Source organism: Sus scrofa, chromosome 11, assembly GCF_000003025.6.
Source record: "Sus scrofa isolate TJ Tabasco breed Duroc chromosome 11, Sscrofa11.1, whole genome shotgun sequence".
NCBI classification, from domain to species: domain Eukaryota; kingdom Metazoa; phylum Chordata; class Mammalia; order Artiodactyla; family Suidae; genus Sus; species Sus scrofa.
Window position 1 is genome coordinate 48,452,526 of NC_010453.5, and position 72,089 is coordinate 48,524,614.

The 72,089-nt window shown below is 38.4% G+C and overlaps 1 long non-coding RNA gene across 2 annotated transcripts; it reads right to left on the bottom strand.

The window, feature by feature from the left end:
* On the bottom strand, positions 1,020-30,523 carry LOC110255829. 2 transcript variants are annotated; one of them, XR_002336698.1, is made up of 3 exons: positions 22,889-30,523; positions 9,931-10,131; positions 1,020-1,270 (listed from the first exon to the last, which is right to left on the bottom strand). It is a non-coding gene; the product is annotated as an uncharacterized LOC110255829 (long non-coding RNA). The 2 variants fall into 2 exon arrangements; XR_002336697.1 differs by lacking the exon at positions 1,020-1,270 and having other exon boundaries at positions 7,791-10,131.

Below are 72,089 nucleotides of genomic sequence, written 5' to 3' on the forward strand. Positions count from 1 at the left end.
CACTGAGCCGCAAGAGGAACTCTGACTTTTTTTTTTAAAAGCAACATTTAAATACAATGCAATGGCTTAATATAGGAATAGGAACAACTCTTATCACTGTTTTCTTAACTACAGTTCACTTTTTATTGTTGATAATGGATTATCTACACAGCAATTTATCAACAGTGAAACTTCCTATCCTCCACAGAAAGATTGTGCTAAGATTTGATTACTTATCAGGGGGATTTTTAATTAAAACGCAAGGAATGATGCTGGTGGAATCTGCAAGGTGAAACTGTTTAAGTTTTTCTCTCTATACTAAACCCAGAAAAGGACATTTAAGACATATTGCAGTTTTTACCCCTACCTCAGCTTCCTAGAGACTTAGAGAAAAAGTCCAGCATCACCTGAAATTATTTAGTAATCGTATCTTGGTGATTAAATATCTTGTGTGTAGGACATGGTCCTCTGGCCCTAGAACAATGGTTGTCAAATTTTGATGTGAATCAGGATCACCTAGAAGATGGGCTCAAGTCCACACACTGGTGGATCCCACTCTGAATTTCTGATCATGTAGATCTGGGATAGGAGCCAAGAATCTGCATTTCTAAATAGTTCCAGGTCATGCTGAGGCTACAGATTTGGGGACAAGTCGAGAACCAATTCTTAGATAGAGGGACAAGAGATGGTATGTGACTTATACTCCACTTATCAGGGTTGGGAAGCCATTGCTGCTCCGGGTAGACCAGTTGTCCTGAGAACACTCTTTTTGCCCATGCGGGGTGCACAAGAGCAGCGTTTACCACACTGACCCATCTTATGCTGACCCACTGCCCCCTAGCGAGACACTTTTTTTTTGTCTTTTTAAGGCTGCACCTGCAGCATATGGAGGTTCCCAGGCTAGGGGTCAAATTGGAGCTACAGCTGCTGGCCTACACCACAGCTACAGCAACACTGGGTCTGAGCCACATCTCTGACCTACACCACAGCCAAGGCAACGCCGGATCCTTAACCCACAGAGACCAGGGATCAAGCCCTTGTCTCATGGTTACTAGCTGGGTTTGTTACCACCAAGCCACGATGGGAACTCTGCGAGACAGTTATTTGTTCTGTCGGTGTCTGCAGGCAGGGAGCAACCTGCTATGACATACCTGAAATGTAGCTCTTAAATGACTTCATTTCTCTTCTTATCAATTGTGTAGTGACTTTCTCCAGTGACATTATCTCATGTTCTCAAGTTCTTGAGGGCGTTTCTCTGTTATCCTCATATGGTTCTTGTAACTTTTTCCTTCTTAAAAATAAATATATTCACATTGTTTACAAGAAAAGACTAACTCCCCTGCCTTCCTTATTGGGCTAATTGAGACCATCAAATGAGAAGAGCGCTGGATGAATGCCTATAAACTGCTGCATAATGGCAGGTAACAGATTCAGAAAAGGTATTTAAAAGTTAGTTATGTGATAGAACAAAACCCAAATGCGTTTGGCTTCTGTCACAGAGCTAATCTATAACAACAAAAAAAGAAATTAAAAAAACAAGTAAGCCCAGGAGGTTGTAGGTAAGAGGGGTGCTGAACCTTAGTATAAGCTACCTAGAGGAGGTTGTGTCTCATTTAGGTAGACGTGTTTTATAACTTCTTGGAGAACACAAGATTGAAAAGAGGACAGTTGATTTTAAATAGATGTGCCTGAATGATCCTTCCTACAAAACAGAAACAGATCATGGACATGGAGAGCACACTTGTGTTTGCCAGGGGGGAGGAGGGAGAGAAGGGGATGGATGGGAGTTTGGGGTTGGTCGATGCAAACTATTACATTTAGAATGGATAAACAATGGGGTCCTACTGTCCAGCACAGGGAACTGTGTCTAGTCTCTTGGGTTAGAACATGATAGAAGATAGTACGGAAAAAAAAAATAATAAGAATGTGTGTGCAGGCACGTGTGTGCGCTGGGTCACTTTGCTGTACAGCAGAAATTGGAGCAACATTGTAAATCAACTATGCTTTAATAAAAAATTTAAAAAAATAGATGTGCCTGTTCTTCTTGGTAATCCAATAACAGACTATTATTTAAGTAAATCTCTTTTGGGTTCAACTACTTCTTATTAGTGTAAATAAGACTCTGATGCCATATCCTGTATGTCACAATATGAGGTCCCCTGCCTGCATTTTCAGTGGTGGTGAAAAATTCAAACGTGCTCATGTGTGGTTACTGGTTGGTTAGCTGGTGTTGGCTTCGCACCCTTCTCTTTTCTCCCTCACTTCTCCTATTGCCAGTCAGAATTTCTGCAGGAAGGATGCTCTTCGCTGGAATGAGGGAAATGTAATGGATACAAAGTAAAAATGGCCCCAGAGAAATGAAAAGGCTGGGAACTTTTCCCCAAGAACTGAGACCCTTCTCCGAACTCAGTAACCACTCACAGAGGGTTAGTCATCCCATTCTCCTCTCCTAATTCTAGTTTCACGAAATTGGGGTAGGAAGGTGAAGCTTTGGTTGGGGAAACAGAAACTGTAAAGCTGAACTATGTGAAAGGGGCATAGCTTGGTGATTTTTTGATACAAGAGACCATTGGTTCACCTTCTCTCTCTCTCTCTTCTCTCATCTTGTGGGAGTGCCAAGAACTGGAGCTGGCTTTGCTTTATGATTCAAAAATATTTTTATTCCTAAAGGACTAAGGGACCAGGAGGACCTGAGAGAAATTTTGGACTAATATTTAAGGGAAAGGAGAATGGATTTTAGAATAGAATTAGTCTTATCCAAGTCTTATCCAGCCTAGTCCACCAAGGGAGAAAAACTAAAAGGGATTCAGGGGGAAACATAAATTCCTGCATCTTGCTGGAGTGGCCCCTCTTGCATCATTCAGGAATTTAAGGAAAATGTTAAATCTATAGATACATTAATATAGTTCCTGGGACTTGTTTTAAAGTAACCCAGTGGAGGGTGGGAGGGACACATGTGTGTAAATATACATAAAACAGCTTTTGTCACATACTTTTTGTTGTGCAAATTGGGGGAGAGTTTCTTTTCTTTCTTTCTTTTTTTTTTTTTGTCTTCTGTCCTTTTAGGGCCACACCCGTGCCACATGCAGGTTCCCAGGCTAGGGATCTAATCAGAGCTGTTGCTGCCGGCCTACACCACAATGCGGGCTCCGAGCCGTGTCTGCCACCTTTACCACAGCTCACGGCAATGCCAGATCCTTAGCCCACTGAGCGAGGCCAGGGGTCAAACCCGAAACTTCATGGTTCCTAGTTGGATTCGTCTCTGCTGCGCCACGACGGGAACTCAGAGAGTTTCATTTTACTCTTCTGTCTACTTTTAAATTCTGTGCTTAACGTTCAGTAATAATAACCTAACCATGAAAGAAAAGAAAAGAAAATTACTAGGTGATTTTGGATCTATAGAATCAATGGGAGAAAATAAAACCCAAAAGTTGGAGTTCCTGCCGTGGCTCAGCAGAAATGAATCTGACTAGTAACCAAGCTCTGATTTAACCCTTAGCCTGTGAACCTCCTTATGCTGCAGGTGTGGCCCTAAAAAGACAAAAAAAAAACAAAACAAAAACTGAAGTTAACATGAAATGTAATTTATTCAAGTAGGTTTTAAAAGCACTTGTTTTATCAAAGTTTCCAAGCATCATGTAAACTGAGCATTCATTCAGATTGTAACGTTGGCATTTTATGATGCCAATAGCAGCTTCTCTTGATTATGGAGATAACTAGCAGTTTGTAGTATTTGATACTAACTTCTCAATCATTGCCACTGTTTAATGTCATAAGGCAATGAAGTTATAAGTACAGGCTATCAGATGTGAAAATCAGTATCTAAAAATATAGCTTATCATTTAGGCATTTCTAAATACTTTGTTATTTGGCAAAATATGTATAAAATCTGTTACTAAACCCAAGTTTGGCTGCTCACCTCTCATAAGCCAGTAATTTGAAGGGCAAGTGTCAGTAGAAAGGAAAAGTGTTTTAATCATAAAAGATGGCAGTCTGGGGAGAAGCTGGACTCTTGTCCAGAAACCAACACCAAAGATTTTGCTCAGCCATGACAGTTTTTAAAAGGAAAAATGAAGGAAGAATCTCAGTGAATCATCAAGGCAGGAGGTTGAGTTCTGCATCTTTCTCTGTTGCATGGAGACTGACTGACTCTCTTTTCAGATATTATCTTGCAGAGGTGATCTGCCTGCTAGATTCTTTAGGAGGTTGTTGGGGGCAGAGATCTAATCATTTTTTAAGGACTTAATTGCTCATTCTTACTTGTGTTTATCTAGGAAAAGAACCAACAGGTTAGATGAGGCATGGAGTGCATGCAGGAGAGCCTAAGTCAGGAGTTAGTTTCAGTTGTTTAGTGATCTCATTTCTATAATTAGGTTTTTAAGGTTAGAGGGGGACAGAAATGGATAAACTGGAAAGGGAGGGGCAAAAGAGCTGCTTTTCAATCTATTCTATCAAACTTATTAAAATCCATGAATTGGGAGTTTGTTGTGGCTCAGCAGTAATGAGCCCAGTGAGTACCCATGAGGATGCCGGTTCAAACCCTTGCTCAGTGGGTTAAGGATCCAGCATTGCTGTCAGCTGTGGTGGTGTAGGCTCTGATTCTGTGTTACTGTGGCTGTGGCATGGGCTGGCAGCTGAAGCCCTGATTTGACCCCCTAGCCAGGAAATTTCCATATGCCACAAGTGGGGCCCTAAAAAGCAAAAATAATAATAATAATAATAAAAATTTTAAAAAATCCATGAATTGTTTGAGAATAGGTAGAACTATGGAATATTCCCACTGGAAATAACTATAAACTGCTTGTTGGATCTGCAGACAAGTGAAGAAGTGACAATTACACATGCAATTTGAGAGATTGAGCTTTTCATGTGAATTACCTAGATTGAATCTTTATGTCAACTGAATTCCATGGATAAACACACTTTCTTTTTTTTTTTTTAACCTTTGTGAACTGTCTTCTTTAATTTTGTGTGATAGAGATCAAGGGAGCCTTTTCTAGCACTAAGCTTCAACTTAAAATAAGCACCAATTTCAAGTGAACGTGGGGAGTAATTTGGGAAAGTTTCTTCTGCTGCTTTAAATGTGCGCAGACTGATTACATGATGACAAAAAGCAGTCAGGTGTCTTAATTGGCTGCAACAGTGCTCACTGGGCAAAACTGGAAGTCTGTTCATGTCTATAACACATTTTTACGTTTTGCAAGACATCCATACATTCTCCTGAATTGAGTTCTTCTCATTCTTCTGCAGGGTTCTTAGTTATAAAGCTAGCCCTTTACATTTGCATTAGTTGAACCAAACATGCATACCACATCCTTGCTGGCTACCGAAATTCAGGAAACAAAGAAATCAGAAGGAACATTATAATCGGATGCTGCTTATGTATCAGATCTCATTCCTGTTCTATGTTAAACCAAAAAATTCTTCCACTTTAGGGTCTTTGCCTTTGCAATTCTCAGTCACATATTTGACCCGTAATGATAGTTCTAAGCTCAGCACTGCCCTTTCAGAGGCAACTTTTTAGGCCATTAAAAAGAAGCACGGGAGTAAAATAGCCCCTTTCCCCCAGTGCTTCTCCAATGAATTAACCTATGTCGTTTTTGTCATTGCGCTTTTTTTGTGTGTGTCTTTTTGCCTTTTCTAGGGCCGCTAGAAACAAAAAGATGTTTGTTAAATGAATAAGTGACTCACCAAAAGGATGAATGAATAAAGTTTATGTAGGACTTTTTTGTTCTAAATCACAGAGTCACATATTTACAAGGAATTGGTCATCAACCAAAAAATCACCATAATTTCATTAGGATGATTTAGTAAATAAGACCCTAGGTTAAATTAGTGAAGCAAGGACAGCGTTGTGTGATTTAACACATATGGTTGAACTAACTGCGATAATAACAGCAAAAGCACAGGGGCTTGGTTACACAGAGTATTTAGAATTTCATGCAGTAGTTTTGAATCTAAATTATTATTATTATTATTATTATTTTGTCTTTTTGCAATTTCTAGGGCCACTCCTGCAGCATATGGAGGTTCCTAGGCTAGGGGTCTAATTGAAGCTACAGCTGCCAGCCTACACTAGAGCCACAGCAACGTGGGATCCAAGCCGCATCTGCAACCTACACCACAGCTCACGGCAACGCCAGACCCTTAACCCACTGAGCAAGGCTGGGGATCGAACCCACAACCTCATGATTCCTAGTCGGATTCATTAACCACTGAGCCACGACAGGAACTCCCTTGAATCTAAATTATTGAGCGTACAGTTTTTCACTCGCCCCAGAGATCAACCTAGCCAGGTGCAGTACAAGCAAAGGGCTGGAGTGAGAACCTACTACAGTAAACTGGGAAAGAGAGCATTCTCAAACTTAACCATGGATTATAGGGAACGAATGAGAGACTAGTGCCTCTAAAGCTCAAAGGCAGTGGACTCAAAAAGCGGGGTTGGGAAGTCCCTGGTGGCTCAGTGGGTTAGGACCCACAGTGTCACAGAGTTTGATCCCTGGCCCAGGGACTTCCACACGCTGCAGGAGTGGCCAAAAGAAAAAAGGTGGGATTGTCCTTGAGGATGTAGAAGGTTAAACAATGCTAGGGAAAACCATTCATTGCTTTCATGGGCTCTCCTCCAATTTGTATTTTCTTTATTGAGCTTGCTCCAAGATAAGTTGTTCTGTCTTTATAGAGAACTCTACCAGATACTTCAGAAATCTCTAAACCCTGGAAGTCTGTGACCCAACATCTCACTGACAGAGATATGCATGTCTCTTTTGGCCACACTCTCCAGTGGTCCCCCAGGCCTCTTTCTCTGCTCCTTTAGATTTGGGCTCCACACAAAACTTCTCTTAGCAGTGGCTCTATCCCTATGCTTTTTCTGACAGTGTTAACTCCTGTCAGAAAGGCTTTACTTGTTCACTATACATACTCCATGTGGTAATTCCTGTATCAATTTTTTCCTGAGTATTTGTTGATGTGGCTACCTAAAAAAAAAAAAAAAAATGAAGAACCTTCCAAGTGGCGGAAAGTTTACTAAATCTAGGGAAAGAGCAAACGAGCTCTCTGTTGTCTCTTTTTATAAGGACAATAATCCTATTGGTTCAGGGCCCTTATAACTTCATTTAATCTTAATTACTTCCATAGAAGCCCCATCTCCAGACACCATCACTTGGGGGTTAAGCCTTCAATGTCTGAGTAATGAGGTGGGGAGGGTCATAGCATTCAGTCCGTAGCAAGAATGGTGCTTTATCAGTGGTATTGAAATCTATTCAGATATTTTATTTAGAATGATTGCAATGCTTATAAGAAATATTAGTATGTAATTTCTTTATTACCCAATATCTTTATCAGGTTATATATCAATATTATTCTTGCTTAATAAAATGAACTTGAAGCTTTTCCATCATTTACATGCTAACTGGTTCCTAAATGTTTGGTAGTGTTCTTTGGTGAAATCATTTGTCCCTGGCACTATTTTTTTTGAATCGGTTCCTTTACCACTTTCTTTCTTTTGTGAAAAATTGTCTATTTAATCCTCCCAGCCTTACCAGGGTTAATTCTGGCAAACTGAATTTCTCTCTAAAATTATCCCTTTTTTTTTTTGTATAGACATATGCCTGAATTTTTGAGTAACCGGGTTACTGGAAGCTGATCTAGATTTAGTCTAATTAAAAAAAAAAGAGACTAAACTCTAATTAAAAAAATAAAGATACATGATTCTTTCTTCTTTTTAGACAGCAGGGAACGTGGGCATCATAATTTTTTTTCATCGTAATAATCATTGTTTCCATTTATTTGCATCTTATTTATCATTTTTCATCTTTTTTTTTTTTTTTTTTTTAAGTAGACTATGCCTTTATTGTTATCCAGCTAGGAGATTGGTGACAGACTCCTCAAGGTCAGGAACTTGTCTTCTCCAGACTATGTACTGCTATAATATATAATATAGTGCAATACTCACAGTAGATGTTTAACAAATATATATTATTTTGAAAAGCAATATAGGCTCTAATAGATGTTTGACATTTCATAATAATCTTCTAGCAGTGTGTTATAATGCAGTACCCCATACTGAGAACAAAAATTGGTTTAAGAAAACTTATCTTTGTATAAAACTTTGAACAGAATAGCAGCTATACCATTTTGCTACACTCTGCAAATAATTCTAAATAATATATTTAGAGGGTAGCAATTGTCAAGAAGTATGAATAAGAAATGATAATTTGACATTTAAAAGAGTGATAGTTCTGCACCATTAACCACAAACAGAGAAATATAGGGGAATGAAAAAAAATCTGTCAAAGGAAATATTTATGAAAGAGTTGGAGTTCAAGGAAAAATACATTTCACATCTAAAAGAAGTTGGCTGTTTTTTGTTCATCTTTGTCAAAGATTGACTCTCACCCACTTTCCTCAGTAAATGAGTGGCAGGTTGGCTATTTACAGGGTCGGATTCTGGGGATCCGTTAAAGCTTACAAAATATCACTAAAGGCATGATCAGACATTTTTGTGGGAGGTAGTCATTTCTTCAGGTGGATCTCGTTAGTGGATTTTCACACACTATATTAGCATCATTATGGAACATGAAAACAAGGTAGATGCATCGCATTGTTTCGCTTAATTGGAGTATTAAGTGAAAACTAGCCTAGTAGTTTCATGAGTCACTGACCTGTTGTCAGCAGTGAGCAGTCTATCAGCGGGAAAGTAACCTTGAGATAAACCTCACTTTATGCGTAATATAGGCTCTTTATAAGTGGAAGGTATAAAATGGAGATCCTTTCACTGAAAACATCATAAATAATTTCACAAAATATCTTTTAACAGCAAAAAAAGTTCATTTGAAAATAATGAAACATGTATTTTAATAAAGATGAAGAATTTAGTCAGACTCTGTTCATTTGTGTTTGATTGGTCTATTTTCATGGCTTTCTTGCCTGCTATATTTAAACAGTAACCAGACAGTTGAAAATAGTGTGGCATTACATTTCGAGTTTTTAGACACATTTGCACAAGAGAATGAAATTGCAAACTAAGATTTAGATTAACCAAGTCTGATGATAGCCAAAGCAACAAATTATGTTGAGAAATCTTTTCAAAAATGTTTCCTGCAACATATTAGATCCCTTGAATCGAATTAGTGTACCCTTTGGGCCAAGAAAGGGAAAGCTTTCTGGGTCAGCATTAATTGTCATATATAGATTCACAGATTCATAAATGTGTGAATGACCATAGTGAGGAGACACGAACATGTGATATTGTTTAGATACACACACAGAACACTTTAATAACCTACATTTCACGTAAGCAGCATAAATATGAAAACAATCAGTTATCTAGATAATTCATAAACACATTCAAGCGGTATTTCAAGAGTGTCATCTATTTACCTGTGTTCTGTGGGAGACACTCAAGAAGAAATATATTTGACTTCTGCTTTTGTCTGAAATATTTTATAATTGAGCCAGAATGTTTGGGATTTCTTTTTCTTAGACTTATCTTTTGTATTTACCATACTTGACTTTGTTGTGCATTTATGGGCTCAGCCTGAGGCTAATAACAGTCTGATAGTAGCTAAGGATTATTAGACTATGTCTGGAGTGTCCTGATTTTATTGAGCCGAAATGTTCCATTGGGGCTTATGTTAGGGTAAGATCCATACATTATAGATAAATCGTTCAGGTGATGTTGTTTTTTGGTTCTTTTACCTTTACATAATATGATTCTTTGTGTATTTTTTTTTTAAAAAACAGCTTAATTGTTCAAATACACAAATAAATTTGGAACCTTTTTGCACTGCTATCTTTAGGAGCCAAATAGTGAAATCATTTCAGGTGAGATAGTGTTGGTATTACAGCAGTGAAATCTTGGCCATTTGTTATGAGTAAAATTGAATTCATCTCTCTACCCTCTCCCTCTCCAGTAGAATATCATTTACTCAGTTCATGAGTTTCAGTCATTACCTGGTCTCTCAGATGGGAAACCTGGTTGTCCTCCTTGACAGCTCTTCCTTTTCAAACTTTATTCTCTCCAGTTTTTGTCAATTCCCTCTATGCGACATCTCCCAGATCACTCATCTCCTTTCCTTCCTCGGTTTCGAAGATACATTCATTTGCAGGTTTCATGTGCAATTTCTGGACCTTCATTTTCATGCCATGAAAGAGCTTCATCAAGCAAGGGTGGGAAGAGGTCGTTAGCATGGGAACAACATTAACTCTGCTGCAATTAATTAAAATGAAATGTTTACTAAAAATACATCTCAAAATGGATCACTGCACATCACCAGGTGTTGGCAGCGTGGCTGAGAAATAAGATGCTCTATTTTTAAATTTTTTAATGTATTTTGTTTTAAATATTCTCCACTCTCTTTCCAGCTATTGAAAACAATATTGATCATCTGAGTCTCTTCAGACACATTTTACAGGTCTGCATTCCCTGTAGGATTAGGTCCAAACTCCTTGACAAGCCACACAAATCTCCCCCACACAATTCTTTGCATATTGTAGGATCTCTCTCTCTCTCTCTGTATTTATCTATCTACCTGTTTATCTGTCCCCTGTGAATATATAAATATGCATGATATACATCATGTATACACATACACATGTGTAAACATACATACATACGTAAAACATTGTAGGATATATATATGTATAGATAGTAGAGTATCAGTGTATTGCAGTTGGTTTCATTGATTGTGAACTAGTAATTATCAGAGGTCAGCATGGAACTGACTGCTGTCTATTTTAGTTAAACCAGCAAGTCTCGGAGAGAGGTCAGAATTGTACCACATCCATTTTGGCTTTGTTGCAATTGCACTGTGGGAAGATGTCTATCCACAGAGTAATTTACGAAACATTTTACTTTCAATCTGATCTATTATAGTCCTTATAAATCCTAGTGTTTCCTGATAGCTTTTGTATTTACTAATGTCGATAAAATGAGAAATTATGGTGTGGAGACTTTAACAGCAAATAATGGAATCAAGGTAAACATTGGGGCAGAGAAGCAGGCAAGAGCATTAGAGAAATATTATCACTGCAGTCCAAGCCATCCTGGCACTGGATCAAATTTGCTATTCTGTTTTATTTTCTTTCTGAATTCTCTTTCCTGCCAAGTACTTTTCTCGATTCTAATAAAATATTTTTAAAATAATTCAGAGTATTCAAAAATTTAAAGGTAAAGTAGACAAAGTTAATTCAACAGTTCAAATTAAACAAATTTATTTGAAATTTGCTTTTTTTTTCCCACTGAGAAATTCTTATTTGTTTATTTTTATTCAAGTTGATATACAGTAATTTTATGTTATGGATATACAATATAATGACTCACAATTTTTAAGGGTTATGCTTTATTTATACCTATAAAATATTGGCTGTAGTCCACATACTGTATAATATACCCTTGACGTTTATTTTATACATAATAGTTTGTAACTTCCACTCCCCCCCATGTTGCCCCAACCTCCTTCCCTCTCCCACTGATGACCATTAGATGGTCTCTATACCTGTGAGTCAGCTTCTTTGTTATATTCACTAGTTTATTGTAATTTTTATTTTTTTTCTTGTCTTTTTAGGGCCACCCCCAAGGCCTATGGAGGTTCCCAGGGTAGAGGTAGACTTGGAGCTACATCTGCCAGCCTACACCACAGCCACAGCAACGTGGGATCCAAGAAGCGTCTGCCACCTACACCACAACTCATAGCAACACTGCATCCTTAACCCACTAAGCGAGGCCAGGGATTGAACCTGTGTCCGCATGGATACTAGTCGGGTTCCTTAACCACTAAGCCAAATGGGAACTCCAGCTTATTGTAATTTTTAGATTCCACACATAAATGATACCATACAGTATTTGTCTGTCTCTGTTTGACTTATTTAATAGTAACATAATGCCCTCTAAGTCCATCCATGTTGTTGCAAATGGCAAAATATCATTCTTCTTATGATTGAGTAGTATTGTATTGTATGTGTGTATTTATTGTGTATATATATATATGTATGTATATTGTATATGTATATATATATATATGTATGTATATTGTATATGTATATATATGCATATATATGTGTACGAATCACATCATCTTTTGTGTGTGTGTGTGTCTTTTTTAGGGCCGCACCTGTGGCATATGGAGATTCCCAGGCTGGGGGTTGAATCAGAGCTGCAGCTGCTGGCCTACATCACAGCCAAAGCAATGCGGGATCTGAGCCATGTCTACAACCTATGCCACAGCTCATGGCTACACTGGATTTTTAATCCACCGAGGGAAGCCCGGGATCAAACCTGTATCATCATGGATACTAGTCAGGTTCCTTACCGCTGAGCCACAACAGGAACTCCTATCACATTATCTTTATCCATTTATTTGTTAATGGGCATTTAGTTTGCTTCCATGTCCTGGCATTGTAAATAATGCTGCTATGAACACTGAGTGCATGTATCTTTTTGAATTAGTGTTTTTGTTTTTGTTTTTGTTTTGGATATATACTCAGGAGAGGAATTGCTGGGTCATGTGGTAGTTTTGTTTTATTTTGAGAACCCTCCATACTGTTTTCCAGAATGGCTGGACCAATTTACATTCCCGTAACAACGAGGGTTCCCTTTTCTCCACATCCTCACCAGTATTTGCCATTTGTGTTCTTTCTGATGTTAGCCATTCTGTCAGGTGTGAGGTGAGGTCTCGTTGTGGTTTTCTTTTGCATTTACTTGATGATTAGTGATGCTGAGCATCCGTCCATGTGCCTGTTGGCCATCTGCATTTCCTCTTTGGAAAAATGTCTGCTCAGTTCTTCTGCCCATTTTTAAATCAGGTTTTTTTCATGTTGAGTTGTATGAGCTATTTATATTATGGTGGCTATTAACCCTTTATCATAACACTTTCTCCCAGTCTGTAGGTTTTTCATTTTGTTTAGTTTCCTTGGCTGTGCAAAAGCTTTTGAGTTTAATTAGGTCTCATTTGTTTATTTTTGCTTCTATTTCCTTTAGTTTGGGAGATGGATCCAAAAAACATTGCTGTGATTTAAGACATTCATTGTTTACAAAACACTGTTCTAGGTGCTAAAAATTATAGCCCTCTCACAACTCATGCAAGAGTTGAAAAGATAAACTCATAGATAGCTCCGTATAAAATGGAAAGATGGTGACTCATCCTCTTCCTATACTCTCAGTTTTAGTGAATGGACCCTCTACCTCTCAGGAACCCAAGATATGAACCTGGAAGATTATTTTACCAACTTCCTCCCATTTTCTACTTCAAAAATAATCACCAAATTCAGTGAACTGTATCTTTCACCATCTACTCCTGCTTTTCCATAGCCTCTTCTATCTGCCTACCTAGCTACCTACTTCTCACATTTGTACATGAATAAATTCTTCTTATTCCTTCATTCTCCATAGCTTCTATCTCCAAAATAATAAATCTAAACATGTCCCACCATGATTGTAGTTATGAACTCTAGGAACACCAGAGTAGGTGTTCTAAAAAGCATATTGAATCATGTCCACCTCCAGCTTAAATGCAAACTTTTCACCATTACCTGTAAGAATCTGCATGACCTAACCTCTTTCATTACTCATCCAATTGACACCTATTTTTGATAACTCACTGTATGCCTGGATAGATGCTAGATATACAATAGTAAGACATACAAGCTTTTGTTCAACAAACAAAATATTCTGGTGGAGGATCCACAAATAAGTATTTTAGTAAATAAATAATGAAATTATAATATACATTGATGAACGACATCAAAGAAACAAAACCGTAGTGGGGTGAAGTAATCTCCATTTAAGACGGGGTAGCCGGATAAGCTAATAAGGGGTCACTCCAGATGCAAAGACAGAGTTCCCTTCATGGCTCAGCAGTTAATGAACCCAACTAGGAACCATGAGAATTCAGGTTCGATCCCTGGCCTCGCTTGGTGGGTTAAGGATCCGGCGTTGCTCTGAGCTGTGGTGTAGGTCCCAGATGTGGCCCAGATCCCACGTTGCTGTGGCTGTGGCTGTGGTGTAGGCCGGCAGCTATAGCTCCGATTTGACCCCTAGCCTGGGAACTTCTATATGCCACGGGTGTGGTTCTAAAAAAGAAAAAAAAAAAAAAAAAAAAAGGAAGATGAAGAGGCAAAGATTGAGATGGAGAGATGGAGCCAGCCATCTGAGTGGGTGGGTGAGAGTGAGAAAAAGCATTGCGAACAGAGGGATCTAAATGCACAATTTCTGAAGTCAGGACCAGAAAGAGGGCCTGAGTGTTCAGGTCAAAGTTATATAAGGGGAGAGGGTCAGGAAAAGCGGTAGAGATTGCATTCATTTTCTATTGCTGCATAACAATTTACTGTAAAATTAGTGACTTAAAACAATATATGTTTATTATCTAATTCACAGTTTCCATGAATTAGGAGTCTGGGCATAGTTTAACTGGGTCCTGGGCTCAGGGTCTTGGTCTTACAGGGCTATACTTGCAGATTTCAATTCTTTGTGTTTATAGGACTGGGGTCCCCATTTTCTTGCTGCCTGGGGCCACTCTTAGCCCCTAGATGTCAGCCAAAGTTCCTTATGGAGATTGTCTTATTATTTTGCCAGATGCTAGTGGTTAGAAGGAGGTCACAGTTTGAACCACAGTATTCAATCAGATAAGTTATGATAAGAAACTGAACTTATTCTAAGTACAATGAGGTTTTGCAGAAGAGAGGGAGGAAGGAAGGAAGAAGGAAGGGAGGAGGAAAAAATAGGAAGGAAGGCCCACATCATGTCCCAAGGAATTAGGACAAAAGAAGGAGTTAATTCCGTTTAGTGGCTCAGAGAAGGTTTCTTGGAGGAGGTAATTTGGAAGATGGGTATGGAGCTGGCAATGGGGAGAATAAATTGGAGGAAATACTCAGAACAGGTAAGGAAATCTCCACTTCTGGTGAATTTTTAAAAACATTTAAAATACGTTTTAAAATCTTTCCACAACATGCAAGTGTTAGAATAATTTTCTTTCTTCCTTTTTTTAAAAAACTGCTTTTTATTGAGGTAGGATTGACACTTGAGAACCGTATCTAAAGAACTATAGATATTTGGTGTATCTAACTTGATGCGTTTGGAGGAAAGTGCACACCTGTGAAACCATTATCACTCTCAATGTCATAAACGTATCCATGTCTCTAAAGGTTTCCTCCCACCATCTCTCCTTTTTCTGAACAATCTTCTTTAAAAAGAGCTGTATCCTAAAAAGCACTGTAACTGGAATAAAACTTTCCTTAGATTGTTTGCAGGGATTCATTTGAAGGACCACGGTTTCAAGGCCATCTCGAAAGAACTAGGTGCCCTCTCTTTAATTGGTAATTTCCAGTTTTAGGTAAAAGGAATTGGGGTAAGGAACTAGGGCTTGTCTTTTATATATCTGCCAGGTAGAAGATTTTGAATTGCTTTGGGACTGGAAGCCTGGCTGCCCTGCTTATCTTTGCATTCCCCGTCATCGACATGCGCTAGCTGCTTCTAAAACATTTAAAAATAGACAAATAAATAAATAAATAGTCGTATCAAATAAATAGTATATTCCATCCACCAGACTTCTTTCCCACTCCGTTCTCTCTCCCCTGCCTTCCCTTTTCTTCCTAATGTCCAAATTCATCATTAAGATTCAAGGCATACCCTAGTCTCAGAATCTCAATGCATTAATTTGTATCTTGTGTTAGAATGAAATTATGTAGATTGCCTTATGCAAGACTCTGCAGCGTGTGAGATCACTCACAATATGTAAGGCAAGCGATGCCAGTTGCTTCAGGACTAATGATGATTATCCACGGATTTGTACGGTCTTGGAAACTAAATTTAGATGATTCTTCATCTTAAGGCTTCACTTTAATGCCAGACTGATTACTACATTCAGGGTTATGAAAGAATATCCCCTAGGATATTATTTCTGAGCTAATAAGTAATGACTATGAGATAAGATAAAAGGAGGAGAAACCAGTGTTTACTGGTACGTGATTAAAGGTACGTTTGATATATTATTTAACACAAATATTTAAATATCCTTCCTGGAATTTCCTCAGTAAATAGCATATTAGCATTTAGAACTGTTTAGAATATGTATATGTACTTTTTCATTCCCTTTCATTAATATTAAAGAAGAATGAGGCTATTTTTTTTTCACTTAATAGAATTATGGCAAATAAGATCTATCTCTTCCCTTAGCTCTGTGCTTGACACCTAGAAATAATTAATAAATATTTGTTAAATAATTGTGATCCTAAAAACTCAGATAAAGCTCTAGTTGTCTGTCACTGTGGATTGGGCAAATTACTCAGAATTAATAACATAGATGTTACAGCAACTACTTTACTCTGGGTAGTTTTAATATTTAAATAAATATTTTAAATATGTAAATTAATACATAGTATTCAGTATTTTGCTTTGATAAGTTATTTCCTTTGTAAAAAAAATGTTAAGATTATTTATTTGTGAGGAAGATGATTTAAATGGAATGCAGTCCAAAAATGGCACATTTGCGATTTGTAAACCCTGGAGAATTTACTAATGTGGTTTGGTGTACTAAGAGGTTTGACACTGTAAATGCTTAACATCTGGGTGAACCACAGAAAGACAGAAACAAACCTGAAGACCATCATGACACAGAGCAGAGCTTTAGAAGATTCTGAACTGTGGACATGTGTGAAGTCTCTTCTACTGAAAATTAACCACAGTGCGTACATTTTTGTGATAATAGGCTGTAATTAATTTTATTAAAAGTAAGGATTTTCCATCACAAAAATAAGATATTCTGGTTAAGAATAGTTTGAGCAATTCAGAAAAAGAATAATTAAGAAATAGGCATCTGTAGCCTCACCATCTGGGAATAAACACTCTAAATTTGCTACCTTTCTTTTCAGTATTTCTGGGCATCATTTTTTACCCAGCTGTGTTTACATATTACATGCATAGGATTATAGGAACTTAAAGGGAGAGCCATCAAATTTGGAAAACACAGACAGGATAAAGAAGAAAGCATCCAGAATTCTATGAACAGATATAGCCTCTTAACACTTTAATGTGTTTTCTTATTTTCTTTTTTTTTCCTGTGTATATTGACATCCTCTTTTATATTCTGACTGTGAAGGGTAGTTCGCGGGATATTTTTGATGGAAGAAGATATACACTACAACTTATTGGGAGAGGATATTTCTTTGCTTAGGTTGATTTATTAGTTTCTCTTGATAAACAGAAGAAAAAGAATCAGATCATTCAACATAAGATTTAAAAAGATGAAATATAATTTCTCATTTTCCTTGGAAACGAAAATGATAATTCGCTACACAATCCGACTTTGTTAAGAGAAATTCTCGTGGCATCCCAACCATTTTAATGAAAACAATATTACATAGAGTTCAGATCAAATCCTCCCTCCACCACTTGGAAGATGAGTGCCCTTGGACAAAAGCTTTACTCTGTGCTTCATGTTTGCCTTGATAAAATGGGGGTAAATGAGTTAGTATGTGTGAACTGCTTAGAATAGTGCCTGTCGATTCATACAGGTTAGTAAGTTCCGGAGAAAAACAGCATCTTCTTTCCTCTTTAAAGGAAATGGCAAGAGATATTTGTGAACTATGCATATGATGGGAACATAGGAAAACTCTTTGCTGGGGACTAGCAAAGAAGTGAAAATAGAAAAGAAAGCTGAACCAGGTTTCGACAGACACTAGGCTGCAATTAATTAATGTAGACTTAGTGTGGCAGTTCAAACATGGGAAGGGAAGGCTTTAGTGTAATGATTAAAATTGTCAGTCTAGATTCAAGCAAGACATTCATAACTTGTAGCAAATGTCTAATGAAATATGAAAAATGTTTAATACCTCTAAGTCTCAGTGTGCTTAATGTAAGTAGAGAGAGATAATAGTGTTTATATCAAAGGTAATTTGCAAAGATGAGATAATTTATGACAAGTACTGGGCACACACTGAGCACCCAGGAAGTGTTAACTGCTATTATTGTGCATAAAAATAATGATATATTTGTTTTTCATCTTTTTGTATTTTTAGGGCTGCAAGCATGGCACATGGAGGATCCCAGGCTAGGGATCAAATCAGAGCTGCAGCTGCTGGCCTACGCCACAGCCACAGCATCGCCAGATCCAAGCCGCGTCTGCGACTTCCCCCACAGCTCATGGCAACACTGGATCCTTAACCCACTGAGCTAGGCCAGGAATCGAACCCACAACCTCATGGTTCCTAGTCAGATTCATTTCCACTGCACCACGATGGGAACTTCAATAACGATAATTATTCTTAATCATTCTAAAACTTTCTGTATCTTTGAGTTCTTAAATTTGTCTTATCTCTAAGTCATCTGGAATGGCTTTATATCTTTGGTTTCACACAGAGGTTTATGGTGATGTTTTTTAAGGTTTTATGTGCTTGAGAATCCGTTTCTGATTCTTTTAGTAATGAAAGACAATTTGAATATGCAAGTATTTCCTTTGTCCCAAGTCATTTTCTCAAAGGATTATGGCCACATTTCCACTCTTTCCTTTCGGATAGAGGAGTCTGAGATTTTGTTTTTGAAAGGAGCCTGGTTGTCTGCCTGGAACTTGTAGGATTTTTTTTTTAATGTGCTTTTTTTTATCCTGGTCAGGCAACGCTTCTTTTTACTGATTTCACCTGGAACATTATGATCCTGCTTTAGATCCCTTAAATTTTTCTAATTTAGATCTTTTTTTCTTCCCCAGCTATATCTTTCAGTATTTCTTCTACTCCAAATGTCCGTATTCCTCAGCCTTCTCAGGCTTCTCAGAAGCATGACCTCATTGCTTTTTCCTTTCCCTGCCCTTATTATTTGCTTTTAGTAACAGCTTTTCAAGTTATTCCTATGATTTATGTATTTAGCTTTTTCTTTGATGCCTTTGCAAATTTAAATGCAATACAGTGTATTATTATTTCTCTTTATGACGCTTCCTTATTTTCCTCCTCTCCCTTTAAATTCAATATTTTCATTTCAGCTTATTTCCATATAACTTTCTATTCATATTGCATTGAAGTCATCATGTCTTCTTGCTTTCTAATGTAGATGTCAAACTCTACAGCTTTTTTTCCCTAAATAATTTCTCAATGAGTAGTTACTAATTTGAACCTTTTATTCCTAAATAAGTAGTTAACACTGATTGCTGATTCTAAAGGAAGGGTCTTCTATTCCTTTGTTATGGCTGGTATTTGTTTTACAGGCCTAATTTTATTCTCTCTGTTCTATATACATCCTTAAATAAGTAGAATTCTATCTACATTTGTCATGGTTGATAGACAGAAAACAAAGATTGCTTTTGGCTCCCATTCTCTAGTTACTTAAAAAACAGTCACATTGAGCCATAAGATAAACCAGTGGTGGGGTTCCAAGCCAGTTCCCACCGTGAGGCAGTCTGGTTTGTGTGTGTGTGTTTTTTCCTTTCCAGTGGAGATCTCCTGTACCTATAGGAGAGCTTCTCCCATCCTCGTGATTTGATTCTCCATCACTGTGAACGTATAATGCCTGTAGAGAAGGTGAATCTTCAACTCTCTTACCTTTTGGCCTCTACTTTCAGCTGTAGCACTCAACTGTACAAAAGTATATCTATCAGGATTCCTTATCTGAGTGCAAGTACTGATGGGAAATATTGATGGGAGATACAGATGAGAGGATCTAAAATGCTGGAATATCAAAAACAGCACAGACAATAGTAGCACAGCTGACCAGCATTGCTGCTCTTTTAAATATTTATTTATTTGCTTTTTAGGGCCACACCAATGGCATATGGAAGTTCCCAGGCTAGGGGTTGAATCTGAGCTGTTGCTGCTGGTCTATGCCACAGCCACAGCAATGCGGGATCTGAGCCACATCTGCTACCTGTACCACAGATATCTGCGTTGTAGGATCCTTAACCCACTGAGCGAGGCCAGGGATTGAACCCACATCCTCATGAGTACTAGTCGGGTTCATTGCTGCTAAGCTGGAACTTGTGACCAGTGTTTTGATTAGCATGGCTCTTGAGTGGTGAAGAATTTACTTGTACATGGATAGTGAATTATCTTGCTGGCCTTGTAGAAGGGGTAATTCACTCTTTGAATGCGTCAATTGTTTTAAATTGATGTTGTCATTAAAGTTTCCTTCCTTATTCTGATGACACATTGCATGAAAATCCTAACAGTCACATAGATGTGTGTGTATCTGTGTTTGTGTTGATGATATTGTTGTCATCGTCTGCATATAGTGTATTTTCAGTAAAAGCTAGGAGAGTTTGTATTGGGGATTGATCACTTAAAACCAGAAATACATACCTTCCTTTTAAGCATGACAAATGGATGTGTGACCTGATACTGCCATAGAAAGTTCTGCTCACCATAAACACTGTTTACTTGATATGCATGAATGAAAGGTTTTGGCACAATGCTTCCTTTGTTTATCCTCTCATTCAACTCCATTTCCCATATATGTTTTTGTACTTTGTCTTCTTTTGGCGCTACCCTGCCTCATGAAGCATATTTACTTATCACTTATGAATCTCTTGTTTCAATATCAGCCGTGTAGAACAAAGGACCATATTAGGTGTCACGACAGAATAAAAGAAGTGCTTGGGAGAAGCTGTGTTTGGTTCTCTTTGACACAATTTCCATGGCTACTGTTCCTCCCCTAGCTTTCCACAACAGGAGGCTCGATAGTTTGGAACAAGTAAGAATGGTGTTCTAGTTATTTTTGGTTTGTATTTAACTTAATTACACTCCTGCTGAAAAGATGAGTATGATTTCTAAAAATCTTCCACATCCAATAAATCTTTTTATTTATTTTATTTTTATTTTTGCTTTTTAGGGCCACACCCACAGCATATGGATATTCCCAGAGCTACAGCTGTTGGCCTACACCACGGCCGCAGCAACACCAGATCTGAGCCGCCTCTGCGACCTACACCACAGCTTGTGGCAATGCCAGATCCTTAACCCACAGAGTGAGGCCAGGGATTGAACCCACAATTTCATGGTTGCTAGTGGGATTCATTTCCATTGAGCCATGCGGGGAACTCCCTGCCATCCTTTTTAAATGTTTTAAAAAATTTTAAATGTAGTTGATTTACAATGCCGTGCCACTTTTCTGCTGTACAGCAAAGTGATTCAGTCATACATATATATATACACATCCTTTTTAAAAGTATTTTTAAAAAATTGTTTTCCATTATGTTCTATCCCAAGAGATTAGATATAGTTACCTGTGCTGTATGGTAGGACCTTGTTGTTTCTCCATTCCAAATGTAATAGTTTGCATCTATTCACCCCAGTCCATCTTCCTCCCTCCCGCCTCCCCCTTGACAGCCAAATATCCAAGCTGTTCTAAACTCTCTCTGCCTCCTTTTCTCTCTCCATTGTTCATCCCACCAACTCAGTTGACACTGTTTATCTCTTCTATCAGTGATAAGGCAAGAAGAAGAAAGTAAAGAAGAAAAATAGAAGGATGAAGAGAATTAGAACTAAATTTTTTGTGGCCTCCCCTTCTTGCTTCCACTTCAAAACTTAAAATGACAGGATAAACTAAAGGGTTTTTCTTTCAGATCCTACAGATCAGTAAATCTTGTGTGTGAATAATCTTCAGTATAACAGAAGGAGGCATCCCATGATAAATTTGAGTAGGAAATGTATTTAAAGTATATATTATAATCTTATAATTTATCTCCGATGCAAAGGAGACACAATTTGCTTTGCATTACTTGATATGTGTAAAGATACTTGTTTTTGTGAGTCCATAATGACCTTTTTTAGGAGAGCTCTGGAACAAAACTTCACTCTTGCCTCATTTCTGTAGAATGGTTGAACTAGTTAGATGTCGGGAGTCCCAGTTATCATATGACCCTTCTTTTTCATCTTTCAGACTAAAAACTGAGTTTCCCAGGTCATAGAAGAGTTTGGGGACAGACTTGGGAATAAAATCTAGATGGTATTGTGCTTTTTTCACAATATGAAAAGTATCCTAATATTTACATTTTCACTTTATGAAGCACTGAAGTAGACATGAATTTTCTGATACACTATTGCATGGAAGTCAGAATTCTAATAGTCTAGTTGTATGTTCTCAACAACCAGCTGCCTCAAATCAGGGATGGAATATTAGGATTTAGCCCAAATCTTAGGCTTCACGGGAATCAAGATGTCAGTAGTAAAATGCTGTCTCCTTCCACTCATGAGTCAATTATCTCAACAGGTTGAATTTAAGTACTGTAAGTATAAATTGACTAAACTTCCTCCTCATGTAGCTGCCAGAGAGATGGCTGGGGGATATTAAGGATCAGTCTTGATATTCGCTTTCTTCAACCTCATTCGAAGATTTAATTAGCAGAATATCTGCTGAATGGATGTGATGGGGCCCACTTGAGTCTAGTTTGTGGAAAGGGTCTCTGGTGGAAGCGGTATCAGAAATAGATGCATTTACTTTAACTGCTCTCTCACAGAGAGATGCCTCACCAAACGGCAATAGAATTCATGCAGTGTGCTGAATAATGGTGAGTGTGTCACCTGCCAAGGAAGACCTTGTAATTAATTAGCAGAAGGGACTGGATTTGTGGAGCTAAAATGGAAGCGATTTCAGTGTAAGCAGTCTTCCAGCCTCAGCACACTGCTTGGATATCTTGCTTCTTGGTCTTTGACCTTGGATGGCAACATAAAAATTACCTCACCATTCCACATGAAAAATCTGATGGACTTCGCTATTTAGGTACACTGACCCCTGCCTTAGAATTAACATGGACCTCCTTCCTAAATGATTTTTGACTGGGCGAGCACCATTACCTCACATTTTTCATACCACATTTAAGTTTTCGTAGTCAAAATGATTCAGAATACATGCATAGCAAATTTTTAAAAGGCTAAACGTTTTCATAGGCCTGTGGTACTTAACTTTCTAAAGGAAAAACAGAAATTAGAGACTCACACTTTCCATCTCTCTCCCAGCTGCTCTGTAGGTTGTAACTGGTCAGGCTCTCTGGTATGAATGGGTTCTGGCTCCACCTTCGGCTAGTCAGTATCAACTGTGGTGGACACCATTAGAGGCAACAGCATCGTCACTGACAGTACCTGTACTTGTCTGCATAGGAGGTATTCTATGTTCCAGCACGGGCAACAGTATCCTGACCTTTGGTTATCAGCACGCATTGTTATTTGATTGAGTGGAGACATGGGCTGGTGAGTTCAATATAGTGGATGGGACATAATCCATGAACATCCTACCATCTCCCAACTGGTTCATCCTGAAACTTTGTTAGCAGCCAATGGTGAAAATACTTTCAATCAAATTCCATAATTTCAGGGGGATCTGCAATTGTTTTCAATTTTTGGTTTCTTTTTGGTAAGGTTAGACTAGCCGTAATTATTAGACCTCCATTTCTTTTCTTGAGTGTTTTGATTTTAGAGACTGAAACCAGATATAAAAGTAGAACTAAATTGATTACTTAGGCTAAGATGAGGTGCACTACAATGTATTCTTTGGCAAAGATCCTTAGGTGTCCTGGGTAATTCATTTATGCAATACCCAGAAACAACTCCTGTGGTAGAACTTCTAGAGGGCTTAAATCCACAAGGAATATTGTGTGGTCAACCTTACTGTTTTCTTCCATATCTAATAATCCAGTTAAATGTGGCTCTAGCATGGCCTCACAGTGCATTTCCTTAGATTGGTACAATGTACAAGAACTAATAAATGTGGTTCTAGCAGTTTTCCTGCTCTGACACCTCAGGGAAACCAAAAGAGGTAAATTCTAATTTCCCCAATATCACATATCCCTCTTTATTAAGGAAGATGATGGAAGGCATGGATATAGTCTTAGAAAGGTTGGGAATTCATAAAAATATAGCATCCTATCTTTCAAACATTTAAGGTTTTTGTATATATGTTTATTTTCCCCCAACTTGTATAGATCATTTAAATTTAGGATTACTAGGAAACAGATTCATTATAGAGCAAATGGGAAACACTAGGTATAGGATAGTATAGGGTAAAGAATGGTGGAGCAGAGAGATCTGAGTCTCTACTAACCAACACTGTGACTCAGGACAAAACCCTTTTTCTAATACCTCAGTCTCTCCATCTGTTAAATATTTTGGCTGGGCAATTACCTATAGTCATTGAAGCCTTCAAAAAATGTAATTCTATGCTTGTGGCTTTGTTTTGCAAACAGCTTATTTTATCATTTCTTTCATAGAGATATTAATGATGGTTTTTAAGGGTTTACATAAATATGTTTATTAAAAAGTGGCTTTAGCAAAAATGTAAGGGAAAAAATAGTATAGTAGTAGATGCTATGATATGCCGCCCAGGATCTCCTTGAGGAATAAAGGATATTCTCCTTCAGCTGTTGGGTGTGCCTCCAACATCCAGCTCACAGTCATCAGCCTTCTGTAGAATTGCCTCAGTTGAGAGGAATTATCTTGCCCACAGTCATGCCCCCCTTGACATGGAGACATAAAGTCTCAGCTTCCTCACTCAAATTCTTAAAAGCTCTCCAGGGCCATGCTCAGTGCAAAGCCCCCCACATGGTTGCTTAAGGCTTTCCTTATGACCGCATCCAAGAGCAACATCTTTCTCTGCCAAAATCTGTTTCCTTTGTATCCCTTTCTCTCTGCAGGTGCTAATCTGAGAAAGTCTCCCTAATAATCATTCTCCAGACTAATATTCAGTGTAGGGTCTGCTTCCCTGATTGCTCAGCCTGCAGTAGACAATGTGTAATGCCTTCCTTGACTTTGTTATTGGGTGACGCATGACTGATCTAAGGTTCTAGGACCATGTTTTTTTCTGATTTCTAATAATAAGATTCCTTTGATTGTGCTTCCAGGTTCTTTTAACAGGACATCGAATGATGTGGAGGGATGGCATTATTTCAATTGCTTGATGTTTTAGCTACCCTTAGAAAGGTTCTCTATTCATGGAAATAGCATAATTTCAAGCACATTATATTTTATCATCTTTAAAAAGCACATAATTAAGTAGAAAACCTTGAAATGCACTATTTTTAGTTAAAAAAAAGCTGAAACTAAAATAGGAAAATAAGGATAGTGATACGTATATTTGAATAAATTTGGCATACACTATTTAACATTAAAAGTATGTGAACAAGAACTGTCAAAGGATTGACTTCACACAACAGGGGATATTTTCTCATTGATCATCTCTGAGGAACACTTCAAAGCAGGTTCAGCTTAATAGTACCTCAATATAGAAAAGGGAACAAAAATGGACCATTGAGACATTCATTGTGGAAAAACATCAAATATTTCTATAAAATTTATTTTAATTTTTATATGATAAAAACTACAAACTGAGAATCAATTGTCTAAATTAGGGGTAGCTTTCTTCTAATGGGGACACTAATATTAAGACCGTTTCCTGCCCTCTACCCCCCAACTTCCTCCACCCAAACTTCAATTGCTGAAAGTTTTTATATGATCTTTTGGTACCAGGTATGTTTATCTACCATGTTTGTCCTACTTAGGAACTGATGAGTTACAGAGTATCATAAGGATCAAGCAAAGAGAAACAAGACCAACTTCATGGCAGAGCACGTACATTATTCTGTTGCATTGAAATTTTACATAGGAAGTATGTGTTCTTCCGCGTCACATTCCTAGGCTTCAGGAGCATATGGGCATTTGTTATGAAGCCACTGAGGAAAGACATTAACTGAACACAAACAGGATGCTGACATGTATTGCCTACCTGTTTCTGGCACAGTTCTAGATGCCTTTATCTCAGTCTCCATAGAAGCCATGAGAAGCTTGAATTATTGTGCACATGCTTCAGAGAAGTAACTCAGCCAGCATCAGAGAGTTAAGAGAGGAAAAGGCAAAGAGTCCACATGGATCTAGCATACATATTACTCACTCTCCAGGTGCTGGTCAGGGAGAAAATCCTGAAATGCTTGAGTGAGAAGAGTGATAATTGTGGAAATTTCTGAAAATTATGCCTCCATTCAGTATTGAACAAATGTTCACTTCCCTACTGTGTGTCAGATGCTTTAGTAGAACTGAGGACACAGTTTTGTTTTTGTTCACAAGAAGCTTATAGCCTAGAATGCGATCAGAGGCTCAATTTTAATATGTGTTAGCTTCTAAGAAGAAAAAAATGCCATGAAACATATATTTATTGCTTGTGCGTTGCCTTTGCAATAAAATCCCCCTCTGAATTAAGCCAGACTCTCAAAGAGAATTCTGTGTGGACTACAAGATACTATCCCGAGGAGAGATGGTTTTTACTCAACTGTGCTTTGTTGTAATGCCATCACCTTATGTAAGGGTATGTTACATAGAGGCAGTGCCATTACACATTCCACTGTGTTTATCTGAAGGATGGTAAAAGGGGCTTTTGTTAATAGATTTGACAGCATCTTTCTATAAAGACACAGTAATTTCTCTCTTGTCTCATTATAAGGGATATTTATGTGTGTCTTAATCAACTGGTTTGCTTTTGACTTTCAAAAACTGTGATTCTGATTTCTAGTTCCTGTCACGTATTAGCAAGCATGGGACGGAGATCAACATCCTGGCCCTTCTCCCATGAGTGGATAGGGTTTCACTGCCTGTGTTATTTGTGGCCATCACGCTGAGACTCATTTTAATTGTCTGCTCATTTCCCCACAATTACGTTTCTTTTACTTTTTAACAAAAGTTTGTCTTCCTAGATTGCCCGCATCTTTTTTTACCTGCCTCAAATCATTCCAAAATAAGATGCGTATAAACAAATCATCTAAAATATAAAATGATTAACATATCACAAAGTCAAATTTACCCAGTTTCATCAGATTAAACTGACACTATTTAGATTATTTATTCCACTTGTAGTTCTTTTTCTCAAGCAATGATTAGAAAATTGATACCTTAAGTAATAAGCCTGGTATGGTTAAATTGGAATAATTTTTAATTTATTTTATGTAAAAAAAGAAACACATTGACATGGTGTGCACAGGATGGAATAAAACAAAAAATAGTAAAGACTTCTATTTGCACACTGAATAGGGTCTTTTCTTATGTCTTTCATGTGTCAACCCGCCTATTTATAAAATTTTCAGGGGTGCTTGTATTTTAGAACTCAAAAAAGTTTCTTGATGGAAATGCTCAGACTGTAATATTTGCAGCTGCAGTACATCTGCATTTACTTTGCAGGGGAAAAAAAAATCATCCAGCAATTGAGAGACTGTAGAGGATAGCCCAGAATTGCAGGGTGTTAGATAAAAACAGAAGAGAGGGATACCTCAGGCTTTTGCGGTCACTAAACAAAGTCCTAGGATTGAAGAGTCTTGGGGATTGGGGGTTTATAAAATCACAAAGCCTCTACTTTTATGGAAAGATGGTCACTCACAGCTTTATGTCTTCTGTTGGCAGACCATTTATGACTGCCAAGGGTGAAATATCAACTTGATATTGTCTAACTCTACGTGATTTAGATTCATCAGATGTGTTCAATAGGTTATTGGCTTTTTTTTTCGTTTGTTTTTAGCTTGGTTTTACTCTAATTAAATTCTCAAAAGGCAATGGCAGAACCGATTGACCTGTTTGTTTCTCCAGAATGAACACAGCAGAGAGTTATTCTCTGAAAATATAAAAAAGGCTCTAGAAAAGACAAAAAGACAAAAAAATAAAAAATAAAAAAGGCTCTAGACAATATCCAAGGTTTTAGGCACTTTAATTTTCCTAAATATTTTATTTGATGTTTCACATGTATATGATTTCCATATGACAGTGTCTCAGAATCATATCAATCTTTTTCCTTGTTTATGCTCTTTTCTGATCAGACTTTTTTTTTTTTTTTAACAAGACCCCATCGAAATTTGAGTTAAACTAACTTCTTTAAAGTGCCATCCTGGTTCTGGGTTATATGACTTTGTGTCCCCTCGCTTCTCTCAGGGTAGAAGAAATAACCTTATACTTAAAAATAATGACAGCAGTAGAAATGTTCTGTCTTTATACAACCCTTCCTATACCACAATTTGAATTGATTGATACTAAAATATGAATGGTACTTGATGTTTAATTACCAAGACAAACTGGGGGGTGGGCAGTGGGTTGGCAGAAGCCATAGCGTGTTGACCGTCCAAGTGTTTATTTCTGGTAAGAAAATGGAGGTTCCTGGGAATTAAGTATTTCGGTGGGCCTTTGTGATAACACGCAAGTCTGGCCTTTTATTCTGTGTTCTAACGTGATGAGGGATTTTATTCTCCAAGGCTGTCATTTCAGTACTTGCCACAGGCAAGTAATTGAATTTCCAAAAGCCTAGCATTGGAAGAGCCAAACTCAACATCCTCTCTTGGCTTCCATTCTATGGCTTTTTTTTTCTGCTGAATAAGGCCCACTGAGAATGACTAGATTGTAGTTTATTATGTTGTCCTGATTATGAATCAGTGCAATTTACAAATGTTTTGCATTTGAAACCTGGAGTTGTTTTAGGCTCATTTGCTGACATATGTGAATTTGCTAGAAAAGGCCAGTATCAAATGACATCCACCATCTGTGGAGGGTATTATGTCTAGAGCTAAGAACTGGAAACATGAAAGAGGTTTGCAAAGTGAATTGAACTTACTTGAGTTCAAAAGCAAAAGCAAATATTTATTTCTGCAAAATATGTTCCAAATCATTCAGTTTAGAAATACAGCTACTCTTGCATTTAAAAGATTATTATAATACATCTGTTAATGTCAACTTTTAAATTATAAAGAATATTAAGAACAATGTTAGGTTTTCAAAGTAGATTTCTATAGAAGAGAAGTTATTAGAAACTGTGAAACACATTTTAAAAAATCCAACTTGTCTTTTGTTTTCAAACTAGAACCTCTCTATTTTCACTTATAAAATGTTTAAGTGCAAGTCTCATATTTCCATCCAAACCTATCTTCATCCTTGGTCTTCTCTTACCCTCATTCTTGTGAATGTGAGTTAAAGGCCAAGACTCTTCCAAGATTAAATCTTATTCCCAATTGTTTTGAATGAAAGCATTGTTCCCTTTGTAGGGTATTTTGTTAGAAGGGGTGTTGGAGATTGGGAGGCTGAGAAGGAGAGGATTTGCATCACGTCTCACAGTGGACATAATCCATTACCTAGATATCAGTTCATTCCTGGATTGTTTTGGTAACTGATTTTAAGGCAATTGTTGTTGGCAGAGCTAGATAGGTACCGTAATGCATGGTGGTGAGTCTCATACTATGAACACCAGTAGAAAATGAAAGAATTGGAGGTTCCAATGCAAGACATTCATAATAATTATGAAGAACATTTCAATTTATAAGGCTCAATTATTATCGCCTATTCTAGGTGTAGAAATGACTTTTCATTTACCTATGTATTTAACAAATATTAAATAAATGTCTCTCATATACCACGCACTGCTACCAAACTTGGGTCTAAACCAATGAATAAGCAATAAAACAGATAAAGCCCTTATTTTAATGAGACCTATGTTCCCACTGGGAAAAAAGAAAATAAACAAATACATCTATATGTCAGATGGTGGGAAGTGCCACAAAGAAAAATCATCCAGGGTAAGGGATTGAATACTAGATGATCAGGGAAAAGCTTTCTGAGGAGGTCACATTTTACCAGGACTTGAAGTAGGGATGAATTAATACAAATAAATCGGGAAAAGCAGAAAAGCCATTGTAAAGGCCCAGGGCAGGAGTGTGCTAGGTGTATCTGAAGACCAATACAGATGCACCGTGGTCCTTAGGGAGCATCCAAGGGATAGACTGGTAAGAAAGGATGTCACACAGGTAGCACTGGGCCTTATAGGCCAAACTAAAGACTTGGGTAATTTTTTTTTTATTGTAGTTAAAAAACACAGCAAAATTTACATCTTAGCTATAAGATGATACAGATGCATATAGTTTAAATGGGCAGTAGTATTCAGTATATTTGCACTGTTGTGAAAAATACCTTCAGAGTTTTCCTCTGGCAAATCTGAAACTCTAGACCCATTAAACAACTTCCCTTTTCACCCTCCCCACCCCCAGCCCCTGGTCACCACCATTCTACTTTTAGTTTCTATGAATTTCACTTCTTTACATACCTCATATAATTGGAATCATACAATCTTTGTCTTTCTGTGACTGAATTATTTAACATAATATCCTCAAGGTTCATCTATGTTGTAGCATCCAATAGGATTTCCTTCCATTTTAAGGATGAATAGTATTTCATTTTATGTATATGCTACATTTTGTTTGTCCATTCATCCGTCTATGGACATAGAATCTCAGAATTATTCACAAACCCTCTTTTTTGTATCACACCTTAAATATTCTTGTGGGCATTTTAAACCTGCACCATTGTGTAAATATTTTTCTCTCTGGCAATTTCCTTTTTCTATTCAAAACTTTATAGTTTTTTCTCTCGTAAAACAATTTCTCTCTGGTCTAATCTTCTATCATGCTTGTTCCCATGGTGTCTTCATTATACTCATTTCTGTAACAGGCATTTATTCAGGTAAAATAAATGCTTATTGGAGTTTTCCTTGTGGCTCAGTGGGTTAAGTATCTAGCATTATCATGAGCTGCGGTGTAGGTGACTCGGATCCAGTGTTGCCATGGCTGTGGAGTAGGCAAGCAGCTGCAGCTCCAATTTGACCCCTGGCCTGGGAATCTCCATATGATGCAGGTGCAGCCATAAAAAAAAAAAAAAAAAAAATTCTAAATATTTCTTTTATTCCTTTTTAGTATAACTAGCATCTAGCACAGACTAGAGCTAAGTATGTTGTGTGTGTGTGTTTAAAATGTGTTGAATGAACACTGAGAATCTGTGTTCTTTGCTTTTAGTTTTTTCTAACTTCTTACTAGCTCTCTGAGTAATGAAATAAACCATACTCATAAAACTTCAATAATGTAAAAAGAAAAAAAAAGGCTTTTTAGGACAATATCATTATCACCGAGAATACCAATTAATATGCAAATAAGCAACAGAGAAGAGAATATACACCACTTTATAAATAAAGTCATATATAAGCATACCGATATGTGGCAAAGCATTGATAGTGCTGTGTACCTTTATGACAGTCAAAAACAAAAAGATAGTATTTAAGCCAGAGGGTTAAAAAAGATCTCATGAGTAAGAGGATATGGAAACATTATGTTAATGTTTGATGAGCAGATGGGAAGGAAGAGAGTTCTAGGGAGAGGAACAGCCTAAGCCAAGGCATGAAGGTGCCAAATAAAAGACAGACATGCGCACCCGACTTGGATGTTTTGTTTTGTTTTGTTTTTTCAATTAAAATACAGTTGATATGATTTTGAATAAAATAGTTTGGGATAAAGCATGAATATTTTAGGTGTTCTATAGAGGAGTAATGGAGTATAAGCCAGAAAAGAAAATATGGCCTTTGCATGTGATGCCCCAGGCAAGGGGTTTGTATCTGATTCAGTAAACCGGCATGGGAGGGTGTGGATGGACCTTGAGAAGATAAATGGTAAAGCCCAACTTTCCCCTAGGAAGGGTGATCTGGTAACCTTTGAACATTAGGGAAAAATGTCTGCTGACTGTAAAACCAGGCAGGTGGTAATTCAATAATCCTGCCAGTAGGTGACAAAATACAGAAAGTGACAAGTAGAAGTGAGGATGAGAGGATGAATGGGGACCCTATTTTAGAAATATACTTAACATTCATCAGGTGACTGGGCGACTGGGAGGAATTAGGGAGATTCTAGGGGCTGGAGAGCATGGCAGAGACACACCATTAAGTTAGGAAGGATAGGGAAGGAGGAACCAGCTGAGAGAAGATATAATGAATTTGATTTTTTTTTTTTTTTTTTTTTGGTCTTTTTAGGGCCACATCTGTGGCATATCAAAGATCCAGGCTAGGAGTCAAGTTGGAGCTGTAGCTGCTGACTACAGCCACACCTACAGCAATGAGGGATCCAAGCCACATCTGCAACCTACACCACAGCTCACAGCAACAACAGATCCTTAACCCACTGAGCAAGGCCAGGGATTGAACCCATGTCCTCATGGATACTAGTTGGATTCCTTACCACTGAGCCATGATGGGAACTCCATGTTGATTTGATTTTGAACTTGTAATGATGACTTATGGGGCCACATGAGTTATGCAGAGCAAGGAAAAACTCTGGGAAGTCATTAGAGTGTGCTGATAGAGATATGACTGCAACTACTGTGTAAATAAGAATATTTGGTATAATCAGGAGTGGTCGCAGGAAATATATATTAATTAAAAAAATATTAAGCATCTGCTAATTAACAGGAACAACATTAAACTTCTCCATCCAATTAAAAAAAACCCCATTCTTCACAATAGTTTCATGATGTGGTCACTATTAGCTTGGTATTCCTGACAAACAGACATAAAAAATAATCTGCTTAAGGCTACATAGCTGGTAGGTGGGAAAACCAGGGTGAGAAGCATGGTGCATCTGACTTCATAGGCCACCTGGATTAGTGGCAAATCTCTTGCTTTCCCCCTGGCACTATGTCTTTCTCTCCTTGTCTTTTTTTGCTAATGCAGTTTTCGCAATTTTATTTATGATACTGAGAAAACAACTTGGGATACACATAGCTTTAAAACACCCAGGACTAATAAAATTACACATCAAAATCACAGGACAAAACACTATCCAAAGTAATTCCAGCTCCTTTCATCAATTTAGCAGTAATTAGATCTAGGGAGGCTCCGGGAGTCCTGTGTTCCAACTATTTCTAGAAGATTATGTTTCTACCGCCATGCACCATACTTCCAATTATATTTTGAGAATTGTTTTTATCACTGTCCCAGGAAGGAGGCTCTTTTACCTTGTTTTCCTCCCATTATTCCAACCAGAATAAATTTAGTTTTATTTAAAGGAAGAAAATAACTACCCCAAATACCTCACACCAAAATATTCCACCTTTGTATAAACAGCACCACTGTGCTACTGACCTATTTATATCCCCTGGCTACTTCTAACTAAATCATGACATTCAAAATATTAAATGTTAAATGTTTCTAATATCACCAAGTAGATAGTCTCTAGCTTTCTTTTTTAAAAAAGCTGTCACTTGGAAAAAGCACTTTGGTGCTACTAACTAGAAACCTCCCATAGGGATGTCTGATGAAGGCAAATGATAAAACTGATCAAAAATCTGATTCTACTTTGGAGATTGGTACATATTGGGTGTAATAATTACTGAGTTACACTTGAAAGCACGTACAGCATCTAGTAACCATGGTTTATTAACATAATAATATTTACTAGCATGGATGTTTGGGAAAAAAATCTTAAGGGGGTCCTCTTGAATACATAGTCGTCCCCTCACCCCGCCCCACTGGGCCCACGCCTCCCCCCCACATGATTAGATCAAATAATTGCTTTGATCAGATTCAAAACATTGGGAAATCAAGGAGTTTGTTCACCATGTCACCAGATCAAGCTTTCCTTCAAAACAAATGAGGAATTATCATTTCATTTTTGGTCAGAGGCAGACTAGTAAAAAACATTTTTATGGGTTTTCAAACTGAAAGTATTATTTATGATTTGCAACCCATTTATGATTTGAATACCCCATTCTTTGCAGTCTGTTCACCAGATAATATGGTCATCACAGAGCTGACCTTGGGGGTAGAGACAATTCTACATTCTTGCTTTTGAATTTCACATACTGCAAATTTAGAAGGAAACACTGTCCATTGCTGACCAGCCAAATTAATTACTCTTGATTGACTGAAAGCAAAACAGATTGATTACTTGCATGGTTGTTTTAAAGATAATCCTGCAAACTGGAAAAACTTCAGATGAGATGAGAATTAAGTTCCAAAAGCACCAAGAATTCCAAAAGAAAATATATTCACAAACAAGTATTAAGATATCAAGCGCTTCAGAGCGAGGGGAAGGAACAATGGCCAGTGTCACACTCTCAGGGACAGAGTGGAAGATACAAATGCTGATCCTCAAGAAATGAACATCATGGAGGATACTTTCATTGGGAACCGCCTAGAAGATGATAGAGACTCTTTCTCTTAAGATTCCAGTTTGCTCAGGAATCTGTAAACACATATATAGAATTTTCTAATAACAATTCACAATATCCTCCCCCAAATAGTCAAATACTACAAATTTTAGGCAAATGTTTATTGTATGAGAAGAGCATGGCTTTGGGGATTAGGGAGATCAGGGCTATTCTGACCTAGCAGAATGTATTCAGTTTTTCAGTTTCATGAGAAAGAATATCATTAATTTGGAATCACAGCTGGTTAGGATATCGTCAGGGTATATTTTCCAGTAAGACAGAAATGTGTGTGGTTGTCTTTTCATGCTGTTTTCTTCTCCATGACCTTCTTCCTCCCATCTCTTCTGCCTAAAGCAGATGCTTGCATGTGAATAGGAAGGAGAGTATGGAGAGAGAACGCCTGATGAATGCTCAGAAGCCAGAGCAATAACAGCCCTATCTCAAGGGGTCTGGAGAGGCAGGATGGTATATGAGATCTAGAACAGGGTGGGAGACACACTGTGGGAGCAGGACAGGTTTCAGCACTGCACCCACTCATCTGGATTCACCTACCTCCTCCATCTTTTATTAGCTATGTGACTTAGGGCAAGTTCCTTTACTTCTCGTAGTGTTGACTTTATTATTTGAAAAATGAAGAGAAGAGACTACTTAGGATAATGCTTGCTTGTAAAGCCCTTAACACAATCTGGCACCTAACAATTGCTTAGTTTCTATTAGTCATCATTATCATTGTTATTATTACTTGCTTCTGTGAAAAGGAACTTCACTAGGAAAAGATGACTCTAGATGCAAATACAAGTGCCGCCCTCTGATAGCTTCCATTTTAACCCTGAGGCAGGAGATAATGCCAGCTACTTTGCTTTGGAGGGGAGACCAGAGCAAAGGCAAAAGGGTGGACCTTTACCAAAGCAGCGAGACTAAAAATCATTTACAAAGACAAAAACAGTGTGGGTGATCTCTGATTTTGTTTACCAATTCCCTTTCCCCAAAATAATGCTTGATGGATGTTTTAATAACTGTTGAGCTACTTTTAAAAAATTTATCTATTTGATGATATAATCAATCATTTCTTTTGCTACTGTAGTTTATGCATGTATGAAAAAAAATCACTTACAAATTAGGATTGGTATACATCTTGAAATATGGAAAAACTCTATGACTACCATAACTAAAGATACTTTTAATCCACAACCAATGTCTAAATTCCAAACCATTCTTGTTTTTAAATCTCTATACATGACATACCGCTAGGGGTTTGTATTTTCCTTTAAAATAACTATTTATTTTCATGAGATTTTCAGGGAGGACTTCAGAAATTACACTGAAGTATTTTCAGAAAGAAAATTGTTAAGACTAAAGATAACAAACTTCCCATTTAACATAAACTTGTTTGTATTTTTTTGTCTTTTTGGGGGGGAGGGAGGCCCCTGCGGTATATGGAAGTTCCCAGGCTAGGGATGGAATCAGAGCTGCAGCTGCTGACCTACGCCATAGCCACAGCAACGAGCTGCATCTACAACCTACACCACAGGTCACAGCAAAGCCAGACTCTTAACCCACTGAGCAAGGCCAGGGATTGAACCCATGTCCTCATGGATACTAGATGGATTCATTTCCTCTGAGCCACGATGGGAACTCCCCATTTAATATAAAGTTAACATAATTACAATTGAATTGTATTTCTCCATATAAGTTTTCTGTGCTTCCATAAAAGTGTTCCTTCAAAGATTTGGGATCCCTATATATTAATTTACTCTGATTTTGTCAGTGGTTTTGGTAATTGATTAAGTGAAATAGTTGGAAAATGACCTATAAAAGACTGTCAAGGCCAATTTAACCTGTAATTCAGATGAACTTTTCACTATGTCAGCTGCTTGCATGGGATAAACAGATTTGAGAGCAGATGGAAAATTTGTTGTAGGAATGTATTGACCACTGTCCCCTTCCCACCCATGCCACTACGGATGCTCAGTCCAAGACAAAAGAGGCCGGGGACAACATTGTGCTCCCCATCATATGCGCTCTACCCTGTGGTACAGAATTTGATGAAATTTCACTGAGGCAAGCATCAATATTTAGGAGGCCCTGAGTATAATTAGAGGATAAGTTCCTTGAGGGCCAGAACTGAGTGATCACTGGATCCCTAGTTTCCAGTACATGACTTGACCCTGCTCGTAGAAGCACGAAATCTGTATGTGTGAATGAATGCATGATTTATAAGGAATTTAGAAATTTAGATATTTCATATATCTACCTCTTCCCTACGTACATCTTATTAGCAGAGCTAATTAAAAGTTGAACCATCTTAGGCTTCTGTCTTCACTGCAGAGACCCATCTGGGCTCATCAATTCACCCTCTTCACCAAACAACTCGAGTCACACAGCATATGTTTAGTAATTTATCACCTTTTAAAAAAAATAAAACTCTGCTAGGGAGTATTTGCAGTCCAGAAAAACCTCATTAGTATCACACAGCAAGTCCAATCCTCCCACCTAACTTTTCATCACTGCCGGAGAACAAATGTGTGCCTGAATTTAGGAAATGATATTATTTGTTTTTAACTCACTGCATTTTAAAATTATTATTAACTTAATTTTTATTTCATATTGAAGTATAGTTGATTTACAATGTTGTCAGTTTCAGGTGTACAGCAAAATGATTCAGAAATACATATAAATATATCCACCGAAATGACATTATTTCTGATGTTGCACTATTTAATACCACATGGCTTTGGAATAGTTCAGTTTACAGATGCATGTATAGTGTTCAATGTATGATGGAATCATTCAGATAAGACTAAACTGCTCCCTGCAGTTACTAAATAAAAGGAAAAAATTGATTGTCAAAAGTAAGAATTTTTTTTAACATGTTCACATCATCGGTAATTCTGCCACATCAAGTGTTGGAGTATGAGGCTATTTCTACTTCATGGCGCCTTGCTTGACCTTTGTATCAATTTGAAAAAAATCTATTTGGGGGCAATACCTTCAATGTTGAACGCCTACCTATTTTTAATATTTTTATGTAAGATCCTCAAGCGTGCATTTGAACATGTCCAACAGAACACAGTTTTTTTCTCCCAGAAGCGATTTGTAGTGGTGACAGCAAAAACACCAGACGGCAGAGCAGAGGGTGCTGGGGGCCAGGGGGAAGCAGGAGGATCACGGGTAAGAAGTATGAGCTCGGGGGTCAGACTGCCCACTTTTGTTTGTTTGTTTCTTTTTTTTTTTTAAGTTTTTTTTTTTAAGGGATGCACCTGTGGGGTCAAATCGGAGCTGCAGCTGCCGGCCACAGCCACAGCCAAATCCGAGCTGTGCCTGCGACCTACACCACAGCTCCAGGCAACGTTAGATCCTTAATCCCCTGGGGGAGGTCAGAGATCGAACTGGTAACCTCATGGATACTAGTTGGGTTCGTTACCGGCTGAGCCACAACAGGAACTCCTGTTTCTTTTTTGCTGTTTCTTGGGCCGCTCCGCGGCATATGGAGGTTCCCAGGCTAGGGGTCGAATCGGGGCTGTAGCCACCAGCCTACACTAGAGCCACAGCAATGTGGGATCCGAGCCGCGTCTGCAAACTACACCACAGCTCACGGCAACGCCGGATCCTTAACCCACTGAGCAAGGCCAGGGAACGAACCCGCAACCCCATAGTTCCTAGTCGGATTCTTTAACCACTGAGCCACAGCAGGAACTCCAGACTGCCCACTTTTGAATCGTACCTTAGCGAACTGTAATTCAACCTCAGTTTTCCTTTCCAGCCACAACGTGATGACAGCAGGTTCCAGCAAGGGTTTCTATGCATTTCATTGACCTAATGTCTGAGAACCACTTATGCAAAGCCAGGCATGTCACGAAAGCACAGTAAATCTCACCTGCTATTACCCTGCCCTATAATTTTGTTTGAGCAAAGAGGAGGAACGTTAACCCTCTGGTAACACTTCCTCATCTGTAAAAAGGGATATTACTCATCCTTGTCTGTATACTTGTGAGGATCCTATAGTACAATACAAAGCTCTCTGTAAACCATGGCTAATATTTCCTAGTTACTCTCAGTATTGCTCAGAAAATGTGTTAATTTATCTTAATATTTGTTCATTCCACAGGTCACCTGTGATATCGTGTGCATGGTGAGACAGGTTCTTTCTAATAGTTTTTTCAATAAGTGACTAAATGATACTCTAATAGTCACTGAACATCTATTTTACATTATATTTTCATGTATGCACTTATTTTTTTATTCAAGTATGGTTGATTTACTATGTTGTACCAACTTCTGCTGTGCACAAAGTGACCCAGCCATACATATATATACTTTCCCTTTTTTATATTATCTTCCATCATGTTCTATCCCAAGGGATTGGATAGAGTTCCCCATGCTATGCAGCAGGGCCTCATTGCTTATCCATTCTAGACATAGTTGTTTGCATCTACTAACCCCAAACTCCCAGTCCATCCCATTCCCTCCTCCTCTCCCCCTCCCTCTTGGGAACGACAAGTCTGTTCTCTATGTCTGTGTGTCTGTTTCTGTGTTGTAGACAGATTCATTTATTTTAGACTTCGCATATAAATGATATCAATATATTCACTTACTGATGGAAACACTGAGTTTCTCTTCGGAGCTAAACATGGTTCTACATTCTGGGAAAATGGCAATGAATAATATAGGTACAGATAGATTTCCTGCTCTCATGGAGTCTTTTGAAGAGAGGTAGACAAGGAAAAAGTTAATGTCAAGTGATGCATAGCTGGGACCAAAAACAGGGTAAGGGGAGTAGAGAGTGGTGGGGGTGTGGTTAGAGAAGTTTCCTTCTGAGAAGGTGACGTTTGACCAAAGATCTGGAGGAAATGAGGATTAAGTCACATTAAACCTCATTAACTGAGGAAAGAGGGAGTGCAAAGTTCCTCAGGTGGGTGCCTGCTTGCAGTATTAAATGGACAATAAAGAAGCATGACTATTTTTTAAATTGTTTAAATGAAAAATAAATGAGTCTGTCGGGAGAGGTGTGAGGGAGGGAGAGAATGGAGGGGATGGTGGAAAAAGAAAAAATATAGACCATTTCATAGACTATGATGAATCTCTGGTCCTACCCTGAGTGAGATGGCAGCCCTTGGAAGGGTGGCATGGAGGACTAAGGGGATGGAACTTAGATTTTTAAAAGCCTCCCTGTCTTAGTCCATTCTGGCTGCTAGAGCAAAAATACCATAGACTGGGTGGCTTATAACAAACAGGAATTTGTATATCATGGTTCTGAAGGCTGGCAAATCCAAGATCAAGGGGCCAGCAGATTCAGTGTCTGGTGGTGTTTTGCTGTGTCCTCACCTGGAGGAAGCGGAAACATTTGATCTCATTCATGAGCAGAGAACATTTGATCTCATTCATGACTAGGTTTTAATATATGCATGTGGGGTGATGCAGACTTTCAGTCCAGAGGACTCACTTTGGATGCTGTGTAGAGATTCCATTGTCAGTGGGGCAGGAGTGGAAAAAGGGGGCAACTGCAATGGTCTAGATGAGAAAGCGTGGTGGGTTAGACTGGAGGTAGCAGTGGAAAAGATGGGACACTTAGGACTTTGTAAAGACTTTATATTTTGAAGGTAAAGGTGGGGACTGTTCTGATGTTTTGGAGGTGGGTGGGGAGAATGATGACAAGAATGACACTAAGACTTCTGGCCAGAACAACTGAGAATGTAGAATGGAGATGCCATTGATTAAAATGGGAACTTCTAGGGGAGAAGATTCAGCTTTGGACCTGTCAAATTTAAGCTACTTGTTGTAAATCCAAATGGTGATGACAAGCAGTAAATAAAAGAATCAAGTTCAGAGTTCACTGGAGAAGTCCAGATGGGAGGTATAAACTTTGGAGTCACCAGCATATAGGTGGTATTTAAAACCATGACACTAGAAGTAAATCATCTAGGGAGTAAAAATTCAAAGAGAACTCCTGGGATGCTCTCACATCTATAAAGAAGCTGCTAAGGGGGGGGGGGGGGAAAGTTTCCCTTTCTCCTGTTAATGGAGACTATTAATCAAAAATGATTTTTAAAGAGGAAGTCCTGGAAGTTCCCCTTGTGGCTCAGTGGTAAGGAGCCCGACTAGTATCCATGAGGATGTGGGTTTGATCCCTGACCTCACACAGTGGATTAAGGATCTGGTGTTATCGTGAGCTGTGGTGTAGATCGAAGATGTGGCTCGGATCTGGCGTTGCCATGGCTGTGGCGTAGGCCGGCAGCTGCAGGTCTGATTCCACCCCTAGCCTGGGAACTTCCATATGCAGGTGTGCCCCCCCCCAAAAAAAATTCAAGTCCTTTATAACATAAGTCCTTTCACTGTGTGCCTCAGAAATATCTGAGGTGCTTTGGGGGAGTTCCTGTTGTGGCGCAGTGGTTAACGAATCCAACTAGGAATCATGACGTTGCAGGTTCGATCCCTGGCCTTGCTCAGTGGGTTAGGGATCCAGCATTGCTGTGAGCTGTGGTGTAGGTTGCAGACGCGGCTTGGATCCCGCGTTGCTGTGGCTCTGGCATAGGCTGGCAGCTACAGCTCCGATTAGACCCCTAGCCTGGGAACCTCCATATGGTGTGGGAGCGGCCCTAGGAAAAAAGGCAAAAAAAAAAAAAAAAAAAAGAAATATCTGAGGTGCTTCCTAGTAATATATATTTCTGGTCTCACCTGCCCATTGACTGAATCAGAAATTCTAGGAATGGAGGCTCTCTTTAAACAAGTTTCTCAGGTGAGCCTTATGCATACTAAAGCTTGGGAATTAGTGTTTCCAAAAAGTTTTTTTCTGACAGCCCATGTAGAATATGACACAATTTACCCAGCATATTGTGTAAATAGCTAAAGTGCTGACATGGGCTCCAGCACTGACCTGGAACCCTGGCTGTCAGGCCCTCCATTCAATCGGAGGATCAATATGCTGGTGAACCTATAATCAATATGTGTTGAAGAGAGTGCCAGGGCACACAGTTGAGGAGCTTTACTTGAGTCTGTCATGCATAAAATTAATATTTTACAAAACTATGATTATGTGTTTACATTTATTCTAATAAATATGAGAGCTCTTGAGATGACTTAGAGATTACCCAATATTTTTAAGATACCTATCTCAGCCAGAAAGGCAATATTATAAAAATACACATAAATATAAAATATGAATAATCCAATATCTAAAGGAATTCTCATAGTTTAGAAATTCATGGTACTATGGAAAACAGTATGGAGGTATGTTAGAAAACTAAATATAGAACTACCATGTGAGCCAGCAATCCCACACTTGGGCATATATCCAGACAAAGCTTTCATTGAAAAAGATACATGCACCTGCATGTTCACTGCAGCACTCTTCACAATAGCCAAGACATGGAAACAACCTAAATGTCCATTGACAGATGAATGGATTAAGAAGATGTGGTATATATACACAGTGGGAAAAAAAATACTTTTTTACTCAGCCATAAAGAAGAACAAAATAATGCCATTTGCAGGAACATGGCTGGAACTAAAGAATCTCACACTAGGTGAAGTAAGTCAGAAAGAGAAAGACTATATGATATCACTTATATCTAGAATCTAATATATGGCACAAAAAAACCTATCTTCAGAAAAGAAACAAACTCATGGACTTGGAGAACAGACTTGTGGTTGCCAAGGGGGAGGTGGAGGGAGTGGAATGGACTGGGTGTTTGGGGTTAGTAGATGCAAACATATGCAACGGAGTGGATGAGCAATGAGAATCCTGTTTAGCACAGGGAACTATATCTAGTCACTTGTGACAGACCATGATGGAGGATAATGTGAGAAGAAGAATATATATATGACTAGGTCATTTAGCTATATAGCAGAAATTGAAAGAACATTGCAAATCAATTATAATAGAGAAAAAATAAAAATCTTAAAAAATTTAAAAGAAAGAAGGATTTCCTGTCGTGGCTCAGTGGTTAATGAATCCGACTAGGAACCATGAGGTTTTGGGTTGGATCCCTGGCCTCACGCAGTGGGTTAAGGATCTGGTGTTGCCGTGACCTGTGGTGTAGGTCGCAGATGCGGCTTGGATCCCGCGTTGCTGTGGCTCTGGTGTCGGCTGAAACAAACAAACAAACCAAGAAATTCATGGTACTGAATTTTAAGGAAAATTAAAAATCTTCTTTAAATACCGTATCACTGAGTTCTCTTTCTTGTTTTTCTCACACAGGCATTAAAGGACTGAAGGTTGTTTTAATAGCTGGTTTTTAATGTATTTAAGCTTAAAGTGATAGAACGGTAACAGTTTCTAAAATCTGTTCAGTAAAATGTTAATGTCCCCATGGCTAATTTGGGACCAGGTACATCTCCTTGGTGGTTAACGAGTCTTATCTTGCTATAAAAAAAGAGTTTAAGATGTAAAAACACAAATACGTTGCTTACTCCAGTATGTCTCAGATGTATTTGATCAAACCACCCTTTTCTTTCTGAACAATTATTAGTGTTTCAAAGGTCAGTACTGTTCCCAGAGCTCAATGGGTCTCAAAAACTGTTACGACACGTAAGCAACTCCAAGGTAGTTTAGTAATCTATATTCTAACCGAGAGAAGCGATGATGGACGTGTGTCTTGGTGATAAGGAAGCATGTGTTGATAGAAAGGAACCTGTTACAGGGCAGAAGGTCGCAGAGAATCAGGTGGCAAAAACTCGTGTCTACAGTCTTGGAGTTAAGGTGTAAGGAAGGACTTTTTAAAAAAAAAGTTACTCATGATGACAAAACTCAAGTTTAAGAGTTGAGATATGTAGCTGAAGAGTATTGAGAAAAATTTTTCAACAGGGTGATAATTAGTTACTGACACTGGAGGTCAGAAACCAGTGAGGGGGCCATCCCAGGAGAATAATGGAGCGAGCACCGCATAACAAATTGCCCTAAATCTTAGTGGTTTAAAACAACACCCATCGAATTAGATCATGATTCTGTGGGTCTTCAGTTTGAACCAGGTTCACCCGAGTGATTCTGTAGGTTTGACTAGACTTACCATGTGTCCATGTTCAGGGACTGGTCAGCTAGATGGCTCTTCTGAACTTTCACCAGTTATCTGCTGGGACAGTGAAGATCATGTAATTATTTCACAGACGATCATTAGCAGCAGGAGAGGAAGGGTCTCTTGAAATGTAGGCTACAAGGAGTTCCCGTCGTGGTGCAGTGGTTAATGAATCCGACTAGGAACCATGAGGTCGCTGGGTTCGATCCCTGCCCTTGCTCAGTGGGTTAACGATCTGGCGTTGCCATGAGCTGTGGTGTAGGTTGAAGACGTGGCTCAGATTTGGCCTTGCTGCGGCTACAGCTCTGATTCGACCCCCAGCCAGGGAACCTCCATATGCCGCGGGAGTGGTCCAAGAAATGGCAAAAAGACAAAAAAAAAAAAAAAAAAAAGAAAAGAAATGTAGGCTACAAATGTGCATAACATCACTGCCATTCAATGCTCTCAGTCAACAAAAGCACAAGGCAGCTCTTAGACACAGGATTCCGAAGTAATCAAACCAACTCTTGATGGGGGTTGGGGGCAAACGAAAAAGTCATGTGTTCTTTTTTGCAATCTACCACAGCAGGTGACACAGACTCCCTTGTGGAGGTACAGTTTCCCTGCTATCAGAAAGTAGAGTGTTCCTATGAAACCTTTCATAAGCCTAAATGGCATAAAGGGAAGAAGCAATTACCTTAGGACAATCTTCCAAAAGGATGCACAAAATAAATGGATATAAAGCACAGATGCTCAGAGACCCAGTTCAAAGCTGTGGCGGCTTGATGCTGAGATGCTGAGTGGAGCTGCAAAACCAATGCTGAATGTGACTTTTGTGTTTCACCTTTTTTTGTAAAAGAGAAAATCTTTTTGGATTTCTTTCTGTTAACGAAAACAGGTACTAATTCGGGTCTTTTGTAAAAGTCAAGAGGTGTAAAATGAATTTTTAAAAGTAGAGGATAACTGTACCTTATGAAACAGGGAGGAAAACAGGAAACCGAGTCTTTAGGAAGGAGCATAGGCAGGAAGGGGGGTTACAGGGTGGGGCTGAAGAACAGGTGCTGTGAAACTTAAGGAAAAAAGTTAACATAAAACAAGACACAGAGATATTTATCTTAAGTAAAGGTGGGAACCGGGGGACTCAAGGTCTCAGGGACCAAGAGCGCCACCTCAAGAAACCACACTGCTTTTATTGTGTTTTTTAGGATTACATCAAGTGAGGAGGGGGTTGTAGGTGCAGGATACAGGTTTTTTTAAGTTATTTTAAAAGTCACAGAGCCATTTGCTGATTAAGCTCTTATTCTGACCTGTACGCATTTAACAATCATTAGCATTTGAGGAAGCGTGGCATCAGCTATCTATGCATGGCATCTAGAGAATCACCATTGTGCTTCTGCAGAAAGCCCGCCTATCTGCAGCAACCCAGCGTGCCTAGGTTTGCAGCCTGGTTCTCCTTGCTAATGCGTATCCTGCTAACAACCCCTCATAAACCCCTTGGGGCCATGAGGCCCCATCTTTCTTTTATTCTTAAGAGGACGTATCATGCTGTGCAAACGGCGTGCCAATCTGCACAGGTCCACACCTAGATCAAGCATTATGTCCTCCTTCAGCTGACCCTATGAATAACTTATGCCTTTAGGTCTTTGTTCTTAAACTTAAGTCATTTACCAGCACTGCGACTGTTTTCCAAGCAGGAAGATGGGGTAAAGTAAAGCAGGACAAGATGGAGTTTTCAGCAAAGAGGCTAAGAAAATATTGTAGAAACGTGTCTCGCGAAAGGGGGGTAAAGTAACATGAGGTCATATAGACTGGCAGGACTTGGTGTATTTACCCTGTAGCTTCCACTCGAGTCCTGCGTTTGTAGACTAAGAAGTAATGATTAATACTTTGGCAAGTTTACTAAGGCTTCCCTGAATCGATATCTCCTTCAACTTTCTCTCTCTCAACCTCTATCTGGAATATTTCTAGATCGTATGCTCCCCAGGTACTTATGTTCAAACAGGGCTACTCTCACACTTATTGGCAACGGCAATCTGGGGTAAAACCAGAATTAATATTTCCACGAATACACACTTCATAATTACAGAACTGACACTTTACAATATTAAAATATGTAGCCTTTATTAATAGGAGGCATGATGGCAAGTATTTTTAATGTAAAGTTAGTAATATTCTAGAGCTAAAACTCCATATATGTTCAACAAATCCTGGGAAGAGGGAGAAAATGGAGAAGATGAGTCTAAGAAAGCTTAAAATTGTATAGAGTTTTCAGAGGGAATCACCCTTTTAAAACATTTCTTTTAGCAGACAATATGTATGCAATAAATAAAATTCTAGTGTTCAGGCATGGTATGATAAAAATATCACTCTCATTCCAGTTCCCTGGTTCAGTCATTCCTCTCATGGGATGAGCCACAATTACTGATTTATTGTTTACTCTTACAGAACTTTCTTTCCTTCCTTCCTTTCTTTCTTTCTTTCTTTCTTTCTTTCTTTTCTTTCTTTCTTTTCTTTCTTTCTTTCTTTCTTTTTCTTTCTTTCTCTCTCTCTCTCTCTCTCTCTCCTTCCTTCCTTCCTTCCTTTCTTCCTTTATTTCCGTCATCTTCCTTTTTAACCTACAAGGTAGTCTGCTGCATCTCCTGTTCTATACTTAACTATTTTTTTTAAACAAATTATTCAAAACTTATATTGTAAATCAGTTTATGTGAATTAGTCTGTTAGTAAACACTAACTTGCCATGGTGTTTCTTGAACAATTATTTTTATGTCCAATTATTTACTAAAATCGAATCAATCCTCTATCGAAGGACAGTTACATTCTCCAATATTTTGTACGGTTGATCCTTGAATAACATGGGGCTTGGGGCACTGACCGGTCACACAGATGAAATCTGAGTATAACCTTATAGTCAGCCCTCCACATCCATGGTTTCTCCATATTTGTGGTTCTGCATCTGCAGATTCAACCAACCACGGGCTGTAGAGTACTATAGTATATTTTTATTGAAAAAAATCTGCACATACATGGACCTTCCCAGTTCAAATTCAAGTTGTCAAGTGTCAACTGTACATATAAACCATGCTAAAATGAATGTTCACATTTAATGACACATTTAAATACATGAAAAAAATTTTAGATGTGTCATATCTTATATATCCCAGTATATATACCTGTGGAAAGAATCCTAGGATTAGAATGGCTGGTATAAAGAAGGGTGCATGCACTTGTCATTTTTGAAAAATATTGTCAAATATCTGATATTAATTGAGACCTTTTACTATTACAATTTTAAAATTATTTTATTACAATTAAATTTAGAAAATCTTTTCGTTTATGATTTTTGAGCTTTAGTATGACCCAAGTCATACTAAAAGAATTTTTTCAAGTCCAAACTTTAAATCTATCATTTGAGAATTTTGATGTTTTATTATTTTATTTATTTTTATAGTGTGTGTTATTTAACTTATTATTTTAATTATGTAACCTACTTTGTTTATTTTGTGTAAAGCGTGATGTAGAAATCCAATTTATTTTTTCCAGATGTCTACTCAAGTGGCATAACCCACTTATTGACTAATATGCTTTTATTTTAGATTTAAAATAGTATCTTTATTATCCTATTTAATCATCAATGTTGTTTTCTTTCTTGTCTCTTCTTTTCTAATACCTCTTTTGTTGGTATTAGATATCATACACCGGTTTGGCACAGGAATCCACAGCTAAGTAGAGGAAACAGGTGTTGTAGTTTGGCAAGATTAATAAAAAAAGAAAAAGTCTGGTGTTGCCACCAAAAGAAGAAGAAAGAAAGCAAAGAACCCAGAGAAATAAAAAGGAAAATGGAAAGCAGTAGCCAGAGGGAACTAGACAAAGAAAGTTAGATGTGGGAGTTCCCGTCGTGGCACAGTGGTTAACGAATCCCACTAGGAACCATGAGGTTGCAGGTTCGGTCCCTGCCCTTGCTCAGTGGGTTAAAGATCTGGCGTTGCCGTGAGCTGTGGTGTAGGTTGCAGACGCAGCTCAGATCCTGCGTTGCTGTGGCTCTGGCGTAGGCCGGTGGCTACAGCTCCGATTAGACCCCTAGCCTGGGAACCTCCATATGCCGCGGAAGCAGCCCAAAGAAATAGCAAAAAGCCAAAAAGCCAAAAAAAAAAAAAAAAAAGAAAGTTAGATGTATGCATCCACAAAATATCACACAAATCGCTACACATGCATCCCCATATAATAGAGCATGAAAACCATGAGCCTTGTGTGGTAAAGGAGAGATGAGAAGGATTTATTATTATTATTATTATTATTATTATTATTATTACTATTATTATTACTACTACTACTATTGGCTGTGGCATGCAGCAGCTTCAAGTGGGATCTCAGTTCCCAAACCAGAGATTGAACCCAGACCCTAGCAGTGAAAATGTCAAATCCTAACCCCTAAACTGCCAGGAAACTCCTGAGAAGGATTTATAAATGCTATGAAATCCAAAAAAGTCCAGAGGAATAGAAATTAAAATGAGAGTTATGCTGGGTAACAGGATCTGTGAAGGCCACAATCAAGAGCATCTTTTTTCCCTACTCAGGTTATGAAGCAAAATTTCTCTTTTATTACCCATAGAGGTGAGACTAGAAGACATGGCTTCAGGGCTGTTAAGAAAGAGGGTTTTCTAATCCTGGGTGGTTAGATTTAATCACCCAGTCAAGGCAACAAAAGATAGTGGAAGCTTCCCTGGTGAAGAACCATTTCCCTTAGGAGTAGCAGCAAAACTAACGCTCACTGCAAGTATCCTTCTCCCTAGAGGAATGGATCGAAGAGAACAAAGCTTGTCCAGATGGTTTTAAACAGAAACATTGCTCCAGGGAACTCAGGCGAAAGCAGACTAAATAAAGGGATAGAGAGACGCAAAAGGGGTGTCAAAAATCCTTCTCTAGGAAATCGAGAGGAGGAAAAATTGTTTCTTCTAGTATTAGACTTCTAGGCTTAATGAATGATGAGAGAAATGATCCCTGAAATAGAACAAGAAGGCATCAGTTACAGTGCGTTAAACAATTAAGTGTCTGATGGGATGGGTAAGGAAGGAAGGATGATCAAGTGGGCATGGTTAGGAAGGATATGAGGAGGCAAGCTTTTGGTGTTCTAGAAATGGGAGAGCATTTGCAGAGAAGTTTTAGAAATATGTAGATTAAAAACAAACTTGAATGTTGGTGACCACAAAGAAGAAAAGCATGATAAATCTTTTCCTCATTTCAACTGTATCCAAAAGGAAGTCTGTAATGATTATGTTCATTGTTCAGCTTTAGAGATTAAAATTGCACACTGATTGTGAACAGTTCTCATCCAGATACACGCATGCGCACGCACACACACACACACACACACACACACACACACAGTGATTTGATAGAGGGAAAGGGAGAATGCCATTGCACTCCAGTCCGTTACTGAATAACATGTCACATGTCATTCATGTTGGTTATTTCCACACTAACAGAGGAGCCTCAGCTCAACTACTCCTGGCCTCCTCCATTTTCATTTTTCTCCTAAGTGTCTGAGCTTTGCTTTTTTACGTCAAAACATGCTTTGTTGTTTTTGTTTAGAAAACAAAACATTACAGAACTACAAAAATCTGATCTTTGAAAGGTGGAGAATTTACTGTATCCCTTGAGATAATCACTGTTATCTATAATACTGACATAATTCTGGAAATTCTGGAATACCACTAAGGTTCAAATATGTAATGGGCTGCTTGCAATAGTATTTGAATGGTTGATTACAGAATGAAAAGAAAAAGGCAGCAAACATGGAGCTGTGTCCAGTGGTCTCCACAAGCACCATGTTTTTGCTTTTCTAGCTATATTGCTTATGCAAATTCTATGACTTCCTTGAGTTTCTACTTATACAAATTTGAAATATGTATTATATATATATTATATATAAGTATGTATTTAGAGGAGTCTCATATGTTTTATATGAAAAGGTACCTACACAATTTACTACTTTAGAGCAAGACTAAAAGGCATGGTCATACCTGTTGGAAACTACTGAATACAATATTTACATGCTGTTCTTTCAATAAAGATGATTCTCATTCTCCAAATATAAATTAATTCGTCAGTACTTGTTAGATGAATATTTTCAGGATTATCTTGCCTTGGAGCCTGAGGATAGCCAAAGGAGCAAGGATGGCAGCAGCTTTAAGCTCTTCCCAAAGCATGTTGCCTCAGAATAACCACCAAGTAGTTCTCTCAGTGTAGACTAAATAAGTACTAGGTTGTCAGGTCCACAGAGTTTTTGCCAATTTATATGGATCCCTGGGAATTGACTCAGCATCTTTGGCAGAACTAATCTAATGTTGTTTATAGGATAGTGAACTGTTGCTCCCTCCTCCTCCTCTTCTTAATGGCTATGTAGTACTTCCTTATACAATGTATAATAACTTAGCCAATCAATGACTATTGTTTCCGTTATTTGGGATATTATGAACACTGCTTTGTTAAATATCTTTATACATAGATCTGTGTTTTGTGATTTTTTTCCCTCAAGATCTGTTTCTTTCAATAGCATATCTGTGCCAAAAGGCATGTATATTTTTAGAGTTTATTGCTATATTGCCTCCTAGACACTTGTTATTAACTACCAATTCAATTTTTAGGATATACTTTTTATTTAAATGCATGCTAACACTAGTCGTACTATTTTTCTTCCTTGTTAGTCTAATTATTGTATTATACATTTTAACGAAATCTTCTTTGATTACTAATAAGGTTAGGAATTTAAAAAATTTTACCAATCATATTTCCTCTTTTGTTATTAATTTTATTTGTCAATTTTTCTATTTGATATTCATCTATCATTGATTTTTAGGAACTCTTTGTATATTAATGATGAAAATCCATTGGTGATATTAATGATACACTAAAAATGCTTCTACAAGTTATTTTTTATTTTTTTCTTTCAAATTATTTTGTTTTTATTTTTTGCTTAGCTTTACTTTATAACACTGTGTAGGTTTAAAGCATACAAGGAAGTTATTTGGTACATTTATATATTACAAAGTGATTACAACCATAGCATTAGCTAACACCTCCATCCCATCACACATCCAAGTTTATCCTTTGTCTTAACTATTTACAGTGTTTTTCATGTTTACATAGAAAATATATTAATTTTCCACATATTTATCTATGTGACAAGCTTAAATGAATGTTTTCCATCACCACATTATTTAGCCATATGTATTTTCTTCTGGTACTTTTCTTTTTTCATTTAAATTTATAATATATCTGGATTTCTTTTGATGTAAGAATGTTAGGAGTCCATTTGTTTCTTTACAAACTTGATAATAGGAAAACTTTTTGACTGTCAGAGGGGAACTTAATACTACAGACTATTTGCAAATTTCAGGAAAAAAAAACAACCGCCTGTCATCTAATCTGATTTCTTTACAAACTGTTTAACAGCATTTTGTCATTTTGTTTCTTCAATAAATTGACTGAAAATTGACTGGCTAGTGTGAGGAAGAAGAGGAAATGGTTAACTAATTCTGGCCTTCTTTCAAGTGAACTAGCTCCTTCTCAGATTTTTATCTCAGTTTTTTAGGCAAACTTCAGTGATTTTTTTTTTCTTCTTCTGATGATCCCAGTGAGTTGTTTTAAAGCATATTCTGGAAATTTGCAGTTCAAAACACACAGGCTTGGAGTTCCCTTCGTGGAGCAGGGGAAACGAATTTGACTAAGAACCAGGAGGTTGCGGGTTCGATCCCTGGCCTTGCTCGGTGGGTTGAGGATCTGGCGTTGCCATGAGCTGTGGTGTAGGTCACAGATGCGGCTTGGATCTGGCATTGCTGTGGCTGTGGCATAAGCCAGCAGCTATAGTTCCGAATGGACCCCTAGCCTGGGAACGTCCATATGCTGCAGGTGCAGCCCTAAAAAGACAAAAAACAAAAAGCAAAAACAAAAACCAACCCACACAGGCTTCATTCCCTTGGTCCCGCTCTGTTACTCTCTGTTGTAAGGCAAAGACAACGTAACGTCCCTTACTAAGGCCAATTGCTAATTTTCCTTAGTGTGCGTCCCCTTTCAGAGAAAACTAAACCAAGTCTTTCTCTCCATGGAGGTCTGGGGCAAAGATAGCATCTCCATCTCCCTGCTTCATCGATTCACATATTCTGTTCAGCTTTCAAAGCAGCATGGAGCTCATCTTTCCTTATCAGAGTCAGGCATTCCTCAGGGTGCCTTTGAGCAATCACAGAGCACTAGGGTGGCTACACTCCAGAGACTCCCGCCTGGTGGACTCTGAATAGAATTGCCCAACAGAGACCCAGTTCTCATTCTTACCACGCCATTTCATTACCTTTCAGTTCTTGCCAAAGCCCCTGAATCTTACAGTATTTCCTGTTTTGCATCTGCACCAAGTGATGATAATGCTGATGTATTCCACCAGGAGATTGTTAGGATTAGCTAATTAATGGTCACAAAGAGCCTTTTAAATGGAAAGTGCCAAATGTCTTCCCCGGTATGAAGCAAAATCATTTTGCTTGTCTTTTTATCTGCCCTTTGTTCTCTGTCACTCACTTTCAGAGTGCTTAGGTTCACCTACTTTTCAATTCAATTCCTTCCAAAAGACTTTTAAATACAATCCAACTACTTTAGTTCCCAATTAGGGGTAAGGAAGTGATCCTGCTTTTATAGCTCAGTGCCTGGGGGACATAACTCATAAGGTGTTTCTGATTCACCAGTCACTGGAAAGTTTAAAAAGTCTAAAGCAAAAGGCCCAACATATATCAAAAGGACACTTCAAGAGATTAAAAGTCAAATTATCAGAAACCTCAGTTAACTAGAAAACATTTTTCCTGTCAATTCAGCTTTCATGAAACAAAGAGATCATACATTTGATTTAAAAATATACATACAGAGGACCTGAATTGACATTCTTTCAAAAATATACAGAGGACTGAGACACATGAAAAGATGCTCAACATTGGAATCATCAGGGAAATGCAAAGCAAAAGATGCAACATCATACCTGTCGCAATGGCTAGTATCAAAAAGACAACGAATGATGGAGTTCCTGTTGTGGCGCAGCAGAAATGAATCCAACTAGGATCCATAAGGACGAAGGTTTGATCCCTGGCCTTGCCCAGTGGATCCGGCATTGCTGTGGCTGTGGTGTAGTCCAGTGGCTACAACTCCAATTCATCCTGTAGCCTGGGAACCTCCATATGCTGCAGGCGCAGCCTAAAAAGCAAAAAAAAAAAAAAAAAAAAAAAAAAAATGACAACAAATGAGAAATATTGACAAGGATGTGGAGAATAGGAGACCCTCGTGCAGTGTTAGGGGGAATGTAAAATAGTACAGCCACTATGGAAAACAGTATGCAGGTTCCTCAAAAAATTAAAAATAAAACTGCTACACAAACTACCAATTCCACTTTTGGGTATTTTTCTGAAGAAAACAAAAACAGTAATATGAAGAGATATATGTGTCCCTATGTTCACTGCAGCATTATTTACAATGACCAAGATATGGAATCATCCGAAGTGTCCATTGATAGAGGAATGGATAAAGAAATCATACAAATACAGCAATAGAGTCCTAGACAGAGAGAACAAACAGGTGGTTTCCAGTGAGGGGGCAGGTGGATGAGTGAAATAAATGAAGGTTAATCTACCTTCATTAGAGGTACCAGCTTCCAGTTACAAAATAAATAAGGGGAAGAAATGCACAGCATGGGGAATATAGTCAGTAATATGTAATATCTTTGCCTGTGGCAGCTGGTAACCGACATCATGGCTACCATTCTATAATGTGTAGAAATATTGACTGACTCAGTTGTGCTCTAGGAACTAACATAGTGTAGTATGTCAATTATTTTTCAGACAAACTCACAGAAAGAGACATCAGATTTGTAGTTTCCAGAGGCAGGAGCGGGGGAGGAGGGGACTGGATGAAGTGGTATACAATTCTAGTTGTAACATAAGTACTTCAGGTGTAATGTACAGCATGATTAATTAACACGGTTGTATGTTATATATGAGGTTGTTAAGAGAGTAGATCCTAAGAGTTCTCATCACACGGAAAAATATGTTTTTTTCTTTTGCTTTGTGGGGCCGCACCCACGGCACATGGAAGTTCCCAGGCTAGGGGTCAAATCTGAGCCACAGCCACAGCAACTCGGGATCCGAGCCATGTCTGCAACCTACACCACAGCACAAGGCAACAGCAGATCTTTAACTCACTGAGCACGGCCAGGGATGGAACCCACATCCTTATGGATCCTAGTTGGATTTGTTTCTGCTGAGCCATGAAGGGAACTCCCGGAAAAATATTTTTTTCTTTTTCTTTAATTTTGTATCTGTATGAGATGATGTTCACTTGTAATCATCATTGCATGATGTATTTAAGTCAAATCATGCAGTACACCTTAAATGTATATAGTGCTTATGTAAATTATATCTCAATAAAAGTGAAAGAAAAACATTTTAAAAATACAAATAAATGTACCCACAAATTCAAGAATATGTCAGTTTACTCAATCTTCTATACAGATGCATCTATAGACTGGATGACTATATAATCTATCATCCAAACCAGGATACTACGGAGAGAGAGAAGATGCTATTCGTGATTCATCCATAAGATCAGGATTAAATCAGAGTCATCTCAGACTAACCAGGAGGTATGTCATCCTGTCCGTATATTGACTTGAATGATAATCATTAGCATTCAGCTTGATAATGCTGATTGATTCAGGCAAGATTTCCAGTTTCTCTCTATTAGAGAAATAGAAACACACAAAAAAGGGTTCTGTTTAAGCCTGTGTTAATTAATTAATTAGAAATTTCCATTTACTAATCATTCAAGAAACACTGATTCCTCATAGTTCAGAGAGGCACCAGGGCAGTAATTAAATAAAGCTTTTGTCTAGTTTTCAGAGTATCAGTTCTATGCCTTCTGTTTTGGGGTAGCACCATCTTATGCATGGCCCCTTGCAGAATCCTGCCCTCCAGGCATGAGTGGTGGAAGAGGATTGGTCTGGTAGGGTACCTAGGAGATCCTCGAGTTTTGACCTTGCCCAGGACTGCATTATCTTAGCAAAGAACTGCTTACTGGAGATGGACTCAGCCAACAAGTAGTGACTCCCCAGTCAGGTGCACTGGCTCTAACCAATCACAGCCCTGAGCTCAAGAGCAAAGATAATAAGCCTTTCCTTCTGATTTTATTGTGTGTAAAAATCACTAATTTGTTTTCCTAAAGTAGAGATTATGGAGCTCCCACCCTCAGAAATGCTAATACAGTTGGCTTTGCAACAGACCCAGGATTTGCCTTGCTCAAGACATCCTTGGTTATTCTGAAGGAAGTGGCCATGAAGCTTTTCTCTAAGTAAATTGTTTCCAAATTTTAAGCACCAATGATTGCACCAGAGGCTCTCCACAGTCCATAAGTATGATTTTACTTGTATTTACATGGAAGCAGTTTGGATCATGATGACTACAACTTGAAAGGCTAAGCATACTAATATCTTCTACAAAATAAGAAAGAACAAGCAGGAGAACTTACTTTTCTCATGAAGAAATTCTTTAAAATGTTAAATCACTTAAAATTGGAAGCTTAATTTAAGAACACTTCCCCCCCAAACTGTACATCTTTATTTATTTATTTATTTTTGTCTTTTGTCCTTTTAGGGCTGCGCCTGTGGCATATGGAGGTTCCCAGGCTAGGGGTCTAATCAGAGCTATAGCTGCCAGCCTACTCCACAGCCACAGCAACACCAGATCCGAGCCGCGTCTGTGACCTACACCACAGCTCATGGCAACGCCAGATCCTTAACCCAATGAGTGAGGCCAGGGATCGAACCCGAAACCTCCTGGTTCCTAGTCGGATTCGTTAACCACTGCGCCACGACGGGAACTCCGGGAAAAAATTTTTAAAAATTTTAAAAAATAAATACTTAGCACTGTGAGCAAAGTGTTCACCTAAAACAAAGAGACCGCTTATTATTTCTCCAGCAAAAAAAGGTCTGTTATTTAAGATCAACAGACAATTGCAATTTAGGGTCTGCAACTACAACTATGTGCAAGTCTCTGGTAACAAAGAGAGAACTCTTACAGAGAAGAAAAGGAAGTTGGGAGGCATGTAGTAAACTAAGAATCTATCGGCGGAATTAAGAGTTTGAAGTGTAGTGACTTTTCCTTGGCTGAGTTTTGACAGTCTCTCATTGGCTGAGCTCTTGCCAGGTGAGAAGAGGAAAAATTTCTACTTCCTGTTGGGCTCTGTTATTGCCATAAGGCATGAAAGCTCCCCTTTTTGGCCTTCTAATTCTATTTTAATTAAGGATTCTCTTTATTAATTTTTATAGTAGTAAATGCTCAAGAAAATGAGCTATTGTTTTAAGTCAAGTCATTTAATTCATTATTTCTCAATTCTATTTTCTGGTACTATCAGTACAATATTATATAATAAAGGGTCATAATAATTTTGTGGCTATTTAGACATCATAAGATGTTTGTTGTTCTTAAGTACAAAAGTTATATAATGAAGGCACTTTTCAGACACACAGAACTTGTTCCTTAAAAAGTTCAACTCTAACTGTACCTGTTACCAAAGGTTTGAAGACATAGCTCACTTCTTTTATTCTGATCTGGGTTTGCATATTCAGCACTCCTTTCCTCAGATTCTGCACTTTACAGCAGTATAATTGAGAGGTTTTCAATTACAGAGAAAAGAACTTATGAATTGTTAAACCATTACCCTCATGGGAATAATGTCTCTGACTCAAATACAAATACAAATCATGTTCAAGAACAAGCTTGAGAATTGTTTCTGAGTTTCATTATGCAGAACTTCTTACACTGCCTCTCACCGACCCCACCCACTCACCCTTGTATTTTTTCCTTTTATTACCTTGTCATTTTATTGCATAATATAAGACCTCTCAAAAATTCTTTGGGGAACTCAAGGAAAACATTGTGTTCAGGGCAGATTAGATTGTGCTTTTCAAAGCCACACATTTTGGTGTGTGGGAAATTTAGGTTGTAGGACTGATGTTAAAGATTTATCTGCTCCTTGAAGCAACTCCCAAATGCTGCTCTCCTCACCTGAGCTCCGCAAAGCAACCTCACTCCTGGATGCCACCTGAGGTCCACCTGGACCTAGGTCAAGCAAATTGGTTGCCCTCCAGGGCAGCCTGTAGGAACCATATTCAGGGAATATGTAAGTACATACTTGGCTTTTTCATTACAGAAATGCTTGATTCTTCCTCATTGTTGGGCCACATACATACTGAAGTGTCAACATTTGATTTTCTATTTCCTACTGAGATCTCTAAAGGAAATGATTATATTTAGTCATCCTCTATTTAGGTAAAATATTTGCTGTTTGCTATTATGATAATGCTGCATCATTTGCCATCATTAGAATAACCAGAGCAGAGTTAGCAGAGCTTTCAATTTTATCCTCAATGATTGAATTGAAGAGGAAGAAACATCAATTCTGTTATTAAACAGGCAGAGGAATAAATGGAATGGGTACAAATGTCTTCCCTTGTTTTTATCCTTTATTGACACATACAAACCCAAGATTCTATGCTGTATTCCAATGACAAGACAGTTACACTCAAATAATTAGTAGCTTGTTCTTACAACGGGAAAAGTAGAGTGCAAAAAGTATGTTTTCATGTTTTTATAGCCGATATCCTTGAAACATTTGAATTCACACAGTTGCATCAGGAACGGAATGTGTGTGTGTGTGTGTGTGTGTGTGGTGTGTGTGTGTGTGTGTGTGTTACAGCTATACATCTGTAAATAGGGTAGCTCTTATTTAGTTCAGCACAGAGTGATTTTCCTGGAGGCTACTTGGAAAAGGAAATTATATACAGAAAGAAATGATGTAGTCATTATCCTCAGAGTTCACTTTTTCGCATATGTATAAATGGCATATATTCCCTTGTTTCATTTTGTTTCTTTTTTTACTTATTATTATTTTTTGAGGTCTGCACCCATGGCATATGGAAACTCCCAGACTAGGGGTCGAATCAGAGCTACAGCTGTTGGCCTACGCCACAGCCACACAGGATCTGAGCCACGTCTGTGACTTACATCACAGCTCACAGCAATGCTGAATCCTTAACTCACTGCGAGGCCGGGATGGAATATGCGTCCTCAAAGATACTAGTTGGATTCACTTCTGCTGCGCCACAATGAGAACTCCTGCTGTTTTACTTTCCAGTCAAGATTTTTTAAAGCTGTTTTCTGCTGGTATCTCTCTCCCCACTCCTCAACCCTCATGAATGATCCAAGAGTGAAGTTTGAGATCAGATAAACAAAATCAGAATACTTGAAGAAACTCCCTCCCTCTCTCCTTTCTTTCCTTCCCTCCCTCCCTCTCTCCTTTCTTTCTTTCCTTCTGATAGGGATGGAGTAGGCACAGGTGGTTGTAGAAGTCCCAATAGGGGATCACAGATAAAGAGGGAAACCTGGGGGATGTTGGGAGACCACTGTAAGTTCGAGAAAGCCCTCAGAACAAGGAAGGCTTAATTGACTAGTGGAAGTGCAAGAATTGCCTCAGGTCACTGGGTGGGGGATAGGATGAGGCCTGTATTCAGATTCAGACCAAGGGCAAGAGTTTGAAGATCGCCCTTCAGCTGATTTGAATTCACACCTTTCGGAATACTAAGGAGGAGCTACTACTCCCTATTCCCGGAAAGGAAGAGGCGGGCTTTTCCAACCCCCACGCCCCTTGGATGATAAAACTGGCCCAACAGATCCTTGGGCAGAGCTTCCTTGACTGTCCACTTGCACCTCTCACAAGGATCATATCCTATCACTTGGTCTCCAGCTGAATTCCTTCTGCGCAGAGGTATGAAGCACCTGAATCTCAGTGAGTCCAGACAAAGGGTGAGTAATCCTAATTTAAAACTGTGGGTTCAGGTCCCAATCTGGGTTTAGGCTGGGTTCAAGTCCCGGCACATGGGTTCAAGTCCTAGTCTGGGTTTTGGTTTGGGTTTGAGTCCCAGCATGTGGGTTCAAGTCTCAATCTGTGTTCTGGCTATGTTCAGGCCGGTAGTGCTGTCAGTTTCACTTCCCTCTTTGCTTCTTTCTTTCCTTGCTTCCTTTGTTTTTTTCCTGGGGGATTTAGAGGTATTTTAGATTGCGATTTACGCCATTCCCCAGTCAAGTTAGAAAGCCCTAGCCTGCCTTGAAGACAAGTTACTATAGATTCTTTTCACCATTCTCTGCAAATTTTTATTTCTAAGATTGCTTTACTGGTGTCTAAGTACATATGATGGAAATTTTACCACAATGAAGACTTTATCCCTTGATTTACCTTTTCAAACAATGAAGTTGGCTTAATGTTTTGAAATAGCACCAGTGAGCATAAGTTGAAAAATGGCATTTTGAGAAAGAAATGATTAAATTATACACCATTAAGGGAAGCAATTTGGCAATAATCTCAAAGCATTTAAATATATATAAATTGTGATCCAGTAACTACATTTTTAGCAATCCAAGCTAATAAAATAATCAAGCATGTACACAAATGTTATTGAGCTTGCTGTTCATAATATTCAGAACATGAGAAATTTCTTGAGTATCCAATGCTTAGAGAATTAATAAGTTAATCATAATTGGAATATATGGTAGCATTAAAATCATGTTTGCTTTCAACAGAAAAATATGCTTTGTGTATAAATTTCAAAAAAGATTTTTAAAACATGCCCAGGAAATAATACTAAATGAGATAAAGTTTTAAAAGTGAAAATCATGTATGAATATAATTTTGAAAATGTGTATATACATATACATGATTTTTCTTATATACATACACACATATATATTACACAATTTTAATATTCTATTGAATTACCTATACATGGTGATATTATTAGAGATTTCCATAGTCTTTTCTCTTGTCTACATTGAGCATGAATAACTGCTTCAATCTGGAAAAAGCTTATTTTAAAAATATCAAATGATGTCTCATCTGTTCTACTGTTCATAATACACTAGTTCTTATTGCTACTTAGTTTGTCACTATCTCCCAGATAGATCTTCTCTCTATTACACTCATTTAAGTTTCCCAAATGTTCCATTAAATTTTTTACATTACCTTGATTAATAAAGTCAAACTGCTTCAAAATGTAAAATACTTACATGGATCGATTCAATGACGATAGGACCTCATTTATATTGTGAGGAAGAGTATACAATTGAGAATGTGATTCAAAGAAAATGAGACTCTTAAACGCACGTGAACCTTATTTAAGAAGATGTTAGCATAATAGTATTCAAGGAGTCACTAAAAATTAGTGAGATCTTATTAGTGGCCTGTCTGTTTGTACTACAGCTTTCTGCCAGAAAGATTCATAGAAATCCTCTTAATGCTGGAGTGTTGCCGGAACTCAGCCTCTACTCACAGTGCTAAATAGAAATGCGGAGGCAGTTTTTTGGGTGAAGGAGAAAAAAACAGCTTTATTGCTTTGCCAGGCAAAGGAGGCCACAGCAGGCTAATGCCTTAAAGACTGTTCTCTCCCACCCCTTAGGAGAGATTGGGAAGTGACTTTATAGTTTGGAGAATGAAAAGTAGGGCCACAGATAAGGATCAGGGTAGAGGCCAGCTTGCATCGTTTTCAAAGCATTGTGTTCAGTGGTCTGGTGGTCAGTGGTCGTCTTTCCACAAAGAATGCTTCATTAACATCTTCCATTTGTTGGGGGTTTTGGTTCTGCAGAACTCAGGGATAGGTTCTTTGTTTCTGGACTGCTCCTCCCCTCCCTGGTCTCTGCAACCCCTCCCTTCCCTGATTAGCAACTGTTTCAACCTGTCCTTTGGAACTCAGGGAAGGTCATGGAAGCTGAAGCTTATTCCCTAAAAACAAGACCGGGGGGATGCAGAAAGGCTTATGTGCCCAGGAGCCCCATAGGGCCCTGCTCGGTTTCAATACTTTATACATTGTGTCTTATTGAGAGCTGTTTATTATTTATTTGATGAGATTTAGCCCAGAATACTCTTTTTGGAATTTTGTCACCCTACTGTGTGAAAATGCATCATCTCAACCTATTTTGAAAAGGTTCTCTTTGTGGGAAAACTCTTAAGTTTAATGTTCCAAATATATTTTAGTTTTAGGTAATTTTCACCATTATCACATATTACAATCATATATAAGCATTAATGATACAGGGACACAATATTTTTACTTTCAGTTACTGTCTCAAAAATCAAATCAAAAATTAAAAATATGTTTGTAACAAACAGAAACCTTAATTAAATCTATTGTGAGACCAGAAGGGGGCGCTCTCACTCCCTGCCTTGAGAGCCCAGCAGGAAGAAGACATACTCCTCTTCCTCCTGGCAAGGACTCAACCATTGAAAAGCCATGTGTACTTTGCTTTCCTCCCAACTTCCTTTTCCTCTCTGTGAAAGCTTTTTTCTTTGCTTGCAAGATAAGGTTTTACAGGTGGCTGGCCTTGGTTGCAGATCCCAATTGTAATTCACTGCTGATCCTGAATCAGTCCATCTTTGCTGGAGAAATATATGGCAGTTTGTTTTAGGTGAACATTTTCTTAAAAAGTGACATTTAAACTGGGTTCTAATGCAGCCCCAAATACGCAAATGAACATGGGCAGAGGGGTAAGAAAAGGGTCCAGAATATGCAAGTGTCTAAGTAATGGGAAAATTTGTTATTACAAATTGCTCAGCTGGAGTTCCCTGGTGGCTCAGTGGGTTAAGGATCTGGTGGTGTTACTGCTGGGATGAGGGTGTGATCCTTGGCCAGGGAATTTCTGCAGGCCACAGGCAAGGCCAAAAAGAAAAAAAACAAAGAAAAACTCAGTAGAGTTGCAACAGTGAAAAGAGACTGATTTAATTCAACAATGTTTATGAATCATCTACTCAGTGTTAGGCATGTGATTGCTACTGGGGACTTAAACCGGAGAAGAGGGGAGGCTGGGGGGTGGAGATAAAAATCATTACACCTGCAAATATACATGTGCTGAGAGCTGAGAGTTATCAGGGAGGGCACCTGCAGCTAATCTGGAAGCCCTAACCCAGACAAAAAAGAAAGGAAGTGACCTTGAGCTGCGATGTGGAGGACGAAACCATCGCTGCCAGCTTGGCAATCAGAGCCGAGGGCCCAAGCCACCACCAGGATGCGGAACGCCTATGGCGGAAGAGGCGTGGGCACGGACAGGAAGTGGGCGGGGCAAAATGTGCAGGGCTTGACCAGTCCAGGGCTATGTAAGAGCTTTGGAAAGACTTGACGCCCCCAAACAGATGGCTGACAAAATCAGAGGTGTGTTTTTTAAAAGGTTGCTCTCGGAAACACTGGAGAAAACACACCTGGGTGAGTGAAGGGCTAAGCGAATGAAGGGAGACTAGTTAGGCAGCTAATACAGAACTTCGGAAAAAAGGTTAAGGGAGATTGGGGAGGCGGTCGTAGTAACAATAGAAATGGAGACAAGTGGACTAAAGCATCTTGCTCCAGACCTCCTCTCTTAATGACTAAGGCTCTTCATGAGTAGCCAATCGACCTTCTATGAAGTATAAACCCCACAGTCCTCCAGCAATGCTGAGAGTCCGGGGGCCCTCAATCCCTGATGGTGACTGCCCTTTGTTTTCTTTTTTTTTTTTTTTTTGCTTTTTGCTATTTCTTTGGGCTGCTTCTGCGGCATATGGAGGTTCCCAGGCTAGGGGTCGAATCGGAGCTGTAGCCGCCGGCCTACGCCAGAGCCACAGCAACGCCAGATCCGAGCCGCGTCTGCAACCTACACCACAGCTCACGGCAACGCCAGATCGTTAACCCACTGAGCAAGGGCAGGGACCGAACCCGCAACCTCATGGTTCCTAGTCGGATTCGTTAACCACTGCGCCACGACGGGAACTCCAAGCCCTTTGTTTTCTAAATGGACTCCCAGCTACACAACCTTATTTTTAAAGTTTAATAATACCTATTTGATTTCACTGTAAAGAAGTTTAAATGGGATAAAACATTTGAATGTGCTTTGGAAACTATGGTCATTTTATTCTGCCCCTGAAACAGTGAAATGCAAAAACCCTCAACAGATACATTCATTGATATTTATTCATTAAACACTTCCTTTATACTTAACACTGTACTGGGCATCATGGAAAAGCTAGAAGATATTTATAACTGTGTTGGTGTGTGATTTAAAGAAGTGCTTAAATGTAAACAGAATTAAGGGAACGCTGAAAATAGTGAGGTGGACCCAGATCTTCTGCTCTAAATATAGATCATGTTTCTCTGTCTCAAATCTGAGAACTGTGCTGGAGTTAGCCTTGAAATACAATTCATCTTCTCTTGATTTGTTATTTAGAAGTGTTGCTGGCCCTAGGGAGAGTTTCATCTTGTGAGTGAACTTGGGAAGTGTCTGGTGGAGATTTTCCCAGCAGCTGGAACCCAGATGATTACTAGATCTGCCAGGTGTCATGACCAGACCCCCATTGTTTATGTTTCATTATAATCCAATTAGGTAAACACAACCTTAGAGGTTTACAGATAACAGGGATTCCAAATGTTTTAATTTCTCTCTTATTTTTCTTCCTGTAATGGAACATTTCTGCTCAAAGGAAAAAACGAACAAATAGATTATATTCCTGGTGAAATTGTTTTGTTCTCCTCTAAACTGTCTCTGGTTCACTTCTAATTTCTGCCACAGTCTTCCTGATCTAGACCAGGTTGTTACTGAGAGCACTTTCATTTGATTTTTTGAAAAAAACAATCTGTATCAGCATTTATTCTATTGTTCTGCAGTAGGGTCTATGTTCCAATAAATAGAAAGGTCAAAGTTCCATGAAGCATAGACGTTTCAGGGAGAAAACAAAAGTAAACTTTTTTTGCCCCTCAGCTTATGAAATTTTTGAATATAGCGGAGTACACACAATTATCCTTACTTAAATTTTATTTTAAAAGTTATTAAAAGGTACAGTTCAATAATGGTAGAAAAATATGAATATCTATTTTTGGAACTATATGAGTTTTTTATACACAGAGAAGATATAAAATATGGATTTTAGTTCTTATTCGTGGAAAAGTCTAAAAACCTCAAAACACCAATTTTCTTATTTTGTAATAGGGATAATACTGTCAATGGAATAAAGTGGTTCTGAGGATCAAATATGAAAGCTTCTAGGAAGACAGTATGAAATATAATACACCACACAAATTTTGGCATTGGCAGGCTACTCTTGCCTAGAAGTCCAAGTTTAATTAGAAATTTTTAAACATGGTGTCAACTGATAAGTGTTCTTAAATAAAATTCATGTTTCACTCATGTTCACTCATGCTGCTAAGTTTCACATTTGGAATTTAAAAAACAAATCCATTAATTTCATGAAATGAGTTTAATAATTTATTTGATTTTGAAGTCAACCATAATCTATTTTTAAACATTTTTACTTTTAGAAATTAAAATTTCCTCTGAACTTGAGTAGATTACAACATATCAATTTACTCATTCTTTCATTTATGTCTCTAATAAACATTTATTGAGCACCTAATATATAACCTAGACTCTGTGAAAGTGCTGGGGATAAAAAACAAAAAGATGTTCTTTTTTTTTAAAAAAAAGAAATTCCCAACATAGTAGGGGATATTAGCAATTGTAATATACAATAGTACACAGTTGTATACAAAAATGTAAACCAGTAATTATGAATCACAGTAATTGGTATTAAGACTGTTTAAAAGATACAGTGAACAAATAAAAGCAAAAAGAAGATCCTTTATGTGAGTGAAGAATTACAGGTAATGTCATAGAGATTTCCTTTGAATTGGGTGTTAGGAGCTTAACTGTGCCCTCCCCAAATTCATATACTGAAGTCCTAAATCCCTTCAGAATGTGAAATTCTGTGAAGATAGGTTATTTGCAGAGGTGATTAAGTTAAAATGGGGTCATTAGGTTGGGCCCTAATCCACAATGACTGGTGTCTATATAAAGGGAACTGTGGACACAGACATGCACAGAAGGAGAATGCCATGTGAAAGTGAAGGCAGAAATTACATTCTACACACCAAGGACCACCACCGAGTGGCAGAGAACAGGTTCTTCCTCATAGTCCTCAGAAGGAAGGCTGACATCTTCATGTTGAACTTCTTGTTTCCAGAAACGTGAGAAATAAATTTCTGTTGTTTAAGGCACTCAGTGTGTGGTACTTTGTCATGGCAGCCCAAGCAAAATGATACGCCCCTTAAAATATATAAAAAGTCATCAGTATGATGAAGGAAGTATGGGGGGGGCGGTTTAATAATGAGGAAAGAGTCTGCACAAAGACAGGCTGATATGAAGAAGCAGGGTTGAAAGGTCAAAATGCAAGAAGTTCATCTTGGCAGAACATGGGATGTGAGAGAAATCCCATCAGGAGAAAACCTAAGAAAGACGGTCAGGGGTGATCCTGGAAAAGCACTGACTCCATGCTGTGGGGTTTGGATTTTATCCCAAAAACCAGTGAAGGCTTTTAAACAGAGGGAACATACAATAAAGTGCATGTTTTATAAAGACCTTGGGCTTTTTAGTTCTTTGAAGGATGGTCTGAAGGGATGAAACTAGAGCCCCAGAGGTCAGCCAGGAATTTACTGTGATAACATGAGAAATGACAGTTATTCGATAAAGCCAATAGAGTGGAGAGATGGGTAGATTTGGGAGATAGTAAGAGGTGATAAAAATTCAGTGAGCAGCTAGTTAGCTGAGAGACAGAGGATGGGCTGTGATTTTAGCAGTAGGAATGAGATGGATGAGACTATTTACAAAAGAAGTGCTGAACGCTATTCTTTCTCCCAGTGTCACAAAGGAAACCTACATGACCTTGACAACATGATGACTTGCCCTTGACTACTGATCTGGTAACTTTGGGCCCATTTGGGAGGGCATTCTATTTTATTGTGATTCTGGCAGCACTCGATGGGCACTGTTACCTCTTCAAGTGCCACAAATTATATACCAGCAATTCTAGTAAACCATTATATTTTTATTATATTTTATTGTACATATTTCAGACAGATGCATGTTCACTTTGATGGCAGACAAATGTTTGTGCATAAAAAATAATTTTATAAACTGTGTTCTATTTTTAGTGTAGAAGATAAAAATTCCCTTGGTAGCTAAATTGCAAAAAAAATTTGCTATAAAACATAATTTTTTTTTCCATAAAAGGGGATGCAAATCTACTCAAACTAATGGAAAACAATGTTATCCTAAACTATTCAAGCAACTTTTTTTTTTCCTTAAGTTTAAAAATGTACCACTCGTATGCTAAAAAGGAAAGAGGGGCCATCAGGCTATTTTAGAGAGAAGTTAAGAACTTTCTCTTTGCAGAAAATTACAGCGAATCCTAATGATGCTTTTTGATGTTTTTTGCTACTAGGGACAATAGCTTGACAAAACCACTGTCTTCTTTTTCCATTAAAATTGATTAGCCCCTAGAGTTTGCATTTCCATTTAGTAATTTGTCCAGACTCTGGTTATTACAGAGAGGATCTGTAACGAATTCCTCCCTTTACCTCTTTCTGTCATAAAAATTCCTTCTCTAAAGCACTCCAGGCTACTTCTCTAAGCCCCCTGCCCAGTGTTAGCCTGTGCTCTGTCCTTGCTTTGGCCTTGAGCAGAGCCTTTGTTCTCTGTTCAGGAGACCCCTGCTTACTGCTAGCCCCCTACCTTGTAGTTCTCTTCCTTTGCCAAGATTTTTCCTCAAGCTTCCTTCTGCAGTTGGTTCTAGCTTTGCTTGGATGTTATCTCCCTCAGGCCAAGACTTTGGGCAAGACTTTTCCAACTTTGGGCCAAGACCCCCCATTTTATAGGCTCCCTAACACCCTGTGAGTGGCTCTTTTTTACTAGAATTATGTAAATAGGGCCTCTCCCCTTGGGATATGAAATTCTTGAGGGCAGGTTGCTATATGGAACCTGATATAAACTGTATTTTGTGCATTGCACCAGCCCCTCGAGTCAACCTTTAGGTCAGCTAGTGACAAATCCTTTTAGTTTTCTTTCATCTGAGAATGTCTTTATCATCCTTTCATCCTAAAGGAGGGCTTTATATCTATCACTGAATGTAGAACTCATGGTTGATAATTCTTTACTTGTAGCTCTTGAAAAATATTGTGTGACATCACTATGTTCATCATGGACTCGGGTAATGTGTCACTTCTGTTTATTGCTTTAAAAGTTTCAGAAATATAATTATCATGTATGTGTCTTGGTATATGTTTCCCAACTTGGTAAATCTGTAGGTTTGTGTCTTTTGCCAAATTTGAGATATCTTCAGTCTTTTTTTCTTCAAATACCTTTTCATTCCCTCTATTCTCTCCTTACAGGGATTTCAACGATAAGAATGTTGGAACTTTTGTTACTATTTCAACAGGTTTCTGAGGATCTGTTTATTTTTTTCAGTCTATATTCTCTGTTGATCAGATTGGATAAGTTCTACTGTTCCAGCTTCAGATTCAGAGTCTATCTTATGGTGTCTCCACTTTAGTGTTAAGCCCATTTACTGAGTTTTCAAAACTGCCTGTTGTATTTTTCAGTTCTACAATCTGTTTTTTAACTTTTGTTTCATTTCTAAGACTTTATTTTTCTCATTTCAAAATAATTCATAATTATTTCTTAAAGCACTTTTACAATGGCTGCTTTAAAATCCTTGTGAGATAATTCCAACATCTTACTCATTTCAGCATCAGGCATATTGGCATCAGTTGATTGGCTTTTCTCATTCGGGTTGTGATTTCGCTGATTCTAGGTAGGATGATGGTTTTTTTCTATCACATCCTGAACATTTTGGATATTACGTTGAAGACCCTGGGCCCTGTTTAACTTATTTTAACAGGAAGACACACTGTATGGGCTTGACATGTAGGTCCCGGTCTATTTTGTAATTCCAATTCCAATCTAATTTTCAGAGAGTGTGTAGTAGTATGTTGGTGTGTTTGGTTCATTTCATGCCACTTGGCCACCTACTGATCACTTCTGATGCTACTTGAGGGATCTGAAGGAGCTTACCAAAGCCTGGCTACCTGGTCTCTCTAGATGGGTAAAGACATTCTTAGGCTCATGGCACAGAGTGCTTCCTGGACTAGGAACTTGTGATGGTGGGTTCCTCCCTGCCTACGGTTGGTACTGTCTTTAAGTGGGAAAAGGAGACTGTCAGAGCTGGCAGGGGCGGTGGGCACTTCCTGGGTACTTGGGGTGGTGGGATCCACCTTGTCCCTTGGATGCATGGTGTTTCTGGATGGAGAAGGTGAGTCATAGGACCAGTAGGGAAAGAGAGTGCTTTCCCTAGATGCGTATTATCAGCAAGACTTCCAACTGATCCCTTTTGCTGGGTCTGCTGAGTTTGCCTGGGGTTGTAAGAGGTACTCCCATTTGATGTAGTAGGAATAAGCTAATCCGGGATGCCCTTTCTTGTTAAGTTGGAAATCAAGAAACACTGGGTCTAGGGCACCTTCTCCTGCTGGGTGTGGGGTTGCGAGATGCCCTCCTGCTGTGCAATTCCTCCAGTCTTGGGCTCTCTAACCGCTTCCTCTTCCAACTTTCAAAGTTCTCCTTTGATTTTTCTATTGATTTATTTCCAGAGTGTATAGCTATACTTAGCTCAGAGGATAAGGGAGAGAGGAATTCTCCCATCTCATCATGATGGGAAGCTCTACACGTATACATTTACACTTGAAATCTGATGGCCAGGTTTGGTGGGCCCTGGCATATGTGCTCTCTTGTCCTAGACTATGTGCAGGACTGCTTCACAGTTATGTAAGGCTGAGTGGAGAGGGAGTAATCAAGCTTCCTGAATGTTAGGCACGGGTACTGTATGTTCAAATGTTATCATTTGCAACTGTGCCTTTCTGGATGATGTTTTATAGGATCCAGAAGTTTTCACTGGGACCTAGGAAAATGTTGCCATTTCAATGCAGTGCTTTCTGACTGTACTATATTTCTTCTGATTCCTTTAAGTCAGGATACTTTTGTTTTACCTGTGTAAGTAGTCAAAGCGTAGCAAGTGAAGAGTACTTGAGGATCTTAGAAACCATCCAACATCATTTGGTAGATACGAAAAATGGAGGCTCAAAGACTTTTATTGACTTTCTGAAAGTAACAGAACCAAACAGTCCGGGAGCCAGATTAAATCCCAGCTTTTATGACTTCTACTCAGTGCTTTTCTTCATTTCACCATGGGAATAAATGATAATAATGATTTAATGCATTTTCAATAGCAAATGTATTATTCCTCTTCTTCACAGTTTTTCCCTCTACACATTTAATTTGCCCGCATAGTTAGTTCTCTTCGGTCCTATAAAAAATACATCCATTCTCTCATTTATGAGCCAAGCACACAGAAGAAGAGAAAAATTTTAAATGATGCTAGTATCTATTCATTTAGCAGCTTTTGTGAAATGTTTTCTATAGGCTAGCATTTCAGATAGTTGTGGAAGTACTGCAGAAACTAATGCTAAATAAGAGATAACTTCCTAACTGCCATCCCTCACCTCACGTAGTTTCCAGTCTAATGAGAGATAAACATGCATCAACTCACTATAATATAAAATACTGTAAGGTAACTGGTTAAAAAAGGATATAAATCAAGTGTTGTCAAAAGGAATTGGAAATAATGGTAAAATCTAACTAGGTATATTAGGAAAGCAACCTAGGAGATGTCTTCAAGGTTGAATAAGATTTAAATCACTGGAGTAGAGCAAAGGCACTCTAGACTAAGAAAAGGGGATGGAATGATAATGGAAGCAAGGAAACCTTTTCCCAGCTATTTTCTAAGTGTCAGAACATGGAGCCTCACTCTGGTTCCAGACCCAGTAAGTCCAAACCCAAGTTGATCATCCTCTTTTCAATAACCCTTAGATGTATTTCTTTTCCCTTAATAATATGCACAGACTCCTGGTCTAAAAACTTTGCAGCCTGTCTGAATGCAATTCACACCTCTCTGTCTTGCTTCCAGTTCAAGTGGTCACCAAACCTTGCAGGTCGCCACATCCCTCCGAAGTGTCTGCCTAATAGCATGACTCCTTCCCCTTTCTCCAGTCCTAGTCTTGGTCCTTGTTACTGTTCATACAAGATAATGTACATATTGCCCAACAGTTTCTCTACCTCAGATCTCTCACTTTTCTATACCTTCTACCTGATACCTTCTATCAGATTTATTTTTGGAAGCAGATGATATTATGTTATTTTCCACACCAAAACCCTTTTTTATTCAACAATCATGTTTTACATACTATTTGCAAGACACTGTGTATTAACTGTCTGCTTAGTAAGATCCAAATAATTGGGCTAGCCTGTGTCATCTGACCCCAGACTATCCTCTAAATTCCATCTCTTACACCTTCTCTTGGACTTTGTTCCCTTGGTTCTCACTTCCTGTAATTTCCAAGTATTTCTACCTACAAGCACATTCATATCTTCTCATCCAAAAACAACCTCCACACAAATACACAGTTCCCAAGACTTACCACTACCTTACTTCTGGAACAATTAGTCTTGATTATATTTTCTCCATACATGATCCCAGCTTTTCAAACCCCTTAGCCCAGTGTAGATTTTTCAGCAGCAATGTGACATAAATCAATTTGCATTTTATGGGACATATAGGCATATTCTGAGGAGCACAATGAAGAGAATAAGAAGGAATGCAGAGTGTTTTAAGTAACCATTGTAATAGACAATTCTATCTCCAGGCAAGAGATGATGGTGGCATGAATTTGGGGTGTAGCCGTGGGGACAGAGGAAGTGGATGGATTCAACGGATTTGTAGAAGATACAATCCAAATTATTTGGTAACAGAGTAGATATTAAACAAAAGTAAAGAACAGAGTTACCTCCAACAGTTCAGCACAAGTGATTCACTGGAAAGTAGTGTCCATTGCTAAGTTATAGAACCCTAAGGAATGAGCAGGTTCCACCCTAGATATTACATATCAAGTTATGGTGCATGTGAGACATCTCAAGGGGGACTGTTGCTAATGAAATATGTAGCATGTGGATCTCAAACTTGTGGTTGGTTGCAAAAATGGCCACAAATTACGGCTACCCAACCATGTTCTTTGGTAGCACTCATTCACACTGACTTTAGGCACTGATCTGACCAATGGGATATTGGCAAGTAAGATGCCAACAGAGGTTTGAAAAACACATGTGCATTGAGGCTGGCCCTCCGCCTCCTTTTAGGAACTTTGTTTGCCATATGATGAAGCCCAAGAAAACCTGATAAGGAACCACTGATCCAGTCTTTGCCATTGCCCTGGCACACAGCCTGTCAGATCTAAGAATGAAGCAAGCCTAGTTCACCCAGCCCCATCAAGCCGCCTCCTGACAAAAGATACAAGCCCAGCAGAATCAGCTCAACTGACTGAGATAAAAACCATCACCCAGAAGGCTGTAGAATCCTAAGCTGAATAAATAGAAATTATTTTAAGCCAGAATATTTTGTGTATTATCCTCCCAGAAGGTTAAAGTTATAATAATAACAGTAGCTAAGCAATAAGATCATTTTGTGTCAGTATGGTGCTAAATACTTTACATAGGTAAATCAAACAACATAAATAGAACTTTTACATAAGTATGAGTTTAATGTTAAAATATAAAAATGAAAATTTAACTTACAAGTTTAAAGATGCTAACATTTAGAAAAGAGTTAAAATTTGCTCAAATCTACTCAGTGGCAGAACTAGAAGAAACCTAAGGACATTTAAGCTACAAACTTTCTAAGCCTACAAGTTACTGAATTCCAGGAGTGCATAGTTTTTGGGTTTACTGAATACTCTAAAACTATCAGTTGATAGTAAAGTATACTTTAGTTCACATCATTTTCGACGTTGGTTATTTCTGTTAAGTTTTTGTCAAGATATATTTTTACCTTGGTCTCCTTCAAAATGCTAATTCCCTGCTTTATGCATGCTTCAAGGGCAGTAGAAAAAAATTTATAGCTCTTCACATAAAATTATAGATGTGAAATGTTCCACAAATAGCAATAATTCACCATATCATTGGACATTTTTTTCCTGAAACATCATATTCAGAGAATTTTAAGTTACCAAAGCAACAGGTTCTTCTAATAAAGGGAATTATTTCATAATCATCTTCTAAAAGCATGTTTTTAAAGCAACATAAGTAAACCTGAACTTATAAAATGAAGGCAATAATGCTTATGCAATGCTATGCCTTTAACTGCATGGCCTTGTGTGTATAATTCTTGGCCATCACTCTTTTTTCTGCATTTCTCACCTAAGGTCTATATAGATGCTCTAGTTAGAGTATGTCATAAGCTAAGATAATTAAAAGATGAACTAAGGCACAGCTGGTCATGACGCCACTCTGTATGGTAGCTAAGATGTCACTAGAGATTTAACACAGGGAAGTGTGAGTGTCCTGTTGCTGCTGTAACAAATTACCAAAATGTAGGGCTCATCACAACACAGATTTATATCTTACAGTTCTGGAGGTCAAAAGTCCAATATAGATCTTGCTAGGAGTCACAGTCAGCTTGGGCTGCCGTAACAAAATATCAGACTCTGGGACCCAAACAACAGAAATGTGTTTTCCCACAGCTCCAGAGGCTGGAAAGCTCAAGATCAAGGTTCTAGCTAATTTGATTTCTGGTGAGAGCTCTCTCCTTAACTTTCAGTTGGCCGCCTTCTGCTGTACCCTTACATGGTCTGGAGAGACAGAGCATGCTGATATCCCTTCTTCTTCTTATAAGGGTGCAAGTGCTGTGGCCCCACCTTTATGACCTCATTTAACCTTTATCATCTCCTGACAGACCCTTTCGCCCCCAAAACAGTCACACGCTGTAAGGCAGAGCTACAACATGTATTTAGGGGTGACACAAACATTGTGTTGATGACACAAAGCTGACACAAAGGTGTCAGCAGGACTGTACTCCTTTCTTCAGACTCAAGAGGAGAATCATTTCCTTCCCTTTTCCAGCTTCTAGAAGCTGCTGACATTCACTGGGTCCCAACTTCCCGCTACCTTTCTTCTTAAGTCAGTGCGTTGGTTTCCTAGGGCTGCCATAACAAAGTGCCACAAAATGAGTGTCTTAAAATATCAGAAGTGTATTGTCTTAAGATTGTGGAAGCTAGGAGTTTGAAGTCAAGGTGTTGGCAGAGTTGATTCATTCTGAGTGTTGTGAGAGGGAATCAATTCCATGCCTCTCTCCTGGCTTCTGACAGTTTGTTGG